Source organism: Jaculus jaculus, chromosome 14 (genome assembly GCF_020740685.1).
Source record: "Jaculus jaculus isolate mJacJac1 chromosome 14, mJacJac1.mat.Y.cur, whole genome shotgun sequence".
NCBI lineage: Eukaryota > Metazoa > Chordata > Mammalia > Rodentia > Dipodidae > Jaculus > Jaculus jaculus.
Window position 1 is genome coordinate 14,472,990 of NC_059115.1, and position 69,816 is coordinate 14,542,805.

The window sequence follows — 69,816 nt, forward strand, 5'->3', positions numbered from 1 at the left end:
TTACCCAAAGCAATCTATACATGAAGTTCAATGGGAGAAAGATAACTCACCAGTGGAGATACTCAACAGTGGACACTGGACACCTTAAATTTGGCCAGCCAGACCAAATGAGCCAATGGGTGCAATAGTGCATGCTTGTTATGGGGGAAGCCAACCACCCTCTGATTGGACTGGAGGCCCGCTCCATGGGAGGGAATACATCCCTGAAACTGAAAACCTACAACAGGGTAGTCATGAGCCCTACGGGTGTAATGTCTGCTGCAGACTGGCTAAATGTATATACTATGCTCATCAAACTGCCCAGTAAGCACTTCTCTTAATGTTCATACACATATATTAATGCTACTCTCATTTTTGGTTAGAGAAGCTTCTCTTTTCAGATGGCACTGACTTTGGGATGACTCAGAAGGCACCATGGTGCTGAGAAGAAGTGACAGAGGAGTGCTCAGCACTCAAATATCTCTATCACATCTTCCAAGGCTCAGGGTCCATTGGGGAAGAGGTGACGGAAAGAATGTAAGAGCCAAAGGAAGAGTAGGACTCCTTACAAAGTGCTCCTCCAGACACAAAATGGCCTGGATATCCATGACCTCACAGTACCTGACACTACCTACACAAGACCATCATACTAGGAGGAAAAGATGATGACATCAAAATGAAAGAGAGACTGATTGAGAGGGGAGGGGATATGATGGAGAGTGGAGTTTCAAAGGGGAAAGTGGGGGGACGGAGGGAATTACCATGGGATATTGTCTATAATTATGGACGTTCAAGACCAGCCTGGGATTAGAGAGTGAATTCCAAGGTAGCCTACACCTGAATCCTAGCCATCAGAGCTAAGAGAAGTTCAAGGTCATCCTCACCTACATCCTGAATTCCACACCAACATGGGTAACATGAGACTGTTAAAATAATAATAATAAAAGATGTCAGGGGAAGAGTGGTAAATGTGTGGCAACCACAATGAACTACAAGCTAGACTGAACAGCAAATATTCCTCTCTCCCATTCCACCTCCACGAAATCAATAGGGTTTGCATCTTATGGTAAATAGAGTGTATGTATGTGTCTGGCTTGACTATGGGAAGGAACTGGAGAATTAAAATATGCTAACACAGGCTGGGCATGGTGGCGCACGCCCTTGATCCCAACACTTGGGAGGCAGAGGTAGGAGGATCACCATGACTTTGAGGCCACCCTGAGACTACATAGTGAAGTCCAGGTCAGCCTGAGCTAGAGCAGGACCCTATCTGGAAAGAAACAAAAAAGAACTTTATAGCCGGGTGTGGTGGTACTCGCTTTTCATTCCAGCACTCGTGGAGACAGAGATAGAAGGATCACTGTGGGGCTGGAGAGATGGCTTAGCGGTTACGCGCTTGCCTGTGAAGCCTAAGGACCCTGGTTCGAGGCTCGCTTCTCCAGGTCCCACGTTAGCCAGATGCACAAGGGGGCGCACGCGTCTGGAGTTCGTTTGCAGAGGCTGGAAGCCCTGGCGCGCCCATTCTCTCTCTCCCTCTATCTGTCTCTCTCTCTGAGACCCTACCTAGTAAAACCAAAAAAGAATAAAAAAAAAGAACTTTTTTTTTATATATAGTGGTGTGTGTTATATCTCGTTTACTTTTATTGGGAAAATGCCACATATTGCTTTAGGATAGCAATGATTTTTTTAAACTTTTTTTTTTTTTTTTTTTTTTTGGTTTTTCGAGGTAGGGTCTCACTCTGGTCCAGGCTGACCTGGAATTAACTCTGTCATCTCAGGGTGGCCTTGAACCCATGGCAATCCTCCTACCTCTGCCTCCCGAGTGCTGGGATTAAAGGCGTGCACCACCACGCCCGGCTTTTTAAAAACTTTTTTGTTCATTTTTATTTATTTATTTGAGAGTGACAGAGAAAGGAAGAGGCAGAGAGAGAGAGAGGAAGGGTGAGAGAGAATGGGTGCGCCAGGGCTCCCAGCCACTGCAAACGAACTCCAGATGCTTGCACCCTCTTGTGCATCTGGCTAATGTGGGTGCTGGAGCTCCTTAGGCTTCACAGGCAAGCCCTTAACCACTAAGCCATCTCTCTAGCCCCCCAAAAGAACTTTATAAACACACAAACACATTTGGTCTTAGTGTGGTCTGCTTTTGTCATGAGATGGTGCTCTGGATAGCCACTGGGAGACACTGGGAGCAGCAGGACCAGTGTTACCAACATTCACATGTGTCATTCATCTCTTTTTTTATTTTATTTTATTTTACTTTTTAATTTAATTTAACTTATTTTTTAAAATTTTTATTAACATTTTCCATGATTATAAAAAAACATCCCATGGTAATTCCCTCCCTCCCTCCCTCCCGACACTTTCCCCTTTGAAATTCCATTCTCCATCATATTACCTCCCCATCTCAATCATTGTCATTCATCTCTTAAGCAGCACGGGCTGGCTTCCATATGAACCCATTACCACCATGTCCACCAGACACACTAGAAACAGCACGGTCCAGAAGAGGCATGATGGGGAAAAAGTCATATATACTGACAGGTTGGTGTCAACATCAGTGAAAGCAGATGGAAATGACAAAGATTAAAGGCACTGGCAAGGAGCTAGGAGATGGGGAAAAACAAATGTATAACTAACATCCTTGAGATGCAGGACAACTAGAACAGAATCACATGCACAATCAGTTTAATAGACTGTCCCTCTAAAGTGCCAATCTGGGGTCGGATTGCTCAGTGGTTAAAGGCACTTTCTTGCAAAGCCTGTGGGCCTCAGGGTTCGATTTCCCAGTGCCCATGTATAGCCAGATGCACAGAGTAGTGCATGCACCCATTTTCTGTCTGCTTGCAAATAAATAATAAAATATTTTTAAAAATAAATAAACTGGGCAGGAGAGATGGGTTAGTGGTTAAGGCATTTGTCTGGGAAGCCAAAGGACTCAGGTTTGATTCTCCAGGACCCATGCAAACCAGACGCAAAAAGGGGCACATGCGTCTGGAGTTCATTTGCAGTGGCTAGAGGTCCTGGCGAGCCCATTCTCTTTCTATCTGTCTCTCTTCTCTTTCTCTGCTTGCAAATAAAATTAAAAACGAATAAATAAATAAATAGTTAAATAAAGGGGCTAGAGAGATGATCCCGCAGTTAAAAAGCTTGCCTGCAAAGCTTAACAGCCCAGGGTTTGATCACCAGTATCCACGTAAAGCCAGATGCACAAAGTGTTTCATGCATCCCAAGTGCATTTGCAGAGGCTAGAGGACCTGGTGTGCCCATTCTATATTTTATTTATTTTTGGTTTTTCGAGGTAGAGTCTTGCTCTAGCTCAGGCTGTCCTGGAATTCACAATGTAGTCTCAGGGTGACCTCGAGCTCACTGGGATCTCCTACCCCTCCTATTTCATTTTATTTTTATTGATTTTTTTCAAGTTAGGGTCTTGCTCTAGCCCAGCCTGACCTGGAATACACTGTGAAATGTCAGGGTGGCCTAGAACACATGGTGATAATCCTACTTCTCCCTCCGAAGTGCTGGGATTTAAGGCGTGCATCACCACACCTAGCTTCTATTTTTATTTTATTTATTTGAGAGAGAGAGAGAGAGACAGAGACAGACACAGAGACAGAGAGAGAAGGAGAGGGGCAGATAGAGAGACAGACTGGGCACTCCAGGACCTTCAGCCGCTGCAAACAAACTCCAGACGAATGCGCCACTTTGTGCATCTGGCTTATATGGGTCCTGGGAAATAGAGCCTTAACCGCTAAGCCATCTCTTCAGAACCCCCTCTCCGCTTGCAAATAATAATAATAAAATAACCAATGTGCACCATTAAGAAAAAAAAGTAAAAGTTAGGGGCTGTGGATGTCAGTGGTAAGGCAGTTGTCCAAAGCCTTGGGTTCAATGCCCAGCACCGCAAAAATAAACCAAAAGGCGGGGGGGGAGACCCAGTTACAGTCTCACTTGCACTCACTAAAGTCCACAGAGGGAGATATCAAAGTTGGGGGAAACAGGCTCAGAGATTGATGGGCCCTGAGTGAACAGTGAATGATACACGGCCTTTCCCAGTTGCTATTAGAGGAAGCTTTGTGCAGAAACTGGCAGCCGGGCCCTGGAGACCCAAAGCTCTGCCAGATGCACCCGGTGAAACAAAAGTGCCCAGCTTTGGGTGGGCAGGAAAAAAAAAAAAAAAAAACAGAGAACGGATTCCGACAGCCAAAGCACAACTATGTGACTGAAGGAGACAGAAGTAGCGACTGGATCGCCTATGGAGCAGAAGCAGGGAGAGAAATCCTGGAGCAGGAAACGCACCCGGGGCTTTTGCCAATCCGCTGTTTGGGAGGGGCGGGGCGGAGGAGTGTCCAGTGACGCCTGCGCAGTGGGCCGCCAGGGTTCATTCAGGGTTGGTGGGGGCGGGGGGAGGAAAGACCGTTGGCAACAACGGGCGCAGGCGCATGCACAGCGGCGGAGTTCCGGAGCGACCCGAGGGAAGGGGGGGCCGAGCGCGCGTGCGCATTGCATGGTTTGCCGCGCGTCCCCTTCACGCACCTGCGCACCGAGGACGGCGGCGGTAGGGGCGGGGCCTCTTCGGTCCTCCCGCGCTCGGGGCATTGTGGGACAGTGGCGGAGCAAGCCGGGCGTCTGAGGGCTCCCCCCCACCTCCTGAGGTGATCTTGCCGAGGCCTCGGGCAGCTCCCGCCGCTCCTGGGAAGGCAGCCGTCGGTGTCCGTGCAGCCGTGCCGGCCCGTTGGGGCTTGCGGGAGAAGGACTTTTATTCTGTCGTCGTCGTCGTCGTTTTCCTCCTGTCTCGGCTTGGGGAAGCCCGCTGGGGGGGTGGCGGGGGGGACGACGACGACTTCCCTCGTCCCTTCCTCGGAGGCGCCTGCGCGGGCCTCGCCGCTGCCTCCCTGGGCGAACGCCGCTGTGGAACGAGCGCGTCCGACTCCGTCGTCGATCCTCACCAGGCGACCTCGCGGCTCTCGTCCGGGTGACCCTCCCCACCACCCTCCGTCCCTCCCTCCCTCCCTCGCGACCCGAAGTCACTCGCGCGGGCCCGAGCGCTCCGGCCCAGGCGCCTGCGCGAACCCTCCGCACCCCCAGCACCGCCGCCCGCCGTCCCCCCACCAGCCCCCGGCCTCACATAGCCGGCCCCTGCGGCAGGGTCGGGAGCCGCCGGCGGCGGCGGGGCGGCTGGGGGCGCCCCGATGAGCCCCGAGTGTGAGGAGCCGCCGCCCCCCCGCGCAGGTGAGCCCCAAATCTAGACCCTACCCTGACTCCTTTCCCCCTTCGTCCCATCACGCTAGCAGTCCCTCCCCGCCTTAACCCACCCACCCCAAGTCTTCCTCCTCGGCGCCCCTCACCGCCCAACCCACGCCGTCCCAAGGTCTCGGCCACTTGTCAGTGTCGCCAAAGTCTCTTGTCTTCCCTCCCACTCAGTGCCCCCGCTCGCATCCCAACTCCCCTCGTTGCTCCTTCTCCTTGGGCTCTTCCCCTGTCCTTCCTCACCTCCTTTTCCCTCCTTCGCGTCTCTTCTCTCTGGGACCCACATCACCTCCACCTGCCACGCTCTGACTCAGCTCTCTTCGGGTTCTTCGGGGGCTCACTTCCCCTGTTCCCCCAAGTCTTAACCCCCTTTGAACACTCAGGCTTCTGCCTCTGTCTTCAGTCCCCCACTCGCATCCTAACTCCCCTCGTTCCCCCTTCTAGTCAGTCCCTTGGGCTCCTCCTCCTCTGCCCTTCCTCGTTTGCTTCTTTCTCCTCCCCATCTCTTCTCTCGGGGACCCACTTCACCTCCACCTGCCACGCTCTGACTCAGCTCTCTTCCGATTCTTCGGGGGCTCACTTCCCCTGTTCCCCCAAGTCTTAACCCCCTTTGAACACTCAGGCTTCTGCCTCTGTCTTCAGTCCCCCACTCGCATCCTAACTCCCCTCGTTCCCCCTTCTAGTCAGTCCCTTGGGCTCCTCCTCCTCTGCCCTTCCTCGTTTGCTTCTTTCTCCTCCCCATCTCTTCTCTCGGGGACCCACTTCACCTCCACCTGCCACGCTCTGACTCAGCTCTCTTCCGATTCTTCCGGGGCTCACTTCCCCTGTTCCCCCATGTCTTAACCCCCTTTGAACACCTTCATCTTTTCCCGCCTTCTGCTTTGCCCTTCTGTCCTCTCTGTGTCTCCCTTGTGGGCTTTCTTGGGTTCTTGACATCTCTGATTCTCACCCACACCGCTCAGGAAGGCATGAACAGGCTGGCCATTCCTTTGAGGTCCTTGCCCTGGCTTCTTGGGGTGCGGAGGCAATTGGGAACCTCTTTTCGCTGGAACAGTCAGCCTTGGGTGTCATTAATGTGAATGGGGGCCTACTGAGGTGTAGGGCCTAGTGCTGGGCCCAGGAGGGAGGGATGGGGGAGTCATGATGCCCAAGGACTCTGGTCCAGTCCCTGGGGAGACAAAGGCAGAGCGGGATGGTCACAATCATTGTGTTGTGATGGATGTAACCCAGGGCGCAGTGGCAGAAGGCCACAGAGTGGGAAGAAACTGGTGAGGCTGGCCGTATGGGTGGCTTTTTCTGTCTGGAAAGGCTGAGGAGGAGTTAGCAGATGGAGAGTGGGAAGAAGAGCCTTCCGGGTGGAAGAAACAGCACGTGCAGATATGTGAAGGTGGGAATGTTGAGGGCCCTGTGATTGAGTGGGTTGAGTGTAGAAGTGAGAGGGCAAGGGGAAGAAGGGCTCTGGGAATGTTTGTCCAGGGTTTTAGGTGTAACCTAGTTAGAGCCATTTTTTAATTTAATTTAACTTTTGTGTGTGTGTGTGTGTTTGGGATCGAACCCAGGGCTTCATGCATGCTAGTAAGTGCTCTACCCTGAGCTATAACCTGAACACTCACCACTTTATTTATTTATTTACTTTTGAGGTAGGGTCTCTAGCCCAGGCTGACTTAGAATTCACTATGTAGTCTCAGGGTAGCCTCAAACTCAGGGTGGTGATTCTCCTACCTCTGCCTCTAGAGTGCTGGGAGGCGTGTGCCAACATCATACTTGGCAGCACTCACCACTTTTACTTTTGTGTGGGTGGCGGGGGGACTGGATCTCTAGTCTAGGCTGACCTGAAACTCACTCCATAGCTCCCAGGCTGGTCTCTACTCAAGGTGGTCCTGAATGTTAGGACAAAAGGTGTGTGCTTCCACCCCGAGCCAACCACCTTTAAATTTTGAGACTGGGGTCTCACTAAGTTACTCAGGCTTGCTTTGAACTCACTGTGCAGAGCCCAGTCAGGTCTTGAACCCACAGTCCTCCTGCCTCAGTCTTCTAAGTAGTTGGGATTACAGGCCTGGGTCACCACTGGTTAGGGTCTTTCTTTCTTCTTATTATTTTTTTTTTAAATAAGCCTTTGTTTCAGTTTCTTTTTTTTTAAATTTTATTTATTTATTTATTTATTTATTTGATAGAGACAGACACAGAGAGAAAGATAGAGGGAGAGAGAGAGAATGGGCGCACCAGGGCTTCCAGCCTCTACGAATGAACTCCAGACACGTGCGCCCCCTTGTGCATCTGGCTAACGTGGGACCTGGGGAATTGAGCCTCGAACCGGGGTCCTTAGGCTTCACAGGCAAGCGCTTAACCACTAAGCCATCTCTCCAGCCCTGGTTAGGGTCTTTCTTGATCACTCTTGTACATACACAGGCATCTGTACTGAGGACACAATACCAGTTAACACTGCCTGGAAGGCAGGATGTTTCTAGAGAGGAAGCTGCTTTGTTTGTCAGATGTGGTACTGGATTCAGAGTTGTAAAAGAACCTGCAACAGGGTTTGCCTGTGACCTGAGAGAGAGGATCTACCCGGGAGAATACTGCAAGGGCTCTGTTGCTTGATGAACGCGTTATGAGTTGTTTGTTAGGCATTCCATGGAGTAACATGTACCGTTTGTGTGGAAGCACTTGCCACACCCTGCCATATACACTTAGTAGTGGTGAAATAGCAGTTAGAATTGGCTTTTGCTTTTTAAAATACTGTGCTTTTTGTTGTTGTTGTTGTTGTTGTTTGTCTTACATCTTTGTCTAATCTGCCTAAATTCAATGACTGGTTTTGGGATTGAGATGAGACAGTGAAGGCCAGTTGTTTAGAGCAGTACCTTCTGTCCTGTTAGAATGGGGTTTGAGTTCTGACTCTTGCCTTCCCAAGTGGTGAGTCCTTAGACAAGTTTCACAAATGCTCTGTGCCTCCTCCTCTCCTCATCTGTAAGCGGACATACTAGGAGTGCTCTCTACAGAGGTGGTTCTGGGGATTAAACACATTGTTTGTATTTACTTGTTGCCAAATGCAAGGCACAATTGAAGTGCACCAGGGTGATGTATGTACACGTGTGTGCAGATGGGCAGGCAGAGATCAGAGGAGGACATCAGGTATCTGCCTCTTTCACTCTTCTGCCTTATTTCCTTCAGAAGGTCTCTTAACCCTAGATCATTGATCCTTTTCTTTTTTTCTGCTAGACTACCTGACTAGTGAGCCCCAGAGATCTTCTTGATTCTACCCCCTCAGTGCTGGGGTTATAGATGTGTGCAACTACATCTGAGTATTGGGCTCAAACTCAGGTTCTCATGCTTGCTCAGCAAGTGCCCTTAACCATTTAAGCCATTTCCCCAGGAGCTCTTGGTAGGATACTGTTTTTTTTGTGTTTTTTTTTTGGGGGGGGGTTGAGGTAGGGTCTCACTGTAGCCCAGGCTGACCTGGAATTTACTATGTAGTCTCAGGATGGCCACAAACTCATGGCAATCCTCATACCTCTACCTCCCAAGTGCTGGGCTTTCTCCCTTTATTTACTTATTTGCAAGCCAAGAGAGATAAGAGACAGTATGAGTATGCTAGGGCCTCCAGCTGCTGCAAATGAACTCCAAATGCATGAGACACTTTATACATCTGGCTTTTGTGTATAATGAACCTCAGGTCATTAGGCTTGACAGGCAGTGCTTTTACAGCTGAGCCATCTCTCCAGCATCCTTCCTGTTTTTGGTTTTTGAGATAGGGTTTTATTCTATATAGCCCAGGCTGATCAGAGTGGCCTTGAATTCATGGTGATCCTCCCATCTCTGCCTTGGGATACTGTTTGATAGGGGATAATACATTCCAGTGGTTCTCCGTGAGTGTGATGTCACCCCTAGGGGACATTTGGTAAAGTTAGGAGACCTGTTTTGGTTGTTAAAACTGTGGAGGGAGCTGGAGAGATGGCTTAGTGGTTAAGGTGCTTTCTTATGAAGTCTAAGGACCCAGGTTTGATTCCCTAGAACCTATGTAAGCCAGATACACATGGTGGCGCAAGCATCTGGAGTTTGTTTGCAGTGGCTAGAGGCCCTGGCATGCTCATTCTCTCTATTTCCCCCCCCAATAAATAAATAAAAATAAAATATTAAAAACTGTGGAGGTATACTACTAACATCTACTGGGTGCATGTCCTGGCAGCAAAGATGCTGTTTAATATCTATTGGCTGTGGTGCTGTACACCTTCCGTCCCAGCACTTGTGAGGCAGAGGTAGGGGGATCGCTGTGGGTTCGAGACCAGCCAGAAACAAGTGAGTTCCAAGTCAGTCTGGGCTAGAGTGAAACCTTACCTCAAAAATAAAAAAAACTTATACATACATACATATATACATACACACACACACACACATATATGTATTTATATATATATTCTACAGTGCACAGGACAGCCTTCTTATCACAAATAAACAAATGTTAGTGCTGATAAGGGAAAGACCCTACCTTTTGCTTGAGTATAGTATGAACTTCTGAGTTTGTCTGCTGTGCTGCAACTCATGTGGTGAGTGCATTATTGTGTATGTTGATTTACATTCATCTTTTTGGTGGTTTGCTTTTGTTGGGGTCATGTACCATTTCTTTGTATTAGAAGAAAACCTCTCATCTTCCCCTGTCCCCCTTTGTCTTTTTCTTCAGGATCTCTGGCCAAGTGACCTTTGTAGATCACCTTCCCCCCCTGCCTTCAGTTTTCACTAACCCAACAAGTACCTTTAGTTTTGTACCTGGTGTTCTTTTAGATCCTGGGTGGCAGCTCCAGGGGCAGGAGGTGGCAGGTGCCTGAAGAGGCCCATCTTTCCACAGAGTTGAGGCTCTGGTGCCATCATAGAATGGCCAGGGAATGCTATGGAAGCAGGCCTGCATAGGCTTTTTTACCTGTGTAGATGCAGATGCCTGTCAGACCTAGGAAGAAGATAATCAGACTCAAAAGAGCTGTAGTGCAGCTAGAGGGAGCAGCCCATCCAGGCTGAGAGCAGTCATGTGAGGCACAAGTGCCGAGTGCCTTTACTGTTTGTTACACTTGCAGCAAGAGGTGAAGTGAGGCCGGGTGCTCGAGTGAGAGAGATGGAATCACTCAGCACAGGCTTGGTTGGAACACACCCATACTAGACCAGAGTTTTCATAGGGAAGTGCTGCCTTAGAATAAACTCAATCTGTGAGGCATTTTCCAGACAAGGAAACCAGGCCAAGCGATCCTTGGGGTAGGTCACACAGATTTCAGGTTAGAGAGATGTGAACTCTGGTCAGGTGCAGTAGTGCATACTTATAAGCCAAGTGATTGAAGAGTAACAAAGAAAATAAGACCTGAACCTGACATTTTTTGTTTAGTTTTATTGTTTTTTTTTTGAAACAGGGTCTTCCTATTTAGCCTGGGCTGGCCTTGTTATGTAGCTTAGTCTGGCCTCAGTCTCCCAAATACTAAGAATACAGGTATGTACCATCAAGTCTGGCTTCCTCTTCTGTTTTTCCAAGGGCTATTTCAGATCTCTTCACTGGTATTTTCTACTTTTTTTTTTTTCTCTCTTTCGAGGTAGAGTTTCACTCTAGCCTAGGCTGACCTGGAATTCACTACGTAGTCCCATCCTCCTACCTCTGCCTCCCAAGTGCTGGGATTAAACCATGCCCGGCTATTTTCTACTTTTTCTTTAAACCCATGGCAACCCCAGAGATGAGTACTAAGTGAGCCTTCAGTCCCTTTAGTCTTTGGCTGCCTCCTTAGTGTTTCCTAATTACTATATGCCCTGGGGTTGGGCCAGAGCTGTCACTTTGCTCAAAGAGCAGTTCTGGCTTGAGGGGTAGGTGCCTGCTTTGTAGCCCGCCTCTTTTGTTTAATTAATTAATTTATTTGGTTTTTTGAGGTAGGGTCTCACTGTAGCTCAGGCTGAACTGGAATTCACTATGTATTCCTCAGGGTGTCCTTGAACTCACGGTGATCCTCCCACCTCTGCCTCCCCAGTGCTGGGATTGAAAGTGTGTGCCACCACGCCCAGCTCCCCCCCTTAAAAAAAAATTTTTTTTTTCAAGGTAGGGTTTCACTGTAGGCCAGGCTGAGCTGGAATTCACTATGTAGTCTCAGGGTGGCCTTGAATTCATGAAGCTCCTCCTACCTCTGCCTCCAGAGTGCTGAGATCAAAGGTGTACACCAACACACCCAGCTTTTATTTATTTATTTTTCTTTTCAGTTTTTTTTTTTTTAAGTTAACAACTTCCATGATTATAAAAAAAAATCCCATGGTAATGCCCTCCCTCCCCCCACTTTCCCCTTTGAAACTCCATTCTCCATCATATCCCCAACCCCTCTCGATCAGTCTCTCTTTTATTTTGATGTCATGATCTTTTCCTCCTATTATGATAGTCTTGTGTCAGGCACTGTGAGGTCATGGATATCCAGGCCATTTTGTGTCTGCCCACCTGGCTTTTTAATGGGAGAGAGAATATTGGTGTCCCAGGGCCCCTAGCCCTGAGCTCCAGACATATGTGTCACCTTGTGCACTTGTGCAACTTTGCATGTTTGTATCACCTTGTGCATCTGGCTTGTGGGACCTGGAGAGTTGAACATGGGTCCTTAGGCTTCGTAGGCAAGCATCTTGACCTCTAAGCCATTTCTCCAGCCCTGATTTGCCTCCTTCACTGAGAGTCCCTAAACCCCAGGCTTTCCCCAAGTCAGGGAATGGTAGTCCATGTGGCTGGCATTCACCAGGCCCTCCTTTTAGTGACTCTTTTTGCAAGTGATTGTCCCCCATATCTCCCTTGCCAGGGTGGTGGTGTGCTTGCTCTACAGCCACACACTGTGGATCCTGCTCAGCTAGGTTGCTATTAACCCACTTTGGAATTGAGCGTCCTGAACCTTCTTTCCAGATTTGGCCAAGTGCTTACTGTGGCATAAGAAGCATGAAGTTTTGTTGTCTCTGAACCATCCAGCCTTTTAAGGATTAGCTAGCAGGCCTGCTGCTTGCAGCGGGCTCTCCTAGACCTGCCAGTCAGCCTCGCCTATGCTGGTCCTGTGCTAATGCTGGAGCCTCGGCTGGGCTTCAGTGCAGCTCTGGTAGCTTTGGCTATCCCAGAGGCTTCTCTGCCCTTATCCTCTGTTTCTAGGTGGTTGGGAGTTAGGGCAGGATAAGAAGAGTTGGCAGATAAAGGATCTACCTGTCCATGGCTTCCCTGTCAAGCACAGCTGTGTTTGGAGGGACAGTAGTGAGGTAGCAATAGTGAGGACAGTGTGGGTCTGAGCCAGGGGAAGGAGAAGAGTTCAGGAGACCAGCTGGTGTCAGAGGCCTTAGAACAACATAGCAAAACAAGCCAGAGGTCATGGTGTTAGTTGGTAGGAGAGGCAGAGGTACTTTTTGTTTCTAATGGCTTCCTTTCTCATTTACAATTTCCCCTTCTTCCGTTAGCAGACAGAATCATGGTTTTCAAACCGTCTCTGAAAACCAGTAGTAGTCACTTCCGTTTTCTTGAAGTTGCTGAAAGTTGCAAAGGATGGGGGTGGCAGGATGTGTGGTGCCTGCCTGAGTATACGAATGATCCAAGGAAAAATACTTGAGTCACTTGGGCAAACACTGAGCCTCTCCTGCTTTCATGTTTTGACTAGTGTCATGGTTGGGGTTGTGACTGCCTCCCACCTGTCCTGCTTGACTCTGGATGTGGTCTGAGCACCTAGATTAGGCACTTTATGGTCTTGGTTGCCTGAGCTCATGTGGAGGCTTCTGAAGACTATCCCTCACACTGGCCAGGACTTTCCCAGCTTATTCCAGACATCCTTAGCCCAGTTCTCTAGGAAGCCAACTATGGGAAGGAAGCTTGACCTATTCATCCAGGTAGATGGAAGCTGGAGCCAAGGATGGGGAGTTTGAGGATGAGGATCATGGCCTGTGCCTCTAATCAGGTGTCATGCAAGAGAGTGGATGAGGGGTTCAGCTGTGAGAATTTTTGCCTCTGTCAGAAGACCAGGGCATGTTACCTGGATTCTGCACCCTTCCTTCCTTCCCTCCCTGAAGACAGGGTCTCATATATCCCAGACTGGCCTTGAACTCCCTGTGTAGCCTTGGATGACCTTGCCTCCTGAGTGCTGAGATTACAGGCATAGGGTTCTGCCTCTTGATAGCCATGTGGCTCTCTTCCTCTGCCCCCCTTTTTTGGCTGTGTGTGTAGCATATGTACATGTGTGTGTAGATATGCACGCCCCATGTGCATGCCAGAGGAGAACATCAGATGTTTTCCTGTATCATCAGTCTTTTATTTCCTTGAGATGGAGTCTCTCATTGAACTCAGAGCTTCCATTGTTTTGGGCCAAACCGGCTTGACTAGCAAACCCCAGCAATTCTGTGGTTTCTCCCTCCCACGAGACTAGAGATAAAGGTATGTGTGACCACTCTTGGCTTTTTACGTGGGTGTTGGGGATTGAATTGAAATTCTCATGCTCTTTCAGGCCTTCATACTTGTATGGCTTCACCTGCTGAGTCATCTCCAAGCCTCTCTCCACTCCCCCCCCCCCTTTTTAAATATATTTTATTTATTTATTTGAGAGAGAATGGACATGCCAGGGCCTCTAGCCACTGCAAACAAACTCCAAATGTATGTGCCCCTTTGTGCATCTGGCTTACCTGGGTCCTGGAGAATCGAATGGGATCCTTTGGCTTTGTAGGCAAATGCCTTAACTGCTAAGCCATCTCTACAGCCCCAACCTCCCCTTTTTTAATGCATGTGCTCCTGTGCATATATATACATGAGTGGCTTGTCAGGGCCTCCTGCTGTTGTAGATGAACAACAGGCACATGAACCATGTTGTGGGTCTGGCTTTATGTGGGTACTAGAGGATTAAACCTGGATAGTCATGCTTTGCAGACAAGGGCCTTTATCTGTTGAACTGTCTAGAGAGCTTTCATCCACTTAACGGATTTATTTATTTAATTATTTTGATTTTTCAAGTTAGGGTATCACTCTAGCCCAGTATGTAATCTCAGACTGGCCTTGAACTCACAGTGATTCTCTACGTCTGCCTCCTTAAAAGCATGTGCCACCCTGCCTGGCCCATCCACTTTATTTATTTGAGAAAGAGAGAGAGAGGCAGATAGAGAACGGGCCTCTAGCCACTGCAGACGAACTCCAGACACATGTCATCTTGTATATCTGTCATTATGTGGGTACTGGGGGATCAACCTCTGGTCCTCTCTAGCTCTGTCCCCTTTTTTTTTTTTTTTTTTTTTGAGGCAAGCCCAACAGATTAGCCTTTTTTTTAAAATGTGGGTGGGGTGGAGAATTGGCAGTCCTCGAGCCACTTGTGCACATGTGCGACCTTGTGTACTTACATTACCGTGTGTGTCTGGCTTATGTGAGATCTGAAGAGTCAAATTTGGGTCCTTAGACTTATCAGGCAAGCAACCTTAATCGCTAAGCCATCTATTTCTCCAGCCCCATCTACCTTTTTTTTTTTTTGGTTTTTCTTTTCTCCTTTTTGGTTTTTCAAGGTAGGGTTTCACTCTAGCCCAGGCTAACCTGGAATTCACCGTGGAGTCTCAGGGTGGCCTGGAACTCACAGTGATCCTCCTACCTCTGCCTCCCAAGTGCTGGGATTAAAGGCGTGCGCCACCATGCCTGGCTTTTTTTTTTTTTTTTTGGTTTTTCAAGGTAGGGTCTCACTGTAGCTCAGACTGACCTGAAATTCACAATGTAGTCTCAGGGTAACCTCGAACTCATGGCGTGTGCACCACACCTGGCTCCCATCTACCTTTTTTGACACAGAGTCTGTAAGCTTGGAGCTAGAGCTCACTAATTAGGTTAGACTCAGGGATCCACTTTTCTCTGCCTCCCCAGTGCTGAGATCATAAACATACAGCATGCCTGGCTTTTTTTTTGTGTTTGTTTCCTTTTATTCTTTTGTTTTTTCAAGGTAGGGTCTCACTGTAGCTCAGGTTGACCTAGCCATTCATTCTTTGTATTTCCAGGTTGGTTTCAAACTCACAGTGATCCTCTTACCTCTGTCTCTCAGGTGCTGGGATTAAAATTGTGTGCCACCATGCCTGGCTTTTTTTTTTTTTTTTTCTCAATATTTATTTGAGAGAGACTGGGTACGCCAGGGCCTCTAGCCACTGCAGGTGAACTCCAGATGTATGTGCTACCTTGGGCATCTGACTTTATGTGGGTACCAGGGAATTGAACTTAGGTCTTTAACCACTAAGCCATTTCTCCAGCCCTCCCCTCCTACACCTGACATTTTTACATGCGTTTAAAGATGAAACTTATGTGGCTCTCATGTTTGCAAGGCAAGAACTGTACAACTGAGCTCTCTCTCTAGCCTTGAACTCCCTTTCCAGATGGGATTATGTGTCAGTGGACAGGAGAATTCTTTCTCTTGTGTGATAATGCAGACAAAATACTGAAGGGGCAAGTGCCTTTGCTCTGCACACATGGTATCTCGGCCCTGCCTTGTCCCCCATTGTGGAGGGGAGCCTTTTTTCCTTTCTTTCCTTTTTTTTCCCCCAGTACAGGAAAATGTTTTGCTAGCAGATGCTAGTTGAGCTGTTTAGTTCTCTGTGTATGGCACCCTATTAGCCACTGTGAAAAATACTTTCACAGTGCTATACTCAGTGTATGCCATCTATGCTTCTCAACCTAGTCTCTGCAGGAGCCCACTTGGACAGCTCCCCTGTCAACCCTCAAACTGCATATGACCACTACAGTGCTTTTTCCTAACTGTGATCCTCTAGCTGGTCTGCATGGTAGTAGGCTGGCTGCTGGTCTGTGTGGTACTGCCTAGAGTTAGGCTGCCGCAAGTGTAATGCACTGGAGGCCCTTCTCCAGACAAGAGAAGGCTTGGGCATTGACCTTCAGCAATGGGGTAGGTAGTTGTTGGAGAGAATTGTGGTGTGAGCCGAAGCAGACATGGAGTGCAAGCGGCAGGCCTGGACCTTGTGCCTAGAGTGTAGTTAGGACTACCTGTAGGTTATAGAGAGCTATTTTGGTGAGGCTCCATGTTGCTCAGTCCTCACACTCAGCCATTGCCATCTTAGTGCACAAACTTACTCCGGCAGAATTGAAGATGTTGGTAGTAAGGGGTGGGAAGGAAGACCTGGTTGAAGTCCCCAGAGCAGAGCCTTGGTAAGCTTCAATTCTTCTAGGCCAGCTGGCACCTTGTCAGCTTATGGAGTGGCTGGGACATTGCACTAGGGCCAAGCCTGGCTGCACTGTGATGGTCCAGTGCGGGTTTTGTTTCTTTGGTAACAGTTTTCGTTGAAAAACAATTCATAGGCCTTACAGTTTATCCATTTAAAGCGTACAATTCAGTGGTCCTAGTATTTTCACAGCTTTGTGTAGATATCATTACAGTTTTATTTCATTTCTTCTTCTTCTTCATCTTCATCTTCTTCATCTTCTTTCATTTGTTTTTTGAGGTAGGTTCTCACTCTAGCCCAGGCTGAACTGGAATTCACTATGTAGTGTCAGGGTGGCTGTGAAGTCAGCCATCCTCCTCCTACCTCAGCCTCCTGAGTGCTGGATTAAAGACATGTGTTACCGTGCCTGGCTTTATTTCATTTCTTTTTCACTCATTTTTCTCACAGTTGATCTTAGAATTTTGTATTATTTGAGACAGGGTCATGTAGCCCAGGTTGGCTTTGAATTTGCTTATGTAACCTTGAGTTCCTGATCCTCCTGTCTCTACCACTTAATGCTGGGAAAACAGGTGTGCACTACAGTGCTTTAGCTTGATATATATAATATTTTAAAAGGAAATTTCATATAAGCAGTTCCTCCTAACTCCCTTAGTTCCTGAAAACTTTGAATCTGCTGTCTGGATTTTCTGGTCCTGGACATTTCATTATCAGTGGGACTATGCAGCAGTGGTTCTTGGTTTTGGCTTTCTTCATTTGGCTTGGGCACTTTTTTAGTGTCCTCACTGCCTTGTGAAAAGTCATTGGTATAGAGAGGCAGGCCCATGTTGAACTTGATGTTGTATCCCAGCACATGGGCTTTGGCCAGAAATCAGCAGAATTATGATTAATGTCTTGGTGGTGGCTTTTGAGATGATTCTGAGCACAGGTACTCTTAGATCAGGAAATGTACCCCTCCCCAGCCCTTCCCACTGTTAGTGTGCTTTGGGCTGGTCAAGACCTCGGTGGAGCCTTGGTTTCTCATCTCTGATTCTTCATCCTTAAGTGTGATAGGAAGTAGGGAAGGGTCTCTGAGGAGGTCTGGCATGTGGGTAAAACTGGCCCTTCTTCTCTGTTTCCTGTTATGTAGGGGGTGCCTGCATCCTCACTCCAATATGAGAGAACACACCCAGCACCTGCACTGCCTCGGAGATGAGCCTTTCCCTTCCCAGCTTGTCCTGGGGGATCTGGCACCTCTCTCTGCCTCACCTTGCTTGGCTGGGACAGGCTGGAGCTAGGGGGTCCGAGTGATTTTATGTTATCTGTTCCTTAACTGGCAGCCTCTTGCCTCAGGGCCAGGGGCCTTGTGACAACACATCTTTCATCTGATATTTGTGAGCATTTATGGCCACAGTGCAGGTTCTGGGCTATGTGCTGTACCTAGGAAGGTTTGGAAAGAGTAATCTTTAAAGTCAGAGCATGTGTACTGCCAACACATCATTACTGTATGGTAGTGGTCTTTCCAGATATTTCCAGGTAATGATAAGCAAGCGCTGTGCAGTACAGAGCAATGGACAGAGGCAGGGCTGGGGAAGGCCCTTTTGGAAGAAATAGAGAACTCAAAGATGAGAAGAAACAAACTGCTAGGGCAGTCACTGAGGTCGACCTAAGCTTAAGCAAGTTCTGGAAACAGAACAAAGAGCATTGTGGTCAGGGCTGAATAAGGGATGTGGGAAGAATGAAGGTAGGTTTCCAAGCTTTACTTGAGAGCAACCCGAGGCCATGACAGTTTCTTTGCTGACTGGAGAAGGAATTCTGCTTCCTGGGGCCCAGCAATCACTTTGTTTGTTTGAGGTAGGGTTTCACTTGTGCAGCTGACCTGGAATTCACTATGTACTCTCAGGGTGGCCTTGAACTCAAGGAGAGCCTCCTATCTATGCCTCCAAGTGCTGGGATTAAAGGCGTGTGCAACAATGCCTGGCCCAGCAGTCACTCTGGCTGCATGTAGACCAGAGGGTCTCTGGAGACTGGAAGTCTGAGCAGAGCTGGGCCTGGAAGGGCTATGCAGAGCTCTGGAGGGCATTATAGAGGGACTGGTGCTGTGCTCTGCCCTAGCTTCATCCAGGGTGGCATGAGGTGGGCTGTGGCCTCTGCCTCAGGTGGTTGGGAGCCCTCTGGAGGCAGATGAACAGCATGCTCAGCACCTCACCTGTGGCAAGAGCGCCACAGATGCTGTCCTTGGGGCCCAGGTGGCCTCTTAGGTCCTAGAAAACTTGGGTTCCAACTCCTCCCACCCCAACTGACAGAGTCATGAAAGCTTCTGTGTGTGGGAGCAGCTGTGACTTTATGTCACATGTATAGTGCTGCTTTTTGTTTAAAGTGGTCTTTACTTATTTATTTATTTATTTATTAACTTTTAAATTTTTATTAACATTTTCCATGATTATAAAAAAATATCCCATGGTAATTCCCTCCCTCCCCATCCCCACACTTTCCCCTTTGAAATTCCATTCTCCATCATATTACCTCCCCATTACAATCATTGTACTTACATGTGTACAATATCAACCTATTAAGTATCCTCCTCCCTTCCTTATTTATTTTTAATTTAATTAAAGTGTTTTGTTTGTTTTGAGGTAGGGTCTCACTCTAGCCCAGGCTGACCTAGAATTCACTATGTAGTCTCAGACTGGCCATGAACTCATGGTGATCCTCCTACCTCTGCCTCCTGAGTGCTGGGATTAAAGGTGTGTGCCACCACACCCAGCCCTTTTAAATTTTTATTTATTTATTTATTTATTTTGGTTTTTTTGAGGCAGGGTCTCACTCTGGCCCAAGCTGACCTGGAATTAACTATGTAGTCTCAGGGTGGCGTTGAACTCATGGCAATTCTCCAATCTCTGCCTTCCTAGAGCTGGGATTAAAGGCATGTGCCACCATGCCCGGCTTTATTTATTTATTTTTAAATATTTTATTTTTATTTATTTATTTGAAAGAGAACGAGGCAGAGGAAGAGAGAGAGAGAAAGAATGGGTGTGCTAGGGCCTCCAGCCACTGCAAATGAATTCCAGATGCATGCACCACCTTGTGCATCTGGCTTACATAGGTCCTGGGGAATCAAACTGAGGTCCTTTGGTTTTGCAGGCAAACACCTTAGCCACTAAGCCTTCTCTCTAGCTCCCCTCCCCTTTTTTTGAGGTAGGGGCTCACTCTAGCCCAGGCTGACCTGGAATTCACTCTCTATTCTCAAGGTGGCCTTGAACTCTCATTGATCCTTCTACCTCTGCTTCTCGAGTGCTGGGATTAAAGGCATGCACCACTATGTCTGGCTTTCAGCCCTTCCTTTAAAAATTTTTTTTTTTTCCGAGGTAGGGTCTCACTCTGGCTCAGGCTGACCTGGAATTAACTATGTTGTATATGTGTGACCTGGAACGCACAGCGATCCTCCTACCTGTGCCTCCCAAGTGCTGGGATTAAAGGTGTGTGCTGCTACGCCTGGCTTCCTCCTTTTAAATTTTTTTAAAAATTTATTTGAGGGGGGGTGGGCAGGGCTTCTAGCCACTACAAACAAACTCCAAATTCATGTGCCAACTTGTCTATCTGGCTTACATGGTTACTGGGGAATCAAACCTGGGTCCTTAGGCTTCACAGGCAAGCACCTTAACCTTGAAACCATCTGTCTAGCCCTATAGTGCTTCTTGAATAAACAGCTAGGAGAACAGGTTAAGCCTGTTGTGGTTCATGGTCTCTAGAGCCTCATAGGCTCCTTGTGAGTAGCAATGCATTAGTGCCAGTCAGAGGCTCAGGATAGCACTGCCGTCTGATTAGTGTCCCCTGTGTGCTCTCTCACTGCTACTACCTGACCAGGTATGGCCAAAGAACATGGGGTTGGCAGCTCACTTTGTTTTCTTGCAGAGCTGTTTTAGGTCATGGATTCCTTTGGGCCCAGATTAGTGGCTGTCCTGTCCTAGGAGCCCCCACCCCAGTTTTTCCTCTTCCCCTGTAGCAGGCCTGGGTGTGGGGATGGTTGGGCTGTGTTTGTGTGTGTGGTGTCTAGGCAACAGCCACAGCCTAGAGATGAGCAGACTTCCTCTCTACTTGCTGCCACCACCCGGCATCTCACAGGCGGCCTGGCGTTATTTGCTGGGCTGGGTAGCAGCTGTGCATTAGAGGTCATGGGGTGTTTGAATTTGCTCTGCAAATACAGATTGAAATTAATCTGAAGCCAAAAGTTCAAGTGGTGACTGCTTGCTTGTGGACACTGGCTCATGGGGATGACCTGAGATCACTCTTCAGAATGTTTGGCTTTTCTTTGCAGGTCCCATGTGGTCTACACTGAGGACTTCACCAGGCTGAGTGGGCAGGATAGTTGGGCTTAACTTGAAGTGATCCCTTGGACTGCAGGGAGACAGCTTGGAGGCTGAGCTGGTGGGCTGTAGAGTGACTGATGGGGCTAGATGCCTGGTCATGGTGTTAATAATGGGTGCTCAGTTGTGGGCAGCCACTGTGTAGGGCAGGCTTGACCCTATCATCCAGCATGCAAACTTTCTGGGGCCTGGAAAGGGGTACTGGAGGGGTCACCTGGCCACTGTGGCTGGTGCCTTATACAGAAGGGCTCCCAAGCATGTTTGACATGCTGATTGTGCCTGTGCTTGTAGGGCGCCATGTTTTGGAAGTTTGACCTGCACACAAGCTCGCACCTGGACACACTGCTGGAGAAGGAGGACCTTAGCCTGCCCGAGCTCCTGGATGAGGAGGACGTGTTGCAAGAGTGCAAGGTCATCAACCGAAAGCTGTTGGACTTCCTGCTACAGCCACCCCACCTGCAGGCCATGGTGGCCTGGGTCACCCAGGAGCCACCTGCCAGTGGTGAAGAGCGGCTGCGCTACAAGTGAGTCCCTCCTCTCCTCTGCACTCAGTGACTAGGCTTTGAGGATGAGGAACTGAGGCCAGCAGAGCCAGATTCCTCTCAGTCACACAGCTCATCTAGGTGGATGATGCTTGTAAAGCAGTTTTTTACAAGCTTTGTATGATGGATTCTCCAGACATACCCAGCCAGCCTCAACAAGAAGCCATGTTTTTTTTTGCTAATCTCATTGCATTTGTTAAACATACTCCTACCTTTTTTTCCTTGATACTTTTTGTTGTTTTGAGAGCGTCTTGTCTTTATGTATTCAAGGCTGGTCTTGAACTCCCTATGTAGTTGAGACTGACCTTGAACTACTGACTGTCTTGCTTCCACTTCCTGAGTGCTGTCATTAAAGACATGTGCTGCTTGGACAACTTTCTTTTTAAATTTTTTTTTCAAGTTTTTATTTTTATTTATTTATTAGTAAGAGAGAGGGAGAAAAAGAGAGAGAGAGAAAATGGGTGTGCCAGATCCTCTAGTCACTGTAAATGAACTCCAGAAGCATGTGCCACCATGTACATCTGGCTTATGTGGGTCCTGGAGAATTGAACCTGGGCCCTTAGGCTTCATAGGCAAACACCTTAACCACTAAGCTCTCACTCCAGGCCCTTATTATTTATTTTTTTTAACCTTTAATCTCAGCCCTTATTTTTTTTTAAGTTGACTTTAATTTGAGTTATTTATTTATTTATTTGAAAGAGAGAGAGAGAATGGGTGCACCAGAACCTCCAGGCACTGCAAATAAACTCAGATGCATTCGCCACCTTGTGCATCTGGATTTATGAGGGTACTGGAGAATCAAACCTGGATCTTTAGGCTTTGCAGGCAAGAGCCTTAACCACTTTCTGATGTTTTTAATCAATTAGTAATCTTTACTGGGATGACTTCATAATGTTACATATTTTTCTTTATTTGCACTTATATGCAACAGGGTTTCTTGTTGCTGCAAACAAGTACCCATCTGGCTTTATATTGGTGACTGGGGAACTGAACCCAGGCCAACAGCCTTCATAAGCAAATGTGTTTAACCTCTGAGCCATCTCCCCAGCCCCTAGGATGATTATAGAATTGAACACTGAGTTTTATGAACTAGTAGAGAGAGAGACTGACCTTGAACTCATAATAATCTTCCTACTTCTGCCTCCTCCCAAGTGCTGGAATTGAAGGTGTGTTTCACCATGCTTGGCCAGACTGCCCCCCCCCCCCCCAAGGTAGGAGCTTGCTCTAGCCCAGGGTGACTTTGTAGTCTCAGGCTGGCCTTGAACTCATAGCAGTCCTCCACAGTGTTGGGATTAAAGGTGTGTGCCATCATGCCTGGATGTTTGGGATTTTGAGATCCAAGAGTACAGTGGCACTGCATCTGTCCACCAACGACCTTGGTTCCTGGCACAGTGCAGGGTGTGAAGAACTCTATAGATGGAGGAGACACAGCTCTTCTTTTTTTTTTTTTTTTTAATTATTTTATTTATTTATTTGAGAGCGACAGACACAGAGAGAAAGACAGATAGAGGAAGAGAGAGAGAATGGGCGCACCAGGGCTTCCAGCCTCTGCAAACGAACTCCAGACGCGTGCGCCCCCTTGTGCATCTGGCTAACGTGGGACCTGGGGAACCGAGCCTCGAACCGGGGTCCTTAAGCTTCACAGGCAAGCGCCTAACCGCTAAGCCATCTCTCTAGCCCAGTTCTTCTTGATTCTTGCATGGGGCACAGATGAAGTCCAGATGCTGGTCTCAGGAAGGCAGGACCAGACAAGCATGGTCCTATTGGGCCCTTGAGGTTTTGGTGCTGTCTTGCTGTCTTCCTTATCTTCCTACTTGTGTAAGATCCTCCTGCTGCTGGCCTTGCCACTCTGCCCTTAACTGTCTTTCCTGTCCAGTACCCTGGTGCTACCCTCCATCTTGTTCCATCTTCTATCCTAGAGTCCTTTGGATGGATGGGTGGATGGATGGAGAGACAAGGCTGCTCCCTAGCTTGCCTGTTTCATCGAGGGTTTGGCAAGGCAGTGCCAGCTATAGAGCTCAGAACCTGACTGGTCCCTTGCTGCCACCGATAGCACCTCTGTGAGGGGCCACAGAGTGACCCTTATGTTCCCTTTGTTCTGCCTTTCTCCTGACACCTGTGTACTGATGGCCATGAGCTTTCTGCCCTGCCCTTAGGAGCCTGTGTTCCAGGGATGGAACACCTGATAAGTTCCCTACAGGTTTTGGGTCAGATCTGGCGCAAACAGTGTTCCTATGGGGCTTTGGATAGCATCTGGGCAGAGTAGCTCTTGGGCTGTCAGACAGCCTGCATATATCTAAAAAAAAGTATAGGTGTTTAAAAAGGTGACCCCGGGAGTAGGTAGGGGTATGGGGACTCAGATAGTTTGCAGGAGCTGAGGATGTAAATGACATCAGGGATGGGAATTAGTGGTAGGAGAGATTCAGGAGATGCAGGAGTTTTGGGACCAGGCACAGATCAGATGTCATCTTGGAGGTTAGGGAACCCACACGTCTTCTTCAGAAGGAGGCCTGAAGAAGGTACAGGAGGTGAAGGGGCCTTCATTTCTTTTTTGCTTTCCCTTCCTGAAACATGTCACAAAAGCCCTGTGTTTTGTGAGCTCATGGTGCAACAGTAGCACATCTGATTCCAGAAACCCTGTGTTAGATCAGACAAAAGGATGGGTCTCCTACCTTCTTTGAGGCCTACCTACCTTGCACTCATTTCCCAGGTACCCCAGTGTAGCCTGTGAGATCCTGACCTCTGATGTGCCCCAGATCAATGATGCCCTGGGTGCAGATGAGTCCCTCCTGAACCGGCTCTACGGCTTCCTGCAGAGTGGTGACAACCTCAATCCACTGCTTGCCAGCTTTTTCAGCAAGGTCATGGGCATCCTGATCAACCGCAAGACAGACCAGGTGCCTACTGCCTTTCAGCATTTGTGTAGGAGGTAAGGTGGTAGGATTCGGGACCCTGTGTCCTCACATAGCCCTGTACCCCCAGCTTGTGTCCTTCCTACGAAAGAAGGATGACTTTGTTGACCTGCTGCTGAGGCACATCGGCACCTCAGCCATCATGGACCTCCTGTTGCGCCTGCTTACTTGTGTGGAGCGGCCCCAGCTGCGGCAGGATGTCTTCAATGTGAGGAGGGCCGGGCCAGAGTGAGTGGGTGGGGTGCAGTGGGGATATAGATGCTTAGGAGTCTGCCCTTTTTCCTCAGTGGCTCAATGAGGAGAAGATTGTCCAGCGGCTGATTGAGCAGATCCACCCATCAAAGGATGACAATGTGAGTGCCAGCTGGCATGTACTAGGCTTTTCACATCATGCTCCCTTTATTTTTTATTTTATTTTATTTATTTGGTTTTTCGAGGTAGCGTCTTGCTCTAGCCCAGGCTGACCTGGAATTCACTCTGTAGTCTCAGAGTGGCCTTGAACTCAAAGCAATCCTCCTCTTGAGTGCTGGGATTAAAGGCATGTGCCACCATGCCTGGCTTTATTTTATTTATTTATTTGTTTTTGTTTTTAGTATTTTTTCAAGGTAGGTTCCTACTCTAGCCCAGGCTGACCTGGAACTCACTCTGTAGTTCTAGGCTGGCCTTGAACTTACAGCAGTCCTCCTATCTCTGCCTCCCGATTGCTGGGATTAAAATCATACATCACCATGTCTGGTTGTGCCCTCTTTAAAAGATGAATGGTGTAGCCGAGCACACTGGCTCATAACCTATGATTCCAGCATTTGGGAGTTTGGGGTAGGAGGATTAGATTATCATGAGTTCCAGGCCAGCCTGGACTAGAGTGAAAATATGCCTCAGAAAATAAATAAAACAAAATAAAAGATGAATGGTAAGAAAAGGGAACAGTGGGTACCCTTTTGTCATGCCCTGAGTGTGGGCTGTCATTCATGAAGGGCTGAAGGTGTGGCTAGGATCCCTTGAGGGGTAAGGGCCACAGGGCTGGACCCTGGCTGTGACTGCTAGGTCAGACTCACTTCTCTGCTTGTGCTGCTTTCTTTTTGTGTACACAGTCCCATTGCAGGGCATAGAGCTGTGCTTTTTGGTATATTCACTGCACATCAAATTTAGATTTATTTTTTTGAGATGGGGATTTCCTGTAGCCTAGTCTGGCCTCAAACATGCTATGTTATATAGTTGAGGAATACCTTGTTTTTTTGTTTGTTTTTGTTTTTTTGAGGTAGGGTCTCACTCTAGCTCAGGCTGACTTGGAATTTACTATGTAATATCAGGGCCTCGAACTCATGGCAATCCTCCTACCTCTACCTCTCGAGTACTGGAATTAAAGGCATGCGCCACCATGCCTGGCTATGGAATACCTTTTGAACTCCTGGTTTTCCTGCCTCTAGTCATAGATCACCATGGACAGCTTAGAATATAATATATATATATTTTAATACAATTACAAATTTATTTATTATTTATTTATTTATTAGAAAGAGGCAAGAGAGAGAGAGAATGAGCATTTAAGGGCCTCCAGCCATTGCAAACTCACTCCAGATGCATGCGCCCCTTTGTACATCTGGCTTACATGGGTCCTGGAGAGTCCAACCGGGATCCTTTGGCTTTGCAGGCAAATGCCTTAACCACTAAGCCATCTCTGCAGCCGTGGAATGAAAATATATATATTTGTTTATTTCAAAGTGGGAAAGAGGCAGAGAGAGAGAGGTAGGGAGGGAGGGAGAGAATGGGCATACCAGGGTTTCCAGCTACTGCAAATGAATTCCAGAAGCATGTGCCACCTTGTGCATCTGGCTTATGTGGATACTAGGAAATCGAACTGAGGTCCTTTGGCTTTGCAGGCAAGCAGCTTAACCACTAAGACATCCCTCCAGCCCTGGAATATTTAAAAAAAATTTTTTTTTTGGTTTATTTTTATTTATTTGAGTGTGACAGAGGGAGAGAATGGGGACGCTGGGGCTTCTAGCCACTGCAAATGAACTCCAGACACGTGTGCCCCTTTGTGCATCTGGCTAACATGGGTCCTGGGGACTCGAGCCTTGAACCAGGGTCCTTAGGCTTCACAGGCAAGCACTTAACTGCTAAGCCATCCTTTCAGCCCTGGAATATTTTTTTTAATACTCACAAAAAGGCCAGCCAGGTGTGGTGGCACATGCCTTTAATCCCAGCATTTGGGAGGTAAAGGAAGAAGGATTACTGTGCGTTCAAGGCCATCCTGAGACTACATAGTGAATTCCTGCCTGGTCTGTCTGGGCCAGAGGGAGACCTTACCTTGGAGAACAAAAACAAACAAAAAACAAACACTGCAACCATTAGCAGTGTATCTCAATTTCCCTCTCCCCCCTCTTGTCCTGGCAAACAGATCGCTTTCTGTCTCTCACTTTGCCTGTTAGGCATTTCATGTAAATGGCATCATTAATTGCATGATTATCTGTGTCTAGTTAATCTCTTGACAGAATGTTTTCAAGGTTCATCCTTGGGCTGGGAATGTAGCTCAGTAGTAGAGCTCGAGTGAGGTTTCACATTGCTTTGGGCTCCATCCTCAGCACTGTAAAGAAAAGGTTCCTTTTCATTGTAGCATGAGTTAGTCTCTCATTTCTTTTCACGGCTGAGGAACACCTCATGGCATGGATAGACTAAGCCTTGTTTTCCATTCACCAAACAATGGACATACAGTGACTGTAAGCATTGCTGTGTGTGCATGTATGTATGTCTCCTTTCTGGAAGCTCCCTCCCTTGTAGCACATGTCCCTGTGTCGGTATAGCTGTTCTCTGTCCATGAGGGGCTGAGAACAGATGGTTAGCTTGTGGTGGGTCCTCATTTGTCTCCCCTTCCCAGCAACATTCCAACGCGTCCCAGTCCTTGTGTGACATCATCCGCCTGAGCCGGGAGCAGATGATCCAAGGCCAGGACAGCCCGGAGCCAGACCAGCTATTGGCCACCTTGGAGAAGTGGGTTTACAGGGCCAGTGCTGAAGGCCTAGGGAGGGGAGTCATTCTAGGGGGAACCCTACTCCCTGGCCTTTGACTCTGACACCCCTTTCCCCAGGCAGGAGACCATCGAGCAGCTCCTAAGCAACATGTTTGAGGAGGAGCAGAGCCAGTCTGTCATTGTCAGTGGGATCCAGGTGCTGCTGACCTTACTGGAACCTCGGAGGCCCAGGTAAGAGGTGCCAGCCAAATCAGCACACTGCCCCTGCCTCCATCAATCTGCAGCCAATCAGAGCCCCAGAAGAAGGTCTTGGTGGCCATTGTGCAAAACTGTGTCTGTTGAGGAGGATTTGTTCCTTGCCTAGCCCTGTCTGTCCTCTTCCCTGCCCTTCTTGTCTAAGCTGTAAACAGGGTCCAGATGTGCAGGGCACAAGGCGGAGGTATTTCTCTGGTATCTGCTGTGCATCATGCACGGGCCTATCTGGTTAGCTCTATCTTCATTCCTGCCCCTGCCCCTGTCACAGGTCTGAGTCAGTGACCATGAACAACTTCTTCAGCAGTGTGGATGGGCAGCTGGAGCTTCTGGCCCAGGGGGCCCTGGAGAGTGTGGTGTCCTGCATGGGTGTCCTGCAAGCCCTGCGTCCCCGGCTTGCGCGCTTCCACCAGCTCCTGCTTGAGCCTCCCAAGGTGGAGATGGAGGGGGGATGTCACAGTCCCAAGGGGAATTGGGGTGGGAAATAAGGTAGTCTGCAGGAACTGAGCCTCTCCTGTTCTGTAGCTGGAGCCTCTGCAGATGACGTGGGGCAGCCTGGCCCCCCCGCTGGGCAACACACGGTTGCATGTGGTCAAGCTCCTGGCCAGTGCCCTGAGTGCCAATGCTGCTGCCTTGACCCAGGAACTCCTGGTGCTGGATGTGCCCAACACTTTGCTGGTACAGAGGGTGGGGTCAGGGGGCCAGGGAAATGGGGGATGGAGGCAGGGCATCTCTGATGCCAGCCTATGCCCCCACCCCAGGACCTCTTCTTCCACTACGTCTTCAACAACTTCCTGCATGCTCAAGTGGAAGTGTGTGTGAGCGCCATGCTGAGCTCGGGGCCCCCTCCAGACAGCAGCTCTGAGACACCTGTCCCGAACCCTGTTGTGAAACATGTGAGCTGGGGTTCCCCTTCCTCTGGGGACCTGCTACTTAAGGGCACACCTTCCTCAGCAGCCTCCCCCTAACCCTCTCACTTGCATAGTGGGCATTGTCAGCACCTAGGATGGGTATGGGAGATTCAGCCAGGGAGAGATGGGGAGTGTCCAGGGGCCAGTGAATACTATGACTTGATTAGGCAGTAAGAAGCTGGGACAGGCATTCAGTAAGTGAGTGGCTGTGTGCATGTAGGATGGCAGAAACCACGGTGTTGCAGGCCTTTAATCCCAGCCCTGGAAAGGAGGATCATAAGTTCAAGCTTAGCCTGGCTACTTGGTGATACCCAGTCTCAAAAAAAAAAAAAAAAAAAGATCTTAGAGCTGGTCATGTGGCTTGTTGGCAGAGTGCTTGCTTAGCTTGCATGAGGCCCTGGGTTCAGTTCTCAGCACTGCAAAAATCCAGGCTGTGGTGGTGCATCCTGTTATTTAGCACTCAGGAGGTTGAAGCAGGAGGATCAGAAGTCAGGGTCATCCTGTTTACATAGTATTTCAGGGCCCACCTAAGCTATATGAGACTGCCTCAAAAGACAGGGAGGACGGGGAAGAAATGGGAGATAGGAGAGAAGAGAGAACCAAAATAAAGCCAGAAACCAACCTTCACCCTTTACTCCTCTGCTCAGGGGTCTGGGGCCTGGTAACATGTCCTTACTAAGTAAGGACCCCAACCCTAGATGCTGATCCTCAAATGTGTAGCCTCCAGGCCAACTCTTCTTTGCTCTCCTGCAGCTGCTGCAGCATTGCCGCCTAGTGGAGCGGATCCTGACCTCCTGGGAGGAGAACGACCGTGTGCAGTGAGCACCTGCTGTCTTCCTCTGGGATAATGGGGCAGCGGGAGGATGGACTGGGGGCCTGGGTAGTACTGTCTTCCAACCTGTTGCCTAGCTATGGCTTCCATTCTTGTCCAGGTCTGGTGGGGGCCCAAGAAAAGGCTACATGGGCCACCTGACACGAGTGGCCAATTCCCTCGTACAGAATGCAGAGCAGGGGCCCAACGCAGAGCAGCTGGGGCAGCTGCTAAAGGGTAAGACGGGTCTGTGACATAGAAAGTGGGAGGTGTGGCAAGGGTTCTCTTGCCTTAAAGTCTTCCCCATGTGCTCAGAACTGCCAGATGAGCAACAGCAACGGTGGGAAGCCTTTGTGTCAGGTCCCCTGGCTGAGACCAACAAGAAGAACACCGTGGATCTGGTGAGGCTTAATGTCCCCCACAGTGGCTCCTGTGTTGTACCTCTCGGTCTAGTCCCTGCCCTCCACCACCATAGCTGCTTGCCCTGTCCTTGTCTGGGGGCCTCTGCAGTCCCTGACTACCTGGTACCATCCTATCCCCAGGTGAACACCCACCACCTGCACTCCTCTAGTGATGACGAGGATGACCGCCTCAAGGAGTTCAACTTCCCTGAGGAGGCTGTGTTGCAGCAGGTGGGCCTGGGGCTGCGAGAGTGGGGAGCGGGGAGGGGTGTGATCTATCCTCCACAGCTCCCCTCTAGCCCTGACCTCTGTACCCCTTGTAGGCCTTCATGGACTTCCAGATGCAACGCATGACCTCAGCCTTCATTGACCACTTTGGTTTTAACGATGAGGAATTTGGGGAACAGGAGGAAAGCGTGAAGTAAGTGTTCCTCATGTGAGGTTGAAGTTCTGCCCTGCCTTGTGGCAGCATGTGCTGTATCTACCTCTCCCTGTGTGAGGTCAGACTGCTGTCTCATCTTTTGTTGGTACGTGTACCTGCTTGCCTTTTGTCTGCCATGCTCATCTGTTTGCACACCGTGGCCCAGCCTGTAGCCACTGCTTCTCCTGGTTGTGAGTCAGATGTGGCCTGTGTGTTCTCCTCCTGTTAGACCAAGACCCATGCTGCTGATAAAGAGCAGGTCCCTAGCCGAGCGTGGTGGCACATACCTTTAATTCCAGCACTTGGGAGGCAGAAGTGGGAGGATCATCAAGAGTTCAAGGCCACTCTGAGACTACATAGTGAATTCCAGGTCAGCCTGGACCAGAGTGAGACCCTACCTCGAAAAAATAAATGAATAAATAAAGAGCAGGTCCTCACCCTGGAGGACAGTATACAGCTTAGGGCATGGTACCTAGGTTACAAGTGACTTAGGAAGCATTAAGTCATTGGTGACACTGGGAGAATTAGAACACTGCTACCAGAGGGCAGGATGCAGAGGCTCCCTGCAGTTGGGTGGAGTTTCTGATGTGAGGGAGCATGTCATCATGTCATTACAGGCCAGTATAGGTTCCTGTTGGTATCATTTCATTTCATGGTAATACCCATTGCTACCTTTTGAACAGGTGAAGGCACTTAGCTGGTGTGGGAGCTTTGTGCAGTACAGCATCATGGGTATCATGGTGGTCTGCAGTCAGCTGGGCGGAGAAGACCCAGCTGCTGGGTGTCCTGTTGATCAGAGGCCTGTACTGATGACACTCACGTGAAAACTTGACTCCATCCTAATGGGAAGGGGGCTTATTTCCTAGTGAATGACATTTTGGATGATCTGCACTTTTGAGACAGCGCTGTGTTGCCTCCTCTGTACCAAGATAAATTACCTGAAAAACAAAATTGTGTAGCATTCTAAGAGGGAAAATGCCAAGTATTTAATGTCTGGGAGGAAGAGGCTGTTGTAGGAGATGACAGATCAGCCTGAGGTGGCCAGTGCAGCATGGAAAGTGTCTGAGCTGCTCCACCATGGGCCCAGTGTGGGCCTCAGCTCTTTGTTTTGGGAGGAGATAAGGACACCCTCTTTGTAGGATGGTTGAGCATGGGGTTCATAAGAGCAGTGTTTATTGAGTGAACAGTGTATGGTACAGTCAATGATAATGAACAGTCATTTAGCCACCCTTGTGGCTGTTTCATGAACTTGGATAAGTGACCCCTTCAAAAGTAACCCTACTGTGGACCTTGTGTGAAAGACCAACATCCCAGTAGAAAAAGTGGGCAAAAAAGCCAGGTGTGGTGGTATAGACCTATAATTTAGCACTTGGGTGGTGGAGACAGATCAATTATATCATGTGCCTGCTGTCTGGTGCTCCTGGTACCACCTGAGGCAGCAGCATGTCTTGAGCAGTTCAGGCAGTTAGGACTCATTTGGGTACCTGTTAGGGGTGGTAGGCCTTGGCATGCATGTTTTATTTAAGCTCCAAAAATGATTGTTTTGCTGGTACTTAAAATTGGAGCCCCAAAGCCAGGCATGGTGGCACACGTCTTTAATCCCAGCACTTGGGAGGCAGAGGTAGAAGGATCACTATGAGTTTGAGGCTAGCCTGAGACTACATAGTGAATTCCTGGGCTAGAGTAAGATTGTCGTGGGGGGAGGGGGGAGAAAGAAAGAAAGAGCCCCAGACTGTAGGGTTCTTAAGGTCAGAGAGCATGTGTTGTCTGCTGCAGCCTGTGTTCTGGTTTGGTCTGACTGAGGTAGGCTCCTTGAAGCAGTAAGCCTCGTAGGCACCAAGAGAGTAGTGTCTGACATTGACCTTTCCTTCACCAGCACTTGTGTTCTCACCATAGACAAAAAAAGACAACAGGTACAAACTCAAGCACACCCTAATATAGGCAGTGAATGGTCTCTCTGTTTTGTGTTGATTTCTACTTATATAGGAAGGACTGATGTAATTGGTACCCTGTACAGTATGGTGGTTGAACAGGGATGTCCTGTCCATGCTTTCAGTGGTGTGCATTGTTGTATGGTGGTTGTGGATAGTGGATTGGTCCAATCCATGCCATTGCTCTGAGGGGAAATGTGGGTAGATATGTAAAACTTACTTAGATTATGGTTGTAAATCCTTAAAACCACTCATCAAGGTAAATTGTGTTTCCTCCATTTTACAAATTAACTGAGATTTAGAAGTACCAGCGCTGGGAATATTGTTGAGTGCTTAAAGGCACTTGCTTGCAAAGTCTGCTGGCCTGGGTTCAGTTCCCCAATACCAATACCCATGTAAAACCCAACACACAAAATGGTGCAGGCATCTGGACTTCATTTCCAGTGGCAAGAGACCCTGTATAGCAGACAACTTCAGGTCACTGAGATGAGCTTCCAAATCAGGCACAGTTATAGAGGAAAGGATACTTACTGAAGTTTACCAATACAGGGTAAGTTCCATAATAACAGAAGAAGTTGGCCCCCTCTTAAAGGAACCAAGCAGAGAGAGAAACCTCAAGCCAAAAAACCCAAAAGCCACACTACACACAATCACACTTAGGAAATCCAAAGCAGTACTCAGTCACTTTGCATATCTTTTTTTTTAAATTTTTTTGTTTATTTTTATTTATTTATTTGATAGCAACAGACAGAGACAGAAATAGACAGGTAGAGAGAGAATGGGTGCGCCAGGGCCTCCAGCCACTGCAAACGAACTCCAGACGCGTGCGCCCCCCTTGTGCATCTGGCTCACGTGGGACCTGGGGAACCGAGCCTCGAACCGGGGTCCTTAGGCTTCACAGGCAAGTGCTTAATCACTAAGCCATCTCTCCAGCCCCCTAAGAAGCTTTTTAATAAAACTCCTGAATCTATTGAGGGAAAAATACCAAGTGACTTGCTTGAGGCCACCCTCTTGGAGAGATTAGGATTCCGAGCTGTCCTTCCAGAACATTCCTGTCCTTTAAGCATCTTGAGGAGGCTGTGTGTTATGTTTTATGTTTAGGGATGAAGTAAGGACCCTTCTTCTTTGTTTTTTTTTTTTGTTTTTTGTTTTTCGAGGTAGGGTCTCACTCTGGTCCAGGCTGACCTGGAATTTACTCTGTCATCTCAGGGTGGCCTTGAACTCATGGCAATCCTCCTACCTCTGCCTCCCAAGTGCTGGGATTAAAGGCGTGCACCACCACGCCCGGCTAGGACCCTTCTTCTTCAGGTGGTTGTAAGAACTGAGTGGAGCTCTGGGATGGGAATTTGTGTGCCATGTAGTTTATTACTTCCCTTTCTCACAAGTGGCCTTAAAGGGCTGTGGGGCTTGCCTTTGGGATTAGAAGCGTAGTTTCTGAGGAAAGTGAATTTGCTGAGTAATGAGTGTCACTGTGTGTCATGTGAGGTGAGATGAGGATATGGTCTAACCTGGTGCTCCCTTTGCCCTGTGGCTGTCTCACTGCTCTCCACCTTCTTTCCTAGTGCACCATTTGACAAGACTGCCAACATCACCTTCTCCCTCAACGCTGACGATGAGAACGTGAGCACTGCCTGTTTGGGTTGTGGCCGGTGGAGGGGTGTGAGGAGCCCACAGACAGTGCAGCCCACCCCCTCCCCTACTTGCATTGCAGCCCAATGCCAACCTGCTTGAGATATGCTATAAGGACCGAATCCAGCAGTTTGATGATGAGGAAGAGGAGGAAGAGGAGGGGGTCCAGGGTTCCACAGAGTCAGATGGAGAGTATGGTGCCTGGCAGGGTGGCCAGCTGGCGAGGGTATCCCACACAGGCCAGCCCCCTGGTGTTCGGTGAGTACCCTTCAGCCTCCCTTCTCAGTTCCCACTACACTGGCGGCTGTAGAAGTTTCCAGTCATGTTGTATTGTGGTGAAGTGAATGAGAAAAACTCATGTGTTGGGCTGGGTGTGGTGGCACCCATCTTTAATCCCAGCACTGGGGAGGCAGAGGTAGGAGGATCGCTATGAGTTTGAGGCCACCCTGAGACTACATAGTGAATTCCAGGTCAGCCTGGGCTAGAGTGAGACCTTAACTGGAAGAGTAAAATAAGAAAGAAAGAAACTACCCAAACTAGAACCATCACATGATTTTTGTTTTTGTTTTTCGAGTTAGGGTCTCACTCTGGCTCATGCTGACCTGGAATTCACTATGTAGTCTCAGGGTGGCCTCAAACTCACAGCAATCCTCCTACCCCTGTCTTCTGAGTGCTGGCATTAAATGCGTGAGCCACCACCTACTTTCAGTTTTGAATGATTAAAAACTCAGTTCAGTTCACATGAGCCACTCAAGATACAAAATGAAATGGAACTGGGGAAGGTTCCATTGCTCCTGTGTGAGCTTTTCCCCCAAAGATGGTGCCACACAGCTTCTCATCCCATCAGTCCAAGAGAACAAGAGGTGGAAGTACTCTTCTCAAGTTAAAGTTGTTAATCAGCTTTTATAAATACTCTGCTGTTTTTGTTTTTTTTTTTTTCATTCATTATGTCTGATACTCCAGTCACATCTGCCGGGGTGAACACCAACTCAAACCCTGTGTCACAGCTGAATGGAACCCTTTTGTCAGTACACAGATACAGGAGCAAGACCCTACCAGTTCCCATTGTGTCCCCTGCTGTCCTCCTGACTGCAGGCAATAGGGTCCTGACATCCTACCCCATAGACCATTTTGCCACTTTTCACCTTAGTTGTACACATTGAATATCCTTTATCTGAAGTGCTTGAGACAGAAGTTTCAGGTTTTGGAGCATTTTTAGACTTAAAAAAAATATTTATTTATTTGAGAGAGTGATAGAGGGAAAGAGGCAGACACACACACAGAGAGAGAGAGAGAGAGAAAGGAGAGAGAGAATGCGTGTGCCCCCTTGTGCATCTGGCTTACATGAGTCCTGGGGAATCAAACAGAGATCATTTGGCTTTGCAGGCAAGCGCCTTAGCCACTAAGCCATCTCTCCAGCCCCATTTTTAGGCTTTTTAAAAAATTTCTTGGGCTGGAGAAGCCTAAGGACCCCGGTTCGAGGCTTGGTTCCCCAGGTCCCACGTTAGCCAGATGCATAAGGAGGGGGCACACGCGTCTGGAGTTCGTTTGCAGTGGCCGGAGGCCCTGGCGCGCCCATTCTCTCTCTCTCCCTCTATCTGTCTTTCTCTCTATGTCTGTCGCTCTCAAATAAATAAATTTTAAAAAATGAAAAAAAAAAATTCTTGTGCCGGGCGTGGTGGCGCACGCCTTTAATCCCAGCACTCGGGAGGCAGTAGGAGGATCACCAAGAGTTCGAGGCTACTCTTGAGATTACAGAGTAAATTCCAGGTCAGCCTGAGCTAGAGTGAGACCCTACTTCAAAAAAAAAAAAAAATTTCTTGAGGCTGGGCATGGTGGTGCACGCCTTTAATCCCAGCACTCGGGAGGCAGAGGTAGGAGGATTGCCATGCATTCGAGGCCACCCTGAGACTCCATAATGAGTTCCAGGTCAGCCTGAGTTAGAGTGAGAGCTTACCTGGAAAAACAAAAACAAAATAAAACAAAAATCTTGAGACAGAGCTTCATGTAACCAAGTGGACCTACGCTCACTGTGTAGCTGAGGCTGACCTTGAACCTGATCCTCATATCTCCACCTTCCAAGTGCTGGGATTACAGATGTGTGCCACCACTTTCAGTTTATGAAATGCTGAGCATACTAAATGCTAAGCAGGAACTCTACCCACCAAGCCATATCCCAAGCCCCATGTCAGATTTTTTTTTTGCATGGGTGTGTGTGTGCACGCATGCCTGTGTGCATGTGCAGGCCATAGGTCAGTATTGGGTGTCTTGATCACTTTTTACATTTTTGTTTTGTTTTGTTTTGTTTTGTTTTGAGTCAGGGTCTCACTCTAGACCAGCCTGACCTGAGAGTGGTAGGGCTAAACGAAATGTGCCACCATGCCCAGCTTTTTTTGTTTATTTATTTTGTTTTGTTCTGTTTTTCTAAGTAGAGTCTCATTCTAGCCCAGGCTGACCTGGAATTCATTTTGTAGTCTCAGGCTGGCCTCAAACTCACAGCAGTCCTCCTAACATCAGCCTCCCAAGTACTGAAATTAAAGGCATGCGCCACCCCACCCAGTGGCTTTGAACTCTTTATCCTCTTGCCTCAACCCCGTTACCTGACAGTTTACAGTAGGTTTTTGTGTGTTGATCTTGTCTCTAGCAACCTGTTAGAATTATACATTAGTTCCAGTAGTTTTTGTGAGTTCTTTAGGATTTTATAAACAAGACTGTTTCATTTGTGAAGAGTTTTACCTTTTATTTTCATCTCTTGCCCAGTTGCCCTGACTAGAATCTGTAGTATATTGTCATACAAAAGTGGTAAGTGCAGCTGTATTTACCTTGTCCTGATTTTAGGAGACCATTCAGTCGCCCATCAGTTAGTCTGCTGCTGGCGTAGGGTTTGCAAATGCCTTTTGTCAGGTTCAGGGTGTCTTTCCATCCTCCACTGAGTGTTTACAGTTAATCACATGAAAATGTGTTTCTTCTCAAAGTACTTGATAATACATTGAAATAATATGCATTTGACATGTTAGAAATCTAGTATACAGTTAGATCCCAGTAGTTGTGTGTTCCCCATGTACAGATTTAACAAACCACAGATTAAAAGTATTCTGAAAAAAATTGCTGTTGTGCTAAACATGTGTAGACTGTTTTCCTTGAGTCAGTACTAAACTACACAGTATTGCAACTATTTACCTTGCATTAGCATTAGTTAAGTAACCTGAAGATGGCAGAAAGTACATAGATACTATACATATGTGATGCCATTTTATTTAGGAGACTTGAACTTTTTTTGGATTTTGGTGTCTACAGGGGTCCTAAAACCAATCCCCATGAATGCCAAGGGATGACTTGTTGGCTTAACCCTCCCCTAGTTGATGAGCATGCAGTTGGTTGGGATTTCAGCATTCAGACAACAGATTTAAAGCAGCTGTGGGTCCCAGGTGTTCTCAGGACTAAGGATATGGCAACTATCTCTGTAGATTCCTGGCATTTCTAGCTGGAGGAAATAAATCTATTCTGAGTATGGTTCACCGAGTAAAGACCTATGCTTGGTTGATGGTGACAGCCAGAGGTAATTTGAGAGCTAATGGTTAAGTCTCATCAAATCTTCCAAAGAAGTGGAGCGTGGTATGCATGCCTTTAATCCCATCACTCAGGAGGCAGAGGTAGGAGGATCACCATGAGTTCAAGGCCACCCTGAGACTCCATAGTGAATTCCAGGTCGGCCTGGGCTAGAGTGAGACCCCACCTCGAAAAAACAAAATCTTCCACAGATCCTTCTGCACTGGAGGATGTGGGGAGAGAATGGTTGTCTTTGCGGTTGTGTTCAGGGCAGTTATGTTCTTGAGTGGCCCATGTTCCTCTTTCCTGCTGACCTCTCCTAGCATCTTCATACCCCTGGGCTCCTTTCCCAGAGCCTTGTCCCCATCCCCTTTTGTTGTCATCACTTTTCCCTGTAGTCCTGGGTTATGGTGACAGCAGTGGGCCTGTGAGCTGTTTCTGCATAGGAACCTAATGGGGTGGTTTCTGGGTCAGGAGTGGAGGCAGCACAGACAGCGAGGACGACGAGGAGGATGAGGAGGAAGAGGACGAGGATGACAGGGTTGACCAGGCAGCCTGTGGAGAAACCAGCCCTCCCTCTTACCCCAGCCCTGACCCTCAGTCTCCTGGTAAGTGTTAGGTGGCTTGCCATGATGTGTATATGGGTATCTGCCTAGTACCTGCTCACCCTCTGTCTCTACTCCCTCACCTCTGCTCCAGGCCCAAGCTGGACAGCCACCTTTGACCCAGTGCCTATGGACGTCCCGATGGCTCTCCAAATTTCTAGGGAAGAGGAGATGTGCCCTGGGACCCTGGATCATGCGGGGCCCCTCAACACGCCTCCCTCCCAGAGCCTAACCAGCCCTTCAGCCCATGATGCTCCGCAGCTCAGGTGGGAACAGGCAGGGAAGGCTGGTGTATGGCTCTGGCATCTGGTCAGGGAGGCAGCCCCATGTCCTGGTCTCTTTTAGGTTTGGGTACTGATCCCAGCCATGCCCTTGGGCTTCTCTCTTATCTCTTAGGTCTCAGGACCCCACATCCCCCTCAGCACCTCAGGAAGCCACAGATAGCAGCAAAGTGGCAGAGCCCATGGGTGAGCTGCCCAGCCCCTTCCTGTCTCAGGATCATTTGGGGATTTCAACCTGGCCATGTATGAGTTTACTAGGAGGTGGCAGCTCACATGTGACCTATCTCCTCCCTCCACAGCACCCTGCCAGGCCTTGGTTAGTGTCAGGGACCTCCAGGCCACCCTGCACGGGATGTGCTCCGCCTCCAGCTCCTTGGACAGGTGACCACCTGGACTACTGGGGGAAGGGGGAAATGTCTACTGAGGTACATGCTGGATTCTTGTCCTCAAGTTGTTCGGGTCAGTGAGCCTCACTTGGAATCCCTGTGCCTATGGGCCATTCACAGGTCCTTATGGTGCCGGTGTTGAGAAGGGCTTCCAAAGGGAAGGTGTGAGGGAGCAGGGGTGGGCATAGCACCCAGGTGGGCCACTTGTACGTCCTGTAGGAGGATGGCTTCTGGGGACTGCCAGGTGTGAGGACTGAGAAGGGGCATTGCCTACTCCCGCCAGGCTGTGCAGCCCTGCCCTACAGTCTGCATCATTGTAGGCATCGATGTAGTGAGGCATCTACTTTGTGCCCAGCCCTGCCTAATGCCCTAAAACCCCTTCTGGGGAGCAGGAGGTGGGCTGTGAGAGCATCTACTGGTTGCAGGTGAGGTGTCTTATCAGCTACATTGGTCTTGCCCACAGTGCAACCAGAGACCCCTCTACCTCTGTCCCAGCCTCCGGGGTTCCCCAGCCCCCCCAGACCACAGAGGGGGAGAAGAGCCCAGAGCCCCTGAGGCTTCCCCAAAGCCAGAGGTAAGTAGTAAAGAGGCCTCCCTGAGAGGGAGGGAGGGGGTGATAAGGCTGGAAGGTTAGGAAGTAACCTCTGGGTCCTGTTTCTCCCTGAATAGTGCCCAGGCCCTTGAGCGTACTCCAATGCCCAATGGCTCTGCCCCAGGAGGGCCCGTTTCCCCGGGCTCCCAGTGAGTATGGGTTACAGCCTGGGGATGGTGGGCAAGAGGGGCCTACTGGACCTTCATCTGATATCCCCATTTGTTCCCAGGTAGCTGCCTGGTGGCAGTGGTGGCCATATTCTTCGTCCTCCCCGTGGACCCCTGGTGGGGCAGGGTGCGTTCCATGGAGGCCCTCTGCTCCCATCACCCTGTCCCCCACATTCTCTCCTCTGGGCTCCCAGGAGGCTGGTGCCAGGGAGATGCCCCTCACCCACCCCCAATTTGCACTGAGAAGAGAAACTATGGAGTTTTGTCTCCTAGAATAAAGATGGAGAGTCACATAGAGAGAAAGGAGTGCGAGAGAGAAACGTTTATTATATATTATATATATATTGAGGGAGGAGAGAGAGAGGAAGCCAGGACAAGAACTGGGCCAGCAGCTCTGAAGCACAGCCTCCTCTTGCCCTGGGGTTCTGAGGCTGCTGTCCATGCCCCGGTACAGATGCCCACACCCGGCCTTTCACTCAGGACCTACTTTGGGGCATAGCAGTAAGGGTGTCAGGGGCCCAAGTGTGGCCATGCCTTCGTCCAGACCCTGCACTTTGACCAGGCGCCTGGCCCCGGGGAGTGGGGCTTCCCTGGAAACATCCCCAGGACTCCTGAATCTGTCACTGGGTCCTGAAAGTCCCAGCCCTGCTGCCAAGTGGCCTTGTCCCAGCTCCCTCCCCCAGGCTGGCGTGAGTGTGTGTGTGTTCAGTGCTGAGCTTCTGTTTCATATCGCAAATATAAATAAAGGAAGACAGTTTACGATTCCTGGTGGTCAGACCTTGAGTTCTGGGACTCTGGGTGGGATGAGACTACTGCATATGGCCTGGAAAGAGCAGCCCCTCTCTGAGGCTGGCACCCTGATGGGACCCATGCTGTCATGTGGGTATGGGTGTGCAGGACTAAAGGAGAAAGGGTCACTGACCCTGGTGAGCCATGCTGAGCCATGACCCTCAGCCTGGATCTGCCCTTTAACCACCACCATCCACAGCTGAGATCTGTTAGGACATCTGGGAGGTACAAAGACCCCTTGGAGCCTGGGGTTCCTGCCATTGGGAGGAGAGCTGACGAACACAGTAAGTACATGGTATACGGTAGTGATTGTCTTTCCAGAAAACCTGTTTCAGTGACATGTAGTGTATGGGCTGGGTCCATTGCAGGTCTCTTTCAGGGCTGTGCTGTGGTGTTCTACCAAGGGCTGGAGGCAGGAGTCCCTGCCCCCCACCCCATGGAACCCTGCCTTGTCCCTTCTGATTGGCTGGGCATGGGACAATGGAAGATGTATGGTGGGCAGGTTCCCTTGTGCTGGGCAGGGAAAGGGGGTACAAACAACCCTTAGGTCCCGAGGAGCATCTTATCATCCAGTGCCAGACAAGGCTATCCCTTGGGTGAGCCCCGTTATCAGTTCCCAGAGTCCACAGGACACTCTTTGGGTTAACGTGTAACCACAAAGCCTCCCCTCTACCCCTCTGAAGCCACTAACGCCTAGATACGGGCCACTGTGAAGGTGTCATAGACTAACATGAATGCCAGGAAAGAGGGATTGCCCCTAAAGATGCTCTTTTCAGACCAGGTGAGAACTTGCAGAAGCAGGGAGTAGTGGGTTTAGGCCTGGGAATCTAGGCAGATGCATTGATTGGTGGGCCCTCCTGTCCTCCCAGGAGACTGGCCTAGGGAACCAGATCTTTGTCCTTGCAGGCAGGAGACCCTATTGACCAGTCACCAGAGAGGCCAAAGATCCTGGTCCCTAAAGTCCAACCTGCATAGTAGGTTCTGCCATGAGGGTGGAGTGTGGTAGAAACTGGGAAACTTCTGTTAGAGGAGGCTGAGCTATTTAACCCAGGAAGACCTTGAGCTTTCTGTGTAGGCCAGGCTGGTTTTGGACTCAAGATCCACCTGACTCTGCCTCCTAGATGCTGGGATTATAGGCCGTGTATGTGTTCCGCCAGACCTTGTTGGGTCACCTGTTATGCCTCAGCCAGACTTGCTTCCGCAGGGGCTTGCGGCTGGGCTCTGTGTGAGGCTGAGTGTTTCCCTCTCCTGAAGCATCCACAGGTCCGCAGGTGGCTGGGCCCTTTCATCCTTGCTTGCTCCATCTACTTCCTCCTCTGGATTCCAAAGGAGCAGCCGTCCTGGGTCAGTGCCCTGGTCAAGAGCCTGCCATTGCTCAGCCTGGTTGTGTTCCTGGGGGCTGTGGCCTCAGGTGGAGCCTACACCTGGCTCCTCCAGGGAGCCCTTGTTTGTTCGGCCATGGGGGATGCCTGCCTCATTTGGCCCCAGGCCTTCCTTCATGGTGAGTGGGGACCTTGTAACAACACTAGAAAGGCTCTTGTGGAGGAGCTGAGTCAACACTGATGCAAGTTTGGGGTACAGAGAGGTTCCCCTTCAGCCCCTGGGCTGAGCCAAGTTATAGTTCAGAGGCAGCGGGAGGACAGTGGTGAGTGGGAGCTAATGGTCCCGTCAGGGGCTGGGGTTAGACTGGGAGGAGTAGAGTGGAGTGATGGGGAGGGAAAAGAGCACTGTATTGTTGAATGGGGTGTTGGGAATGCCTCATCAAGGAGGCGTAATGGTTAAGCAAAGGGCTTGTTTGTTTTTAAAGACACTTTACTTATTTACTTGAGAGAAGGGGGCAGATAGAATGGGCACGCCAGGGCTTCTAGCCACTGCAGACAAACTCTACACATGTGCCACCTTGTGCATCTGACTTTTACATGGGTAGTGGGGAATTGAACCTGGGTCCTTTTACTTTGCTGGCAAGTACCTGAACTGCTAAGCCATATCTCCAGCCCATATTTTGTTTTGTTTTGTCTGAGATAAGCCTTCCTACAAATAGAACCCAGGCTGGCCTGAAACTTAGGATCCCTACTGCCTGGTCTCCTAAATGCTGAGATTGTAGGAATGCATCACCACACCTGATGTTTATGCTGTGTGCACGGAGATGTGGGTGCAAAGGCACTGGGGCAGCAGCATGCAAGTTCTGTTGGCCAGATGTACCTAGGTGGGTAGTGTAGAGTGGTTATTGAAATGAAGGTATGGGGTCCTCCCAGATCACAGTGGACATGACTCAGCATGAGTTTTAAGATCATTCCTACTGCTACCAGAACCAATGGAACATGCAAGGATGGGAAGAAGTTGGGAAGCCACTCCAGAGTGGAGTGGGTATGGGTGCTGTAATCAGGGCAGGAGATGGTGGTGGTGTGGCCAGGGTGCAAGCTGGTGCTCTGGGGGAAGTTCTTTACTCAGGCTGGGAGTATCTACCCCTCTCTCCTCCAGGTATGGCTGCCTTCGCGGCTGCCCACTTTCTCTACTTCTGTGCCTTTGGTCTGTCTCCCCTGCGACCAGGCTTGTTGCTGCTCATCGTCCCTGTCTCTGTGGCGTACTACAGCCTCCTCCTGCTGCACCTTGAGCCGGATATGGTCCTGCCTGTGGGCGCCTATACCCTGATCCTGAGCGCCATGCTGTGGCGCAGCCTGGCTCAGGGTGGGAGCGCCAGTTGGGGTGCTCTACTCTTCACCTTCTCGGATGGCATTCTGGCTTGGGATACCTTTGTGCAGTCCCTGCCTTATGCCCGCCTGGTGATCATGACCACGTATTATACAGCTCAGCTTCTCCTTACCCTGTCAGCCCTCTGGAGCCCAGGCCTCAAGACCCAGTGATGTAAGAACCAGACAGCTGGGCGTCCACTCCTTCCTTTCCCTTCTCTTCCCCTCCCCTCCTCTCCCACAAGGACTTGGGCCTTCCACACTGATCTGGCCTGGGAAGCCCTCAGTTGCAAATACTTCTGCTGACCAGTTTAGAGATGCCAGACCACATCAAGGTATTTGTATACTGTTGGCAGAATTCCAAAGTCAGCCCTGACTTCAAGCTGCCTTCCTAGGGTTGTGACTCTGGGTTCCAGGCCCCTCAACCTGACCTGTATCCTGTGCCCCCCCCCTTCTATCTGTTCCCAGTCAGCTTCCCCCACCCACCTATACCACTCCAAGTCTGTTTTCTAGTTACTTAAGTAAAGTGAGTGTTGAAAAATAATGAGTGTCACCATTGTTTGGGAGGAATGTCTATAACCACTGAGCAATCTCCCTAGGCCCACAATGTTTTGTTTTGTTTTGTGGTAGGGTCTCTAGTCCAGGCTGACATGGAATTCACTATGTAGTCTCAGGGTGGCCTCAAACTTTTGGCAATCCTCCTACCTCTGCCTCCCGAGTGCTGGGATTAAAGGCGTGCACCACCATGCCCAGCTCCACAATGTTTTGCTTTTTGGCTTTTCAAGGTAGGGTCTCACTCTGGCTCAGGCTGACCTGGAATTCACTATGTAGTCTCAGAATTGCCTCGAACTCTCAGCGATCCTCCTACCTCTGCCTCCTGAGTGCTGGGATTAAAGGCATGCGCCATCACCCCCGGCAACACAGTGTTTTATTGAGACATGATTCATAACCCACACTACCTCAAACTCTAAATCTCCCTGCCTCAGCTTGCTCAGGAAACAAGTCTTGATTAGTTCCCATGAACCTGGTATATTTCCTGATCATATATCCTTCCTTCTCAAGGTCTTGTGTGTGTGTGTTTCATTGTACCTTTGTTGAATGCCAGGATCATAATAAACTGGGTGTGGTAGCTCATTCAAAGAAGGCCAGCCCTTGAGGGACTTGAGGCAGGAGAACCATGGGTTTGATGTCAGGGGCTATATAGTTCCAGGCCAGCCTGTGTTGTAGAGTAAGACGTCTCAAAACAATATAAGCCAGGTGTGGTGGCACATGCCTTTAATCCCAGCACCCGGGAAGCAGAGGTAGGATTGCTGTGAGTTTGAGGCCACCCTGAGACTACTTAGTGATTCCAGCTCAGCCTGAGTTACAGTGAAACCCTACCTCAAATTGAAAAATAAAAAAAAGAAAAAAAAAAGAAAAGGAAAAAGTTATTCAGGGCTAGAGATAGCTTAGCCATTAAGGCACCTGCCTGCGAAGCCTAAGAACCCAGGTTTGATTTCCTAGTACCCATGTAAGCCAGATACACAAGGTGGTGCATGTGTCCAGAGCTCATTTGCAGTGGCTGGAGGCCCTGGCACGCCTATTCTCTCTATCTACTCTCTCTCCCTAATAAATAAACATTTAAAAAATTAAAAAAAGGAGCCGGGCGTGGTGGCGCACACCTTTAATCCCAGCACTTGGGAGGCAGAGGTAGGAGGATCGCCAAGAGTTTGAGGCCACCCTGAGACTACATAGTGAATTCCAGGTCAGCCTGAGCCAGAGTGAGACCCTACCTCGAAAAACCAAAAAAAAAAAAAAAGATTATACAGAAATGAGGCCAGGGAAGATATTTTTTTTCTTTTTGTAGTGCTGCAGATCAAACCCAAGGCCTTGTGTATGCTAGGCAAGTGCTCTGCCGCTGAGCTCCCAATACGTTTTTTTTCGGACAGGATCTCATGTATTACTATGTGGCTCAGGGTAGCTTCAGATTAGTATGTAGCCAAGGATAACCTTGAATTTCTGATCCTCCTGCCTCCCACCTCTTAAGTGCTGAGACTGTAGGCATTTGCCACTGTGTGCTCCCCCACCCCCACTGCCAAGGTAGTGTTGAGAATTGAACCTAAGGTTTCGTCTTCATACATGCTAGGCAAACACTCTACAAACTGCTACATCCCTAGCCCAAAATATGTCTCTTTTTGAAAATAAATATTTAACTTTTATTTGAGAGAAAAAAAGGCAGAGAAAGAGAATGGGAGCATCAGGGCCTTCAGCTGCTGCAAACTAACTCCAGGCACATGCTCCACTTTGTGCATCTGGCTTACATGGGTCCTGGAGAATTGAACCTGGGTCCTTAGGCTTTGCCAACACAAGTGCCTTAACCACAAGACCATCTCTTCAGCCCCATCTTTTTTTTTTTTTTTTTTTTTTGAGGTAGGGTTTCACTGTATTCCAAGCTGGCCTTGAACTCATAGTGATCCTTCTACCTCTGCCTCCCAAGTGCTGGGATTAAAGGCGTGTGCCACCACCCCCAGCAGCCCCATTTTTTTTTTTTTAACTTTACTTGAGAGAGAGAGATGCAGAGAGAAAGCACGCCAGGACCTCCAGCTACTGTAAACGAACTCCAGAGCTTACATGGGTCCTGGGGAATTGAACTGAGGTCCTTTGGCTTTGCAGGCAAATGTCTTAACCGCTAAACCATCTCTCCAGCCCTTTTTATTTTTATTTTTTTATGAGAGAGTAAAAAAAATTGGTGCGCCAGGGCCTCCAACCACTACAATCAAACTCCAGATGCTTACACCATCTTGTGCACATATGCAGCCCTGCGCGCTTGCATCGCCTTGTGGGTCTTTAGGCTTTGTAGTCAAGCGCCTTAACCGCTAAGCTCTCTCTCCAGCACCCCCACCTTTTTTTTTTTTTTTTTTTTTTTTTTTTTTTTTTTTTTGTTTTTTGAGGTAGGGTCTCACTCTAGCCCAAACTGACTTGGAATTCACTATGTAGTCTCAGGGTGGCCTTGAACTCAGGGCGATCCTCCTACCTGTGCATCTAGAGTGCTGTGACTAAAAGCAGTACCCAAATATATCTTTTTAGGGAACATACCCCACCAAAGTTGTAGTGTCACAGGAGAAGGTAAGGATGAGGTGTCAGGTAACAAGGGGGTGGGAGCAGATTAGTGTGGTCCTAGCCATCTATGTGGCCCTGGCAAGCCACTGACCCTCTCTGGGCCTCAGATTCAGCATCTGAGTACATGATCAGGTCAGAGTTGCTCCCCAAGACTTGACACAACCTTTCTGTCCATGATGTGCTTATACAGATAGCATTAGGATGTTTAGAGGAACAGAACACAATATATGTTAAAAATGATTTCATACATTGCCTTACAAAACACAGGCTGGGTATTCCAATAAGGTCTGTCTGAGAGGCTGAGAACCTACTAGCAGCTAGGTCAGCCCACAGTGTTGGATGCCTCGACAATCCCAATCTGGCATTGAAATCCTGGAGCCCATTGGCTTTAGTCTATGTTAGAAGGCTGAAGAAACTTTATTCATTTGCAAAGAGAGGGAACTAGGGAGAGAGAATAGGCATGCCAAGTTCTTTTGCCATGGCAAATGAACTCTAGATGCATGCACCACTTGTTTTTTTTTATTTTTTATTTTTATTTATTTGAGAGCAACAGATAGAAAGAGGCAGAGAGAGAGAGAATGGGCGTGCCAGGGCCTCCAGCCACTGCAAACGAACTCCAGACGCATGCACCCCCTTGTGCATCTGGCTAACCTGGGTCCTGGGGAATGGAGCCTCGAACCGGGGTCCTTAGGCTTCACAAGCAAGCGCTTAACTGCTAAGCCATCTCTCCAGTCCATGAACTGTAGATGCATGCACCACCTTTTTTTAAAAATTTTTTATTAACAATTTCTATGATTATAAACAATATCCCATGGTAATGCTCCTCCACTTTCCCCTTTGAAACTCCATTCTCCAACATATACCCTCCTTTTCTCAATCAGTCTCTGTTATTTTGTTGTCATCATCTTTTCCTCCTATTATGATAGTCTTAATGTACCACTTCTTGAATCTTGATTTATGTAGGTACTGGAATTGAACCTGGGCTGTCAGGTTCAATTTTGTAACCACCAAGCCATCTCCCCAGCCCAGAAACTTTAAAAACAACAACAACATAGAGTAAGACCCTACCTTGAAAAACCAAAAAAAAAAAAAAAAAAAAGGAAAAAAAATATTATTTACTTTGTTTTTTCAAGGTAGGGTCTTGCTCTAGCCCAGCTGACTTACTCACTATGTAGTCTCAGGTTTGCCTTGAACTCATAGCAGTCCTCCTATCTCAGCCTCCTGAGAGTTTAGATTAAAGGCATGTGTTACCATACCTGGTTGATTTTTTGTTGTTGTTGATTTTTATTTACTTGAGAATGACAAACGAACTCCAGACATGTGCGCCCCCTTGTGGGTCCTGGGGAATTGAGCCTCAAACCAGGGTCCTTAGGCTTCACAGGCAAGTGCTTAACCACTAAGCCATCTCTCCAGCCCGGTTTTGTTTTTGAAGCAACATCTCTCACTCTAGCCCAGACTGGCCTCAAAGTCAGCAAAATTTCTACTTCAGCTTCCTGAGTGCTGGTGATTTAAGGCATGTGCATTCCTGGCTCTCTTTCTATCCCAGGCTGACCTGGAATTCACTATGTAGTCTCAGGCAGGCCTTGTACTCATGGCAGTCATCCTCCTGCCTCTGCCTCCCAAGTGCTGGGATTAAAAGCATGAGCCTCCATGCCCAGCTTTATTATTTTTTTTAAAGCAGGGTCCCTCTGCTTATAATAGTTAATGGTTTTAATAGTTACTTGTTATTTAAATGTGGAATGACCTGGTTCCCAGACAATGGTGCTGTTTTGAGATGTTGGGTCTTGGAGGTGGAGGTAAGACACTGGATGTGGGCCTATGAGGTTTATAGCTGGACCCTGCTCCTGATCACGTTTTCCTGTTTGCTGATCCTTCAAGATGCAAACAAATTGCAGCACAAGTTCCCACTGCTGGTAGAGTTGCTCCAGCCACCATGCCTGACCATCCCCCCATGATTGAGTCCTTTAAAAGTGAGCCCAAAATGAATCTCTCAAATTATATTTTTGTTTTGAGATAGGGTCCCTTGGAGCCCAGGCTGACCTTGAAATAAGATTGACCTTGAGCTAACTTTTGATCCTCCAGCCTCGACCTCAGGAGTGCTGTGGTTACAGGAGTGTGTCACTACACCTGGCTTTGTTTAAAAGAAATGTTATTTATTTGAGAGAGAGAGGCTCATAGAATGGGCACACCAGGGCCTCTAGCTACTGAAAATGAACTCCAGACACATATGACACCTTGTGCATCTGGCTTTACATGGGTCCTGGGAAGTTGAACTCTGGTTCTTAGGCTTTGGATACAAGCACCTTAATGGCTAAGCCATCTCTCCAGCCCCATACCTGGCTTCTTTTAAATTCCTTTTTTAAAAAACAAACAAACAAACACTTATTAGAGAAAGCAGCAGAGAATGGGCATACCAAGGCATTCAGCCACTACAAATAAACTCTAGGTGCATGTGTCACCTTGTACATCTGGCTTACGTAGATACTGGGGAATCAAAACTGGGTCCTTTGGCATTGCAGGCAAGTACCTTAACCTCTAAGCCATTTCTCCAGCCTTTAAGTTGCTTTTAACAGGTAGTTAGAAGCACTAAGTGCTGGGGAGATGGCTCAGTTGTTAAGAGTCTTGTTTGCAAAGCCTGCTGGCCCTGGTTTGATTCCCCTGTATCCTAACTGGAACGTGCATCTGGAGTTAGATTTTCAGTGGCAAGAGGCCCTGGTGCATTCATCCTCCTCTCCCTGCAAATAAATAAAAAAGAAACACTGATGAGAAAAGTCATTAAAACAGTAGCTAGCTATGGTGGTTTGAATGTGAAATGCCCTCCACAGACTCAAGTTCTTGAATACTTAGTCCTAAATTGGTGGCACTTTTTGGAAAGGTTGTAGAACCTTTAGGAGCCTTGCTGGAGGACGTGTTTTGCTGGGGGTGGACCTTAAGGGTATTTTTAGCCTGGCTCTCTACTTCCTTCATGCCAGTGTGATGATGTGACACTGGCCTTCTGCTCCTGCCATACTTTCTGCACCTTGATGGACTCTGCCCTCAGGAACTGTAAGCCAAAATAAACTTTCCTTCCCTAAGCTACTTGTGGTTATTGTTTTGGTTTTGGTTTTTCAAAGTAGAGTCTCGCCCAAGGTGACCTGGAATTCACTGTGTAGTCTCAGGGTGACCATGAACTCATAGCAGCTCTCCTACCTTAGCCTCTCAAGTACTGGGATTAAAGGCACATGTCACCATGCTCAGCTGTCACTGTAATTTTTTGTTTGTTTTTTCTTTTTTTTTAAACATTTTATTTTATTTTTATTATTAGGGAGAGAATGGGTACACCAGGGCCTCTAGTCACTGAAAACAAACTCCAAATGCATGTGCCATTATGAACATTTGGCTTATGTGGGATCTGGAGAATTGAACATGGACCTTAGGCTTCACAGGCAAATGCCTTAACCACTAAGCCATCCCTCCAGTCTGTTTGTTTGTTTTTTCAAGGCAAGATCTTACTCTAACCCAGGTTGACCAGAAACTCACTCTGTACTACCTCAGCCTCCTGAGTGCTGGGGTTCTAAAGGCATGCACCACCACATTTGGCTTGCCACTTTCCTTTTTTGAAACAGAGTCTTATGTGTCTACAACTGGTCTCACACTTGCTGTGTAACTGAGGGTGAACTTCTGATCCTTGAAGAGCCAAACTGACTCCATTTTAACAGTAAGAGCCATTTTGACACAATGACTAAGTTAGGTTTCTGTTTCTTTAAGTTTCTATGTCTGAGTTGGGGCCACAAATTGTTCTCTGGTTACTGTTCCTAAGATTGTGTATTCATAACGTTCTGGGAAGAAGTTTAACTGTAACGGCTGGTCTGCTTCTGTCATCACACTTGCCTCTGAAAAAACCCTACCCTGTGATTGCGATGGTTTCGCCCTATAAAAGGAGTCTGAGAAGCTGACCTGGGGCTGCTCTGTACACACCCGCCTTAGGGAGGCAACTACTGGACTGGCCCTGTCGTGCACAGTTAAAAAGCTGCTTTAATTTGGCCATAATTTGTGGTTGGTGGTCTTTATTCTCACAAATTCTGGGTTAACACTCCTGTCTCTATCTCACAAATGTTTGAATTACAGGTGTGCACCACCATACCTAGTTTATGCAGTGCTGGGAATTGAACCTAGGGCTTCATTCATTCTAGGAAAACAGTACCAACTGAGTTATATTTCTAGCCCAAAGTCTCTCAGAACCCTTGTGTTGTCCAAACCTGAGCTCCTTCAACCCCCTGGCCTCACTACTTGATCTGTCTTCCTTAGTACCTAGCTGCCTCTCTCCGAGTCTCATCCCTTTTACTTTTCTAAGGCTGATCTCATGCCACTCCCACATTTCACTTTTCTGGTCTTCACGAGCATTTTATTTTTTTGTTTTTTTAGGTAGGGTCTTGCATTAGCCCAGGCTGACCTGGAATTCATTATGTAGTCTCAGGGTGGCCTTGAATTCACTGCAGTCCTACCTCTGTCTCCTGAATGCTGGGATTAAAAGGCGTGTGCCACCACACCCGGCTTATTATTTTATTTTTTTAAAGTATTTTATTTACTTATTTATTTATTTGACAGAGAAAGAGGGAGACAGAGCGCAAGAGAGAATGGGCGTGCCAGGGTCTCCAGCCACTGCTGATGAGCTCCAGATGTGTGTGCCCCCTTGTACGTCAGGTTAGTGTGGGTCCTAAAGAATCGAACCTGGGTCCTTTGGCTTTGCAGGTAAATGCCTTAACCACTAAGCCATACCTCCAGCCCTTATTATTTTATTTTTAAGCATTTCTTTATGGAGTTTTAAAAAACTTTATTTTTTCCTTTTTATTTATTTATTTATTTTGAGGTAGGGTCTCACTCTAGCCCAGGCTGACCTGAAATTTACTATGTAGTGTCAGGATGGCCTCGAACTCATGGCAATCCTCCAACCTCTGCCTCCCAAGTGCTGGGATGTGCACCACTAAAAATTTATTTTATTTATTTGTGAGAAAGAGAGAGGGGGTCAAATAGTAAATGGTGCATCAGGGCCTCTAGCCACTGCAAACGAACTCCAGATAGATGTGCCACCTTGTGCATCTGCTTACATGGGTCCTGGGGAATTAAACCTGGATCCTAAGGTTTCACAGGTGAGTACCTTAACTGCTAAGCCATTTCTCCAGCCCCCCATTGTTTTATTGTTACGGTGGCATGTGTATGTGTGTAGTGTGCGTATGCATATGTGTAGGCACATGTATGTATGCATACATGCATATGTGTGCTCATGCATGTGAAGGTCAGAATTTAAAATCAGGGTTTTCCTCAGTCATTCGTCACCTCATTCTCTTAACAAGGGGGTGTGACTCAGTGGTAGAGTCCTTGTCTAGAATCCACAGTGAGGGGCTGGGGGCGTGGCTCAGTGGTAGAGTCTTGGCAGCTGTTCAGCTCCTTTGTCATTTTACATACTACAGTATACAGCAAGGATTTCTGCCAACCACGTTAAGAGAAATGTGAAGGGCGTCAAGTATGGCTGTGCCAGAGTCCCAAGTGACAGATGCCTAAGGGACACCATCCTAAATTCAATCTCCTCCATTCAACTTCTAGGTCTCAATTAGTGTGGCTGGCTGCTTCTGGCAGAATTCTTGCTGTCACTCAGTCCTTCTTCTGGGGAAGGTGTCTATTTAAGTGGTTAGGGGACAGGAGACTGGGAACATGTGGAGGGTTTTAGCAACACTCAACATGCCTGTCCAGGAGTAGTAGCCTGGGATAATAGGCTTCTTTGTGTGTGTTGGGGGGGGTGCCTCATTCTTCCTACTATCCTCCCATGGTGTGTCACCCTTACATACTCTTGTTTCCCCCACATAACTGTTTTGTGTTCCTATATCACAATCCCGGCCAAGCCCTGAGGAGGGAGGACAAGATTGAGGACATCTGGAAGACTGTGGGCACAGTTAATGGCCTGTCCTAGCATGTGGCTGGCACCATTGATAAGAACCTGAATGAGGATATTATGACCATCCCACACCAACCACAGTCACTGTTCTCCACTTCCCTGTGTTTGCGCATTTTAGCTCTGAATCTTTATTTTCTGTGTCTGTGTGTATGATGTGTGCATGCATGTTCATGTATGTGAGTGCATGTTTGCCACAACAGTGTGTTGAGATCAGAGGATAACTTCAGCTTGCCTTCTACTTTGTTTTTATCTATCTATTTATCTATCTATCATTATTTGCAAATAGTAACAGAGAGAGAAAGAATGAGAATGGGTAAACAGGGCATAGTGCCACTGCAAATGAACTCCATATGCATGTACCCCTTTGTGCATCTGGCTTTACATGGGAACTGCAGAGTCAAACCCAGGCCTTCAGGCATTGCAAGCAAACACCTTTAACCACTGAGCCATCCATCTAACCCTCATTTTCACTGTTCACCACTGTGTTCATCAGTGTGGTGGTTTCCCCTTATAGCCTCATGTTTTGTTTTGTTTTGTTTTAGTTTGGTTTTTTGAGATAGAGTCTCACTCTAACTCAGGCTGACCTGGAATTCACTATCTCATAGTGGTCTCAAACTCATGGTGATCCTCCTACCTCTGCCTCCTGAGTGCTGGGATTAAAGGCGTGTGCCACCATGCCCAGCTTCCCCATAGCCTCTTGTGTTTGTGATTAGGCCTTATACAGCTGACTCTGGGAGGTGGAGCCTTGCTGGAGAGGGTATGTTGCTGGGAGCGGACCTTGAGTTTTATTGTAATGTCCAACTTGCTGGTATTCACTAGCTCACTCACTCTTGCTGCCACCTCTCAGATAAGATGTGATGTCCGGCCTCCGTTCTGACATGCTTCCTCTGGTGTACGTGGCTTGTAAGCTGAAATGCACCTTACTTTCTGTATGCTGCATCTGGTTGGGTGTTTTGACCCAGCAACCAGCTACTCATGCTGGGCCATCTTCCCAACCCCTGGTTATGAAGTTTAGTGGAAGGACCCACTAAAGAATTGCGCTGTGCTCTTTCCCCAAGTCTGTGCTTGATGGGTTTGGTTGGGCTTTTTCATGAGGAACAATGATAGATTAATATTCTGGAATTGTATTCCCAATTTCCAGAGCTATGTCAGCACCAAGGACAGCACCAGGGAGCATTGGCTGGCTGGTAGAATTCAGTCTCAGAAGGGAAAGAATCAAGGAGTCAGGGCAGTCGTGGTGCTTGTGGCCTGGGAAGGCCATTTCCTTGTGGTCCACTCTGCTCCTAGTCTCCAAGGAGGATGCCCAATGATTGTTGTGTTGGGGAAAGGACTGAGATGGTGAGAGGGGGTGATGACAGGTGACCACACAAAACTTGAGATATTTGGTTCAGAGTGTGGCAACCACCTAACATGTAATTACCCCATGCCCTCGATTTTAGGGCTTCCATGATTTTTTTTTTTTTTTTTTTGAGGTAGGGTCTCGCTCTAGCCCAGACTGACCTGGAATTCACCCTCTAGTCTCAGGATATCCTTAAACTCATGGTGATCCCCCTACCTCTGCCTCCCAGGGTGCTGGAATTAAAGTTGTGTACCACCAGCCTGGCATTCCATGTCCGTCTTATCCACACATATATGCTGATACTCTGTAGCATTCAAAGGCAAATCACCATTCCTCCCACACTGTGGCCAGTTTACCACCAGGAGGCTTCTGCCCCTTGGCTCCCTTTCCACAATGCCCCTCACTTCCTATTTAGTGAGTGCAGAGTGTGGCAGATGCCTGTCATTTCCGGGGTCTTTTAATTCCTGACTACCTGCAGATAAGCTTTAACAACAAGAAAGTGTGGCCTGGATCAGATGGAGGAATGAACAGTGAACAGGAGTGAGGAAGAAGCAGGCTGTGAAATCTGACCAGAGTCTGGATTAGATCTAAGGACATTTAACCTCACAGCAGAGCCCAAGGAAAAAGAGCAGAGTGAGCTTGCATGAAAAAGAGCTGGAAGCTGGGTATGGTGGCACGTGCCTTTAATCCCAGCACTTGGGAGGCAGAGGTAGGAGGATCACCGTGATTTCGAGACCACCCTGAGACTACATAGTGAATTCCAGATCAGCCTGGACCAGAGTGAGACCCTACCTTGAAAAACCAAAAAAAGAAAGAAAAAAGAAAAGAAAAAGAGCTGGAACCAGGTGGCACACACCTTTAATCCCAGCATTGGAGAGGCAGAGGTAGGAGGATCACTATGAGTTCAAGGCCACCCTGAGACTGCATAGTGAATTTCAGGTGAGCCTGAGCTAAGTGAGACCCTACCTCAAAAAGACCAAAAAAAAAAAAAAAAAAAAAAGTTATATCCCAAAAGTACTTTTTTTTTTAGGCCAGGCTGAACCGGAATTCACTATGTAGTCTCAGGGTGGCCTCAAACTCACGGTGGTCCTCCTACCTCTGCCTCCCAGGTGCTGGGATTAAAAGCATGTGCCAACACGCCTGGCCCCAAATGCACTCTTGGTTAATTTCACACCACAATCAGATTCACATTAGGTGACGTTTCCTGAACCTCACTCAGGTTCCAGGTTTGTTTAGATGTCTCTATCCTGAAGAAAGTCTCATTCTGATAAAAGACAGGAAAAAGCTGGGCATGGTGGCATACACCTTTAATCCCAGCATTCGGGAGGCAGCGTAGGATTGCCATGAGTTTGAGACCACCCTGAGATGACATAGTGAATTCCAGTTCAGCCTGGGCTAGAGTGAGACCCTACCTCGAAAAACCAAAAAAAAAAAAAAAGGAAAAAAAATTAGAAAAAGTGACAGAAAACACTATGAAGTACTATTTGCTTAATTAAGTTCCTAACACAGGAGGTAGTGGCCAACTTACACCTGGGGTCAGCCAGGAGTAGAAGTAGGGTTTGGCTGTTGAAGACAGAACTTCCCAGGGAGGGGAAGCAGCTTGCACAGGGAGGTGGTAACACCTCCCCAGCAAGGCTCCACCTCCCAGTGGCTGCACCAGCTGTAGATGTTAATCACTAACACATGAGGCTATTCAAACCACCAGAGGCAAAATGCATTTTTCAGTTCATAGGCTGCATATCAAGTGCTCAGGGCTGTGTCATTGGGTAAGGAGACCCCACAATGAGAGTACTAGCTGCCGTTGGATGTGGTGGCACACACCTTCTTTAATCCCAGCACTCAGGAGGCGCAGGTAGGAGAACTGCTGTGAGTTCAAAGCCAGCCTGAGACTACATAGTGAATTCCAGGTCAGCCTGGACTAGAGGGAGACACTACCTCAAAAAAAAAAAAAAAAAAAAAAAAAATGAGAGAGAGCTAGAGAAATAGCTTATCACTTAAAAAAGTTAAAGCAAAGGTAAAGGACCCAGGTTTTATTCCCCAGGACCCACGTGAGCCAGATGCCCAAGGTGGCACATGCGCCCAGAGTTTGTTTACAGTGGCTAAAAGCCCTGACATGCCCATTCTCTCTATCTGCCTCTCAAATAAAATAAAATACTTTAAAAAAAATTGCTAGGGCTGGAGAGATGGCTTAGCAGTTAAGCGCTTGACAGTGAAGCCTGTGGACCCCAGTTCGAGGCTCGATTCCCCAGGACCCACGTTAGCCAGATGCACAAGGGGGCACACACGTCTGGAGTTCATTTGCAATGGCTGGAAGCCCTGGCGCGCCCATTCTCTCTCTCTCTCTCTCTCTGCCTGCCTGCCTTTCTCTCTCTCTCAAATAAATAAATAAATAAAAATAAACAAAAAAAATTTTTTTTTAATTGCTAACTGCCACCAAAGGTGTCATCCAGTAAAATTTTAATTTTTAAGCCTGGCATGGTGGTGCACCCCTTTTATCCCAGCACTCAGGAGGCAGAGGTAGGAGGATCGCTGTGAGTTCGAGGCCAGCCTAAAACTACATAGTGAGTTCCAGGTCAGCTTGGGCTACAATGAAACACTACCTTGAAAAAAAAAAAAAAAGACCTTTGTGGAAGGAAACTTCCCAGTTGAATTGTCAGGGAGGTTCCTAAGGATCCCAAAATGATACAGGCTATTGCTTCTACTCTTGGTTGCCCACCAGAGCTAAATGGCAAGATCCTGTTGCTGCAGATACCACATGCTCTGGTTGGAGGACCAGGAGAAATGAAGCGGAAACTGTGTTGTAAGCTTCCTCCCTGCCGGCTAGCTTCCATAGTGCTGGAAGGTGCTTTGCAGGCTTCTGGGGAGAAGAGTCATCAACAGCCTCACCCAGCAGTGGACTCTGCAAGCTACACAAGGTGCCAGCCAGGCAAGAAGTACCCAGTGGTGCAATAGTGGCATGACTGCTAGGGGATACCAATGACTGGTTGGTTTGAGTCTGTTCCACAGGAGAGATTGCATGCCTGATACAGAAAACCTACTCAAATGCCTGGAGCTGGGTCATAAGTCCTAAGCCCTAGGTAGATAGCTGCTACTTTTTGCTTTGTTTGTTCTTGTTTTTCAAGGTAGGGTCATGCTATAGCCCAGGCTGACCTGGAATTCAATATGTAGTCTCAGGGTGGCCTCGAACTCACAGTGATCCTCCTACCTCTGCCTCCCCAGTGCTGGGATGAAAGGTGTGTGCCACCATGCCTGGAAGCTAGTGCTTTTTTTTTTTTAATTTTTATTAACATTTTCCATGATTATAAAATATATCCCATGGTAATTCCCTCCCTCCCCACCCCCACACTTTCCCATTTGAAATTCCATTCTCCATCATATTACCTCCCCATTACAATCATTGTACTTACATATATACAATATCAACCTATTAAGTATCCTCTTCCCTTCCTTTCTCTATCCTTTATGTCTCCTTTTTACCTTACTGGCCTCTGCTACTAAGTATTTTCATTCTCACGCAGAAGCCCAATCATCTGTAGAAGCTAGTACTTTTATTTTGGCTAAATGGATATGTTGTGCCCATTAAATTGCTCTCTAAATATATGTATGTTTGTAACCTATGGATTAGTGCTGCTCTCACTGTTGGTTAGAGAAGCTGCTTTTGGCAGTGGGTGATGACAACTGGAAAGACTCGAAACTCATCAGTGGGCTGGAGGGATGGCTTAGCAGTTAAGGTGCTTGTCTGCAAAGCCAAAGGACCCAGGTTCAACTCCCCAGCACCCATGTAAACCAGATGCATGAGGTGGCATATGCATCTGGAGTTTGTTTGCAGCAGGTGGAGGCTCTGGTACACCCATTCTCTCTCTCTATTTCTCTCTTATTCTGTCTCAAATAAATAAGTAAATAGATAAATAAATAAACTCATCAGTGTTCTGAGAAGTGATTGTTGAGTGCTCAGCCCTACATATGAGACATCTATATCATCCTTGCCAAGGCCCAAGAACATTACTGAACAGGGCAGAAAGAATGTTAGAGCCCAAGGATGGGAAGATGTGGAATGGCATCTTTCAGACATGATGTGGCATTGGCATTCTTGACCTCACAGCATGTCTGACTACCTGCATAAGAGCAGTACAAGATGGGCCCATCAAAATTCCATCGTGGATGATGGAGGAGGGCACGAGGCATCCGGAGGGGCTATTGGCAATTAAGGGTTACAGAGGAATGACACATTTTCTTCAGTCATGTAACCACTGTGTACAGAGACATTCCCCGAGGTTCTAACATCCATCATGTTCACCATAGAGTGATACAGCTACCTTCAATTGGCTTGCAGCAGTTCTATTAACCAAGGGATATTTGACTCATCTCACAGAGGACACGAAGTCAAACAGCACTACCAATGTTCAGAGGAACTGTGTCCTGTAATATTATCTGTCATGGTGGCTCATTTACTTCTTTTAAAAATCACAGCCGGGGCTGAAGAGATGGCTTAGCAGTTAAGCGCTTGCCTGTGAAGCCTAAGGACCCCAGTTCAAGGCTCGATTCCCCAGGACCCAAGTTAACCAGGTGCACAAGGGGGCGCACGCATCTAGAGTTTGTTTGCGGTGGCTAGAAGCCCTGGCACGCCCACTCTCCTCCCTCTCTCTCTCTGCCTCTTTCTCTGTCTGTTGCTCTCAAATAAATAATAAACAAAAAAATTAAAAAAAAATCACAGCCATAGCCAGGCGTGGTGGTGCATGATTTTAATCCCAGTACTTGAAAGAGGGAGGAAGATTGCTGTGAGTTCAGAGGACAGCCTGAGACTACATAGTGAATTCCAGGTCAGCCTGGGCTAGAGCAGGACCCTACCTGGAAAAAGGAAAAAAAACACACATACAAAAGAAAATGAATAATAATTATATGACATGGTAGCACACAACAGTTGTGACCTCTTTTTGATGGCTTAGCAGTTAATGCCTGCTAAGCCTCAGGACCCTGGTTTGATTCTCCAGGTCCCACGTAAACCAGATGCACATGGTGGTGCATGCATCTGGAGTTTGTTTGCAGTGGCTAGAGACCCTGGCATGCCCATTCTCATTCTCTCTCTCTCTCTCTCTCTCTCTCTGTCTCTAATAAATAAATAAAAATATTTTAAAGGGGGGGGTCTAGAGAGGTAGAGAGATGGCTTGATGGTTAAGGCACTTGCCTGCAAAGCCAAAGGACTCTGGTTCCATTCCCCAGGACCCATATAAGCCAGATACACAAGGTGGTACATGTGTCTGGAGTTTGTAGTGCCTGGAGTGTTCATTCTCTCTCTCTCTGTACCTGCCTATTTTCCTCTCTCACATAAATAAATTTTTAAAAATAAAAGAAAATTTTAAGTGTTCAGTGTTTGTTTTTTGTTGTTGTTGTTTGTTTGGTTTGGTTTTTGAGGCAAGGTCGGCTGCATTGCCCAACTGGCCTTGAATTCACTATGCCATCCCACTCCCTCCTGGCTCTGCCTTCCAAAGGCTGTGTGTGCCACCATACCCCATTTGTACGTGGAAAATTTAAACCAGACAAAGCTGTAAATCCCTGTCATCCCAGCTGCAGGGTATTTGAGGGATGTCTTGAGGTTAAGTGTACAGATAAACACTTGCACACATCCCAGGAGCTGTGAGGGAGGAGGCAGAGCCAGTCCTCCAGGCAGGAGGTGGATCTGCAGGTTATGACCCCCCACTGAGCCCTACTTCCTTCTGTGACTCAGGGACAGTGTGAGGCTGGGATGTCCCCAGAGCAGGGCAGTAGGTGGCTGGTTTCTTCTCCACTGCTTGACAAATAGGAGACCATGTGAAATGTAAAGATAACAAATATTCATTAGATGGCTACTATGTGCCGACATTTCATGGGAGCGAACTCCACCTATCTGTCTATCCCTGTGGCCCTCACTTCTTGCCTTTCACACTTTTCATGCAGTGCCTTCCCATGATGGATAGTGACCCATTTTCTCTGTCTCTTCCCCCACTTTTTTGTCTGTCTGTTTTGTTTTTCGAGGTAGGGTCTCCATCTAGTCCAGATTGACCTGGAATTCACTATGTAGTTTCAGGGTGGCCTCAAATTCACAGCGATCCTCCTACCTCTGCCTCCCAAGTGCTGGGATTAAAGGCATGCACCATCACACCCAGATTTTTTTTAATTTTAATTTTTTGTTTTTCAGATGGGGTCTCCCTCTAGCTCAGGCTGACTTGGAATTCACTATGTAGTCTCAGGGTGGCCTTGAACTCATGGTAAGCTTCCTACCTCTGCCTCCCTGTTGCTGGGACTGAAGGCTCGCACCACCACTCCTGGCAACCCCCCCTCTTTTAGTTTTAGAGAGAATGAGTGAGAAAGAGTTGTTTTGTTTTAGAGATACGGTCTCCCTATGCAGGACTGCTGGCCTTTACCTTCCTATATGGAGCAGGCTGGCCTGACTTATGATCCTTTTGCCCCTCCCTCCCCAGTCCTGGGATGACAGGTGTGAGCAGGCACACCTGGCTGTGGTCTGGAACACTTGATCTTCCTCCATCCCAAGTGCTGAACTGACCTGTGTGCTCCACCACACCCAGCTTTGTGCTAAGATATATCACTAATTCCTCATGGCATATTTACAAGAGGCTGTGCTCTTTTTATAGAGGAGAAGTCTGAGTCACCAATACTGGAAGTTACTCTCTAAAGGTCATGGGTCGACCATGTGGCAAGGTAGATCTGCAAACGTAAATAGTCTGCCAGGGTACATTACTGCCCCGGGGTTCAGACGAGACTGAGAAAGCAGAGCTGAGTCCCTAATGAGGAAGAGAATGAGACTGTTGGGGGTTAGTAAGGGACTTGTAGCTCACGTGGTAGAGTGCCTGCGTAGCAGGAGCAAAGCCATGGGCTTGATTCCCAGCACTGCAGAACTGGATGTGATGATGCATAACTGTAATCTTAGCCCCAGGAAGATGGGGGCGGAAGATTGATGAGTTCAAGGTCTTCCTTGACTACATGGCAAGTTCAAGGCCGTCCTAGACTAAATGAAACCACCATTTATTTATCTATTTATTTGAGAAAGCAAAAGAAAGAGAGAGAATTGGTGCACCATGGCCTCAGACACTGAAATCTCGCTCCAGACACTTGCGTCACTTAGAGGGCATGTGCAACCTTGTACTTGCCTCACCTTTGCTCTTTATGTGGGATCTGCAGAGTCAAATGTGGGTCTTTAGGCTTTGCAGGCAAGTGCCTTAACTACTAAGCCATCTCTCCTGCCTGAAGCCATCTTAAAAAAAAAAAAATAAATCTGTCCGGGTGTGATAGCTTATACCTTTAATCCAAGCACTTGGGAGGCAGAAGTACGAGGATTGTCACTGTGAGACTGAGGGCAGCCTGAAGCTACATAGTGAATTCCAGGTCAATCTGAGCAACAGTGAAACCCTACCTCGAAAAACCAAAATAAGTAAATAAATAAATAAAAGAAAACTCAACAACAACAAAATAGGGCTGGAGAGATGGCTTAGTGGTTAACACATTTGCTTGCAAAGCACAATAACCCAGGTTCAAATCCCCAGGACCCTCGTAAGCCAGACACACAAAGTGGCACATGCATCTGGAGTTTGTAATGGCTGGAGGCCTTGGTGCACCCATTCTCTCTCTACATATATATCTGCCTCTTTCTCTAGCTCTCCAAATAAATAAATAAATAGTGCCGGAGAGATGGCTTAGAGGTTAAGGTGCTTGCCTGTGAAGCTGAAGGGCCCACATTCGAGTCCCAGGTCCAATGTCAGCCAGACACAAGGCGACACAAGCACAATGGTTGCGCATGCGCACAAGGTGGGGCAAGCATGTGGAGTTCAATTGCAGTGGTTGGAGGCTCTGGCATCCCAATTCTCTCTCTCATAAAAAAAAAAAAATCAAAACATAGAGGACTGCAGAGATGGCTAAGTAGTTAAAGGTACTTACTTGCAAAGCCTAATGGCCTGGGTTCAATTCCCCAGTACCCACATAAAGCCAGATACACAAGGTGGTGAATGTGTCTGGAGTTTGTTTGCAGAATATCCTATTGAACCCATTCACTCACTCTCTCTTTCTGTTTATATATCTGTCTTTCTCTCTCAAATAAATAAATATTTTAACTATTTTATTTACTTATAAGCACAGAGAGAGAGAGAATGGGTGTTCCAAAGCTTCCAGCCACTGCAAAGGAACTCCAAATGCATATGCCACTGGGCATCTAGCTTTACATGGGCACTGGAGAATTGAACCAGGGTCCTTAGGCTTTGCAAGCAATTGCCTTAACTGCTGAGCCACCTCTCCAGCATCCTCCCATCAATATATATATATATATATTTATATATAAGCATACATATGTTTGTTTTTTGAGGTCAGGTCTCACTCTAGTCCAGGCTGACCTGGAATTCGCTATGCAGTCTCAGTGTGGCCTCGAACTCATGGCGATCCTCCTACCTCTGCCTCCCAAGTACTGCATGTGTCACCATGCCCATCCCAAAATACACTTTTTAGTTTTTTAAAAAAGGATGAGCTGGGTATAGTGGCGCATGCCTTTAATCTGAGCATTTGGGAGGAGGCAGAGGGAGGAGGATTGTCACTGTGAGTTCAAGGCCACCTTGAGACTATGTAGTGAATTCCAGGTTAGCCTGGGCTAGAGTGAGACCCTACCTGAAAAAACCAAAACACATCACTCGGGAGGCAGAGGTAGTAGGATCATCACGAGCTTGAGACCACCCTAAGACTACATAGTGAATTCTAGGTCAGCCTGAGCTAGACTGAAACCCTACCTCAAAAAAACAAACAAACAAACAAACAAAAAAAAATAGAGAGACTGGAAGATGGTTGAACGGTTAAGGCGGTTTGCAAAGCCTGACGGCCCAGGTTCAGTTCCCAAGTGCCCATGTAAAACCAGATGCACAAAGTGGTACATGCATCTAAAGTTCATTTGCAGTGGCTAGAAGCCCTGGCTCACTCATTTTCTCTCTCTTTGTCCTTATAAATGATTTTTTAAGTTTTAATTTTTATGTATTTATTAATTAGAGAGAGAGAGAGATCAGGATGGAGAGAATGGGGGTGCCAGGGCCTCCAGCCACTGCAAATGAACTTCAGATTCACTTGCAACCTTGTGCCTCTGGTTTATGTGAGGACTGGGGAGTTGAACCTGTGTCCTTTGGCTTTGCAGGCAAGTGCCTTAACCGCTAAGCCATCCCTTCAGCCCCAGATAAGAATATTTTTAAGCAATTGTAAGGCAAACAAACAGAAAAGAGTGAGACTGTTGGTTGGAGGGCGCTGGGAAGGGACACCTGGGTTTGGCATGGGCAGCATATACATGAGCAGGGGGTGGGAACATTTGTGAGAGCAGCAAAGGTTTGTGGGAGGCAGGGAGAGGTCACTGAAGCCAAAGCCTGCAGTCAGACTCAAGAGCTTACCAGTGAACCATGAGATTCCGGCATCAGGCTGTCTGTCTGTGTATATGTGTGGATGTGTGTATGCATGTGCATGCATATGTATATACGTGTCTGTGTGTATCTGAGCCAAGGTCTCACTTTGTAGCTGGCCTGGAGGTCACAGCAATACTCCTGCCTCAGCCTCCAGAATGCTGGGATTACATTCATGAGCCACCGTGTCTAGCTGTAGGCTGGGTGTGATGTGTCCCCATCCCCTGGGAGAACAGGCAGTCAGCAGAGCCTCTGAATTCTGTACCGTGCAGTTGTATAGCTGTGAAAAGCAACTCTCTCTTCTCTTAGGGGATTTTACTGCAAATGAATAGAGAGAAGCTAGTTGGACAAAGTGGGCTAAGTTGGGACTCCAGACAGAACCATAGAGATGGAAGAGTGTATGTGTCAGGGAAAGAAAAGGAGAGAAAGGACGGTGAAGGGCGGGGCAGAGCTAAAGCTGGGCTCTCAAGCTGACGGGCCTCACTTCCTCCTCCGCCCCTCACAGCCTTAGCCTCTGGCCTTACCAATAGGCTGACAGAGGGGAAAGTCTTGAGTTTAAAGTCCAGCAGGTAGAAGGACTAAACCCAGGATTCCTGTGTCCCCCCCACAGTGTCTGGACACATGGCCAGAGCTGGTGGGAGCCTTGAGGCCTGGGGAAGTTTGGTCTTATTGGTAAGTTCTCCATTGCCCAGGGCAGAGCCTGGGTGGTGACGGAAGGAGGGAGGGGAAGGCTGGGCACCAGAATGGACATTCCCAGGAGTGAGGGAGCAAGGTCCTAAAACCAGGAGCTTGAGGAAGAAGGGGATGGACTTGCCGTGGAGGGAAAGGAGCTCTGAGTTAGGAGGATGTGGAGGAGGATTTACACCAGGGTCCATAGCATGGTGTCAGGCACAACACAGCTGTTCTCATATGTACATAGCCCAGCCCTTTCCTCTCACACCCAGCAGTCCAGGCCCCATCCCTCCTTCTTCACACCCAGGGATCCAGACCCCAGACCGCTTCCCTCAGAACCCCGGGGTCCAGACCTCCTGCTGTCTGAGAACCAGGAGTCCGGATCACCCCTTCATCTCTCAGAACCAGGGGTTAAGACCTCAACCCTCCTCCCTCAGACCTAAAGGTCTATACCTCTGGCCTCCTCTCTCAGACCACAGGGTCTAGATCTCAGCCTTTTCCCTTCAGACCCAGCAGTTCAGGCCCCAGACCTCCTCCTTCAGACCCAGGGATCCAGCCCTAAGCCTTCCTCCCTCAGACCAGGGGTACAGACTCTAGCCGAGTCCCAACCCCAGCTCTCCTCCCTCAGTCTGTTCTCTCTCCAGATTCAGTTTTGTGCACTCTCTTCCTACCTTGTCTATGGCCTCCCTCCCTCCCTCAGCATTGCTGTATTTTCTCAGAAAGTGAAACTGTTCAGTTTATCTCTTGCTGTTCTCTGTGGAGCCAACCTTAGCCTCTGCCACCCTGGAGCCCCACCCATCCCATGGGTGACCTTCCCCACCAAGAGAACATGGATGCTGGGGTGACCTTTGTTTCAGCATAGCCCCACACTCCTCTCCTTGGTCAAGTTTGACCTAGTGGTTGAGGACAGAGAACAGGAGATTTGTGGACATCCCTGCCAGTCTGACCCCCACCCCAAATCTCCCCTGACTCAACATCTAACTCCGTCCTGCCTGGCTTCCTCAGGGTCTGTACAGCTGCACCGTCACCAGGGCAGCCGGTGAGTGATCCCATTGAAATCCTTATTCCTACAGAGATGAGAATTCAATTCCCCTGGGAGGTGATGGAATCTCAGTGATCTGGACTTGGATCAGCACCCAAGGGTGGTGGGTGGGAGGATGAAGATCTGCATTTTGCTTATCTGGTAACTTCACCCCCATTTTCAGAATCCAATCCAGTGAAAAACCTGAGGGTAGAGGCTCAGACCAACAGCTCTGTCATCTTGGGTTGGGATGTCCCCGAGGGCTCTGACCCCCAGAACCTCACCTACTACATCCAGTGGTCTGGAGATGGTGCCAAAAATGAGACACTGCAAACAGCAGACACCAGTGTCACCGTGGACGGACTAGACCCTGCCTCTACCTATGAATTTTCAGTGTGGGTGGAAAAAGATGGAGTCCACAGCTCCAAGGAGATTCGCAATGCCAGCACAGGTAAGAGGCAGCTGTTATTCTGTCTTTTTCTTTTCAGAGCTCCAGGGTTTGTGGTAAAAGATGCTTGAGAAGAGACTTGAGAACTTGGCAAGTTCTGTAATGCAATAGCAATATAATGGAAGCAACCTACCTAATCTCCTGTCAGCTGTACAAAACAAGGGGAAGGCATAGAGGAAATGGGTCTCCATGAGATGCTTTTCATGTACTCCTGCAGATCCAGCTGCCAGTACTCACCTTCTACCTTGTTTGAGATAGAGTCTAACTTATTTATTTATAAATATTTGTTTATTTTTTAAAATATTTATTTATTTAATGGAGAGAGAGAGAAAGAAAATGGCAGATAATAGAAGAATTGGCACGCCAGGGCCTCCAGCCACTGCAAATGAACTCCAGATGCATGTGCCACCTTGTGCATCTGGCTTATGAGGGTCCTGGGTTATTGAACTGGGGTTCTTTGGCTTTGCAGGCAAACACCTTACTAGCCGCTGAGCCATTTCTCCAGCTCAACTTTATTGTTTTAATGACAGGGTTTACCATGTAGCCTGGGCTGGCCTCCAGTTTGTGGTAATCCTCCAGCTTCATCTTCCTGAGTGCTGGGATTATAGGTATGGCCCCTGACACCTGGCTCTTTCTGACATTCCAGACTTCATACCTAGTTGCTCCTTTTCTCTGTTGGTCTTTTTTATTGTATTTACCTTTTATTTTTTGAGGTAGGGTCTCACTCTAGCTTAGGCTGACCTGGAATTCACTATGTAGTCTCAGGGTCGCCTTGAACTCATGGCAATCCTTCCAAGTGCTGGGATTAAAGGCATGTGCCACCAAACCAGGCCTTTTTTTTTATTTGTAATTAACAACTTCCATGATTGTAAACAATATCCCATATGAATTCCCTCCCTCCCCCACTTTCCCCTTTGAAACTCCACTCTCCATCATATCCCCTTCCCCATCAATCCATCTCTCTTTTATTTTGATGTCGTGATCTTTTTTATAAGTTTTATTTTTTATTTGAGAGACAGAGACAGAGAGAGAGAGAGAGAGAGAGAGAGAGAGAATGGGCACGCCAGATCTTCCAGCCACTGCAAACAAACTCCAGACGCGTGCACCCCCTTGTGCATCTGGCCAAGGTGGGTCCTGGGGAATCGAGCCTTGAACTGGGGTCCTCAGGCTTCACAGGCAAGCGCTTAACCACTAAGCCATCTCTCCAGCCCGATGTCGTGATCTTTTCCTCCTATTATGATGGTCTTGTGTAGGTAGTGTCAGAAACTGTGAAGTCATGGATATCCGGGCCATTTTGTGTCTGGAGGAGCACATTGTAAGGAGTCCTACTCTTCCTTTGGCTCTTAATTCTTTCTGCCACCTCTCCTCAAAGGACCCTGAGCCTTGGAAGGTGTGATGGAGATATTTCAGTGCTGAGCATTCCTCTGTCACTTCTTCTCAGCACCATGGTGACTTCTGAGTCATCCAAAGGTCACTGCCATCAGAAAAGAGAAAGTTCTCTAACAAAACACTGAGAATAGGATTAATATATGGGTATGAACATTAAGAGAAGTGCTTACTGGGCAGTTTGATAAGCATAGTTTATGCATTTAGCCAGCAGCAGCAGACGTTACACCCCTAGGGTCATGACTACCCCTGTTGTAGGTTATCAGTATCAGGGATGTATTCTCTCTGTTGTTCTGAACTCACTAATAGCTCAGATGCAACCAACCATGTCATGAGAGCTCGCCGTCCATAAGTCTGTCCTTCCATGCTGGGCCACCTTGGCTTCATCCATTGCATCTCTGCTATGTGAGTCCATGCCTTCAAGAAGGGATGGAAACTTTGAAGATGACAATCAATTTCCCTTTCTGTTCCTAATTTCAGCTCCAAACCCGGTGAGAAACCTGAGAGCAGAAGCTCAGACCAACACCTCCATCACCCTGCACTGGGATGTCCCTGAGGGCTCTGACCGCGAGAACCTCACCTACTACATCCAGTGGTCTGGAGATGGTGCCAAAAATGAGACACTGCAAACAGCAGACACCAGTGTCACCGTGGATGGACTAGACCCTGCCTCTACTTATGAATTTTCAGTGTGGGTGGAAAAAGATGGAGTCCACAGCTCCAAGGAGATTCACAATGCCAGCACAGGTAAGATGCAGCCATTATTCTGTCTTTTTTTTTTTTTTTCAGAGCTTCAGGGGTTGTGGTAAAAGATGCTTGAGAAGGGACTTGAAAACTTGGCAAATTCTGTAATGCAATAGCAATATAATGGAAGCAACCTACCTAATCTCCTGTCAGCTGTACAAAACAAGGGGAAGGTATAGAGGAAATGGGTCTGCATGAGATGCTTTTCATGTACTCCTGCAGATCCAAAACAGTCTCATTTCAATATGTAGCAGGCACAGAGTTGTGATGAGATCCAACATTCTTATTTTGGGGGTTGTGTGTGTGTGCGTGTGTGTGTGTGTGTGAGCACACACAAACTTGTGAGCATATGTGTATGGTGTTGTATGCCATGGTGTACATGTGGAAAAGAACCTTAGGCTGTCAGTCCTCACCTTCTACCTTGCTTGAGACAGGGTCTCACTTATTTATTGGAGAGAGGGAGAGAGAGTAAGAAAGAAAAAGGCAAATAGTAGGAGAGGGGCACACCAGGCCTCCAGCCACTGCAAACGAACTCCAGATGCATGTGCCACCTTGTGCATCTGGCTTATGTGGAACCTGGGTAATTGAACTGGGGTTCTTTGGCTTTGCAGGCAAACACCTTGACTGCTAAGCCATCTCTCCAGCCCAACTTTGTTGTTTTAATGACCGGGTTTACATTCTACCTTGGGCTGGCCCCAGTTTGTGGTAATTCTCCAGCCTCATATTCCTGAGGGCTGGGATTACAGGTATGGCCCCTGACACCTGGCTCATTATGACATTCCAGACTTCATACCTAGTTGCTCTTGACTCTCTTGGTCCTTTTTATTTTTTATTATTTGAGGTTGGGTCTCTCTCTAGCTTACGCTGACCTGGAATTCACTGTGTAGTCTCAGGGTGGCCTCGAACTCATGGCAATCCTCCTACCTCTGCCTCCTGAGAGTGGGGATGCACCACGACACCTGTCTTTTTATTTATTTATTTATTTATTTATTTATTTATTTATTTATTTATTTATTTGACAGTGAGAAAGACAGACAGAGGGAGAGAGAGAGATTGGGCGCGCCAGGGCCTTCAGCCTCTGCAAACGAACTCCAGATGCGTGCGCCCCCTTGTGCATCTGGCTAACGTGGGACCTGGGGAACCGAGCCTCGAACCAGGGTCCTTAGGCTTCACAGGCAAGCGCTTAACAGCTAAGCCATCTCTCCAGCCCATGTCTTTTTTTTTTTTTTATAATTAACAACTTCCATGATTGTAAACGATATCCCATGGTAATTCCCTACCTCCCCCATTTTCCCCTTTGAAACTCCACTCTCCAACATATCCCTTCCCCCTCAGTCTATCTCTCTCTTTTTCTTTTTTTTTGATGTCATGATCTTTTCCTCCTATTATAATGGTCTTGTGTAGGTAGTGTCAGGCACTGTGAGGTCATGGATATCCAGGCCATTTTGTGTCTGGAGGAGCACGTTGTAAGGAGTCCTACTCTCCCTTTGGCTCTTACATTCTTTCTGCCACCTCTCCTCAATGGACCCTGAGCCTTGGAAGGTGTGATGGAGATATTTCAGTGCTGAGCATTCCTCTGTCACTTCTCAGCACCATGGTGCCTTCTGAGTCATCCGAAGGTCACTGCCATCAGAAAAGAGAAAGTTCTCTAACAAAACAGTGAGAGTAGCATTAATATATGGGTATGAACATTAAGAAAATGCTTACTGGGCAGTTTGATGAGCACCGTATATACATTTAGCCAGCAGCAGCAGACATTACACCCCTAGGGTCATGACTGCCCCTGTTGTAGGTTTTCAGTATCAGGGATATATTCCCTCTGTTGTTCTGAACTCACTGATAGCTCAGCTGCAACCAAAGATGTCATGAGAGCTCGCTGTCCATAAGCCTGTCCTTCCATGCTGGGCACCTGGCCTCATCCAATTCATCTCTCCCAGACTGGGTCCATGCCTTCAGGAAGGGATGGAAACTCTGAAGATGACAATCAATTTCCCTTTCTGTTCCTATTTTCAGCCCCAAACCCGGTGAGAAACCTTAGGGCAGAAGCTCAGACCAACACCTCCATCACCCTGCACTGGGATGTCCCTGAGGGCTCTGACCGCGAGAACCTCACCTACTACATCCAGTGGTCTGGAGAGGGTGCCAAAAATGAGACACTGCAAACAGCAGACACCAGTGTCACTGTGGATGGACTAGACCCTGCCTCTACCTATGAATTTTCAGTGTGGGTAGAAAAAGATAGAGTCTACAGCTCCAAGGAGATTTGCTATGTGAGCACAGGTAAGAGGCAGCTGTTATTCTGTCTTTTTCTTTTCAGAGCTCCAGGGTTTGTGGTAAAAGATGCTTGAGAAGGGACTTGAAAACTTTCAAATTCTGTAATGCAATAGCAATATAATGGAAGCAACCTACCTAATCTCCTGTCAGCTGTACAAAACAAGGGGAAGGCATAGAGGAAATGGGTCTCCATGAGATGTTTTTCATGTACTCCTGCAGATCCAAAACAGTCTCAGTTCAATATGTAGTCAGCACAGAAAGTTGTGATGAAAGCCAACATTCTTATTTTGGGGGTTGTGTGTGTTTGTGTGTGTGAGCACGCACACTCTCGTGAGCATGCGTGTATGGTTTGTGTATGCCATGGTGTACACATGGAAAAGACAGCCTTAGGCTGTCAGTCCTCACCTTCTACCTTGTTTGAGACAGAGTCTTACTTATGTTTTTATAATTATTTGTTTAGTTTTTTAAAAATATGTATTTAATGGAGAGAGAGAAAGAAAAAGTTAGATAGTAAGAGAATGGGTTGCCAGTGCCTCCAGCCACTATAAATGAACTCCAGATGCATGTGCCCCTTTGTGCATCTGGCTTTGTGGTTCCTTGGGAATTGAACCGGAGTTCTTTGGTTTTGCAGGTAAACACCTTAACCCTGAGCCATCCCTCCAGCCCAACTTTATTGGTTTTTAAAAAGGATTTTAAAAAGGATTTTTTGTTCCTAGTCTTTTTTTTTTTTTTTTTTTTTTTTTTTTTTTGGCTCTTTGAGGCAGGATTTCACTCTAGTCTAGTCCAGGCTGACCTGGAATTCACTATGTAGTCTCAGGGTGGCCTCAAACTCACAGCGATCCTCCTGCCTCTGCCTTCTGAGTGCTGGGATTAAAAAGTGGGTGCCACTAGCCTTTTTTTTCTTAAAAAAATTTTTTTGTTCATTTTT

The 69,816-nt window shown here is 47.9% G+C and overlaps 3 protein-coding genes across 4 annotated transcripts in view; all 3 read left to right on the forward strand.

Moving 5' to 3' along the window:
• The first annotated feature begins 5,138 nt into the window (after positions 1–5,138).
• On the forward strand, positions 5,139–39,840 carry Ppp6r1 (protein phosphatase 6 regulatory subunit 1). 2 transcript variants are annotated; one of them, XM_045133718.1, is made up of 24 exons: positions 5,139–5,208; positions 21,009–21,241; positions 23,970–24,156; positions 24,242–24,379; positions 24,459–24,524; positions 27,050–27,162; positions 27,260–27,373; positions 27,666–27,828; positions 27,920–28,072; positions 28,156–28,290; positions 29,059–29,123; positions 29,238–29,353; positions 29,432–29,517; positions 29,659–29,748; positions 29,841–29,938; positions 33,432–33,489; positions 33,581–33,756; positions 37,522–37,655; positions 37,747–37,918; positions 38,049–38,119; positions 38,233–38,314; positions 38,783–38,893; positions 38,989–39,060; positions 39,141–39,840. In XM_045133718.1, the coding sequence occupies exons 2-24, from the start codon at positions 21,015–21,017 to the stop codon at positions 39,142–39,144; spliced, it is 2,631 nt and encodes an 876-aa protein (XP_044989653.1). In that variant the 5' UTR covers positions 5,139–5,208; positions 21,009–21,014; the 3' UTR covers positions 39,145–39,840. The 2 variants fall into 2 exon arrangements, with proteins under 2 accessions (XP_044989653.1, XP_004672728.2); XM_004672671.2 differs by lacking the exons at positions 5,139–5,208; positions 39,141–39,840 and having other exon boundaries at positions 38,989–39,064.
• A 757-nt stretch (positions 39,841–40,597) lies between these two features.
• On the forward strand, positions 40,598–43,000 carry Tmem86b (transmembrane protein 86B). Its single transcript, XM_004672688.3, has 3 exons — positions 40,598–40,648; positions 41,122–41,368; positions 42,349–43,000. Exons 1-3 carry the CDS (start codon positions 40,598–40,600, stop codon positions 42,729–42,731), a joined length of 681 nt encoding a protein of 226 aa, XP_004672745.1. The 3' UTR covers positions 42,732–43,000.
• Positions 43,001–62,964: 19,964 nt separating this feature from the next.
• Ptprh (protein tyrosine phosphatase receptor type H) overlaps positions 62,965–69,816 on the forward strand; it is a 42,437-nt gene continuing 35,585 nt past the window's right edge. The window contains exons 1-4 of the mRNA XM_045133330.1: positions 62,965–63,015; positions 64,021–64,054; positions 64,221–64,487; positions 66,351–66,617. Of these exons, the coding sequence (XP_044989265.1) occupies positions 62,965–63,015; positions 64,021–64,054; positions 64,221–64,487; positions 66,351–66,617 (619 nt within the window). The remainder of the gene's footprint in view (positions 63,016–64,020; positions 64,055–64,220; positions 64,488–66,350; positions 66,618–69,816) is intronic.

Excerpts from the sequence above, each read along its gene's own strand:
- Ppp6r1 (XM_045133718.1), top strand. The coding sequence starts at position 21,015 with ATGTTTTGGAAGTTTGACCTGCACACAAGCTCGCACCTGGACACACTG. Across the intron at positions 27,829-27,919 it reads TCCTGCTTGAGCCTCCCAAG|CTGGAGCCTCTGCAGATGAC; the intron begins GTGGAGATGGAG and ends CCTGTTCTGTAG. Across the intron at positions 29,749-29,840 it reads AGGAGGCTGTGTTGCAGCAG|GCCTTCATGGACTTCCAGAT; the intron begins GTGGGCCTGGGG and ends TACCCCTTGTAG.
- Tmem86b (XM_004672688.3), top strand. The coding sequence starts at position 40,598 with ATGAATGCCAGGAAAGAGGGATTGCCCCTAAAGATGCTCTTTTCAGAC. Across the intron at positions 40,649-41,121 it reads AGATGCTCTTTTCAGACCAG|CATCCACAGGTCCGCAGGTG; the intron begins GTGAGAACTTGC and ends CCTCTCCTGAAG. Across the intron at positions 41,369-42,348 it reads GCCCCAGGCCTTCCTTCATG|GTATGGCTGCCTTCGCGGCT; the intron begins GTGAGTGGGGAC and ends TCTCTCCTCCAG.